The sequence below is a fragment of the Amyelois transitella genome, chromosome 15 (assembly GCF_032362555.1).
Source record: "Amyelois transitella isolate CPQ chromosome 15, ilAmyTran1.1, whole genome shotgun sequence".
NCBI lineage: Eukaryota > Metazoa > Arthropoda > Insecta > Lepidoptera > Pyralidae > Amyelois > Amyelois transitella.
The window spans coordinates 9,091,640-9,163,728 of NC_083518.1; the positions used below are offsets into that span (position 1 = coordinate 9,091,640).

General features: G+C 35.2%; 1 protein-coding gene across 1 annotated transcript; it reads right to left on the reverse strand.

Annotated features, from left to right (window-relative positions):
• Positions 1 to 14,145: 14,145 nt before the first annotated feature.
• Positions 14,146 to 51,942, reverse strand: LOC106139511 (uncharacterized). The gene is made up of 3 exons (XM_060948365.1): positions 50,913 to 51,942; positions 45,977 to 46,442; positions 14,146 to 15,031 (listed from the first exon to the last, which is right to left on the reverse strand). The coding sequence occupies exons 1-3, from the start codon at positions 51,940 to 51,942 to the stop codon at positions 14,146 to 14,148; spliced, it is 2,382 nt and encodes a 793-aa protein (XP_060804348.1).
• Positions 51,943 to 72,089: the final 20,147 nt, after the last annotated feature.

A 72,089-nucleotide genomic window follows, 5' to 3' on the forward strand; every position in this document is an offset into this window, starting at 1 on the left:
AATCAAGTCTATATCCCTTGCGGGGTAGGCAAAGCCAACAGTCTTGAAAAACTGACAAGGCACGTTCAACTGATTGGCTTAATAATAGAATATGAGTCCCAGTCTCAATCAGAATCCCAAGTTTATAATCGTTACGATACGTCTATAAACACCTTAGTCGCCTTTCCTCCTTCCTTCCTTCTCCTTTTTTATATCTTATCTCAATCTTACTTACTTACTTACCTTCTTCCTCCTGGCTTTAGTCTCGGTAACATCCTCGCCTCTCTGTAAAGGAGTCCGGGGTATGCCTTTGAAAAATAAAAATATGATAATATCAAGTCTAGTCCGCAGCTTGTTTATTTCAGTGACAATTGTCCATCAAGTTTGCCCTTTTAATATTTACGCTACCCCAAGCCTCTTAAACGCTTGTGTATGTTTATTTTATCTACGGATTAAGTTTACTCCACTATTTACTTAGTGAGAAAGCAGCTGCAACAAACTCAACCCATGTTCTCGGAAACTACAGAGATAATATGATAGTTTGTTTATCCTTTGGCATTAATTAAATCTGCTTTTGGTCGGGGAGATAGTTAGTTTTGTCTTAAATATGCATATATAAGTCCGAAGATTTGACGCCCACCTATAGAAATTATGCAAACAAGATATTTATCTTTAAAATATTTAATAAAGGTGCCTTGTGGTTGCTGGCACTTAAAAATAGAACCACTTTTCCATGGATGTCGTAAAGGCGACTAAAGGATAGGCTTATGAAATTGAGATTCTTTTTGTGGGCGATGGGCAAGCAACCTGTCATTATTTGAATCTCAATTGTATCATTAAGCCCTACAGCTTGACTTGGCCTATCAGTCTTTTCGAGGTTGTTGGTTGGCTAGGTACTGATACCCCGAAAGGGATGTAGACGTGATTATATCTATGTAAATCTGTCTATGAAATCATCGTAACAGTAACGTCAGCACACAGATAAACTATACAAGTTTTAAGAATACTTTGTAGAAATGACACAAAATTGAGCTTGTTTCGTAAACAAAGCACCTATTAAAACCCCCCTTATAAAACAGGGGTGTCCGATAAGCCCTCTCCATTACTTTTAATCAGTCCATTCTGTCTCCGCTCACGGACTTAGTACTCACGGCAAATTAACGTTAGTGACTGCCGTTCCATTAGTACCTACGTTCAGTTTTATTAATAACTAGCTTTCCCCCGCGACTCCGTCCGCGCGGATGTCGGTCTTCGCATAGATGGTTTATTTCTCCATTTTATTTTCAGTCCGGTCAATTTAGACCAAAAAATAGGAATGAAGCTACATTAATTCCCATCAAGCTGAAAATGAGTATAATTGTTTAAAACACAATCAAAAGCATTATTTCAAAATTCCCCATGATTCCGGTTTAAGGAAAAAAATTACCCAAGGTCAAAGGTAAGAAAATGGGATTTTCACGATTTTCTTCAAAACGGTAAGTTTTATAGGAAAATTACTTCAGACATAGATTGTAGATCATAAAGATATCTATAAAAAGGAATCAATATTTTTTTTCAATAAAGCTACCGTTTCTGAGATATAACGATGCAAAAAGTTGCAAGCGTCATAATATGCAAAAGCACGTCTCATATATACTCTATGTAGCAGTAATATAAGTAAAAATATTGTTCTGTCGGTAATTTTAACTTGAATTCAAAATATAAAATATACATAAGTATAATGAAACCCAGTCTCTTAATTTATACTGTAGTGAAACCTTGAGACAACATCTGTCTCTCTGTTTAATTGTGTACGTGGCTAGGGTCGTATAGCTGCTTTATCTCAGAATGCTCAACACATGAAATACCGTTAGTCTTTAATAATAGTTGTCCTTGCGGGGATACCGTTGTCGGCTATGGACACCACGGCCTCTCATGCCCTAGGAGTGCCGGCCGTTTAGGGCTCCATGCCGCCCTAAATGATATAATCCTCCGTGCTCTTGCCACCATCCATGTTCCAGCCGTTCTAGAACCAAACGGTCTGGCTCGGGATGATGCCAAGAGACCGGATGGTATGACTTTGGTACCCTGGAGATTGGGGCGGCCTTTGGTGTGGGATGCTACTTGTGTCGACACACTTGCGCCGTCTCATCTTCAGTTTACAAAATCTAAGGCCGTTCTGCTTCAAATGAGGCAAAAAACCTCAAAAGGCGCAAATATGTAGTTATCGGGATCAAAGTTTACATCAGATGGCAAGTGTGATAGTGATATTGAAAGGAGAGTGAACGCGGGGAATGTCACATGGTGAATGGAGCTTTGCATGCCTTTATGAGCAGTCAGAAACTATCCAAAAAGGCTCGACTGGCTGTGCGCAGAGGCGTGTTGGTCCCGACATTAATGTATGTGAAAATGTGAAAGTTGGGTATGGCAAAAGAAGCACGAAAGCAGAATAAATGCAGTGGAAATGAGAGCGTTAAGGAGTATGTTGGGTGTGAAATTGAGTGACCGGATAAGGAACAGTGTGATAAGGGAATGTTGTGATGTGAAAGAAGATGTAGTTACAGGAATAGAAAAGGTTATGTTGAGATGGTTCGGTCATGTGGAGAGGATGAATGAAAACAGGTTGACTAAGCAGATATATATGGAGAGTGTGGAGGGAAAGGTCGGGATGGGAAGACCTAGACGAACATATCTTGATCAAATTAAGGACGTCCTGGTAAAGGGTCAAGTCAAAAGTACCCAAAACCGCCGAGCTTGCATGAAGAGAGTTATGAATGTAGATGAAGCAAATGAAGTATGCAGAGATCGTGGCAAGTGGAAAGAGGTAGTCTCTGCCTACCCCTCCGGGAAAGAGGCGTGATTTTATGTACGTATGTATGTATTTAGTTATCGGTAATATCTATACTTTTGAACCTTTTGGGGTAGAAACTCTGGGACCGGGGGGCCTATCTGCCCATCAGCTTTTCCGACAATTGTCGAAAAAGCTAATTGAGGTATCTCTTGACCGGAGGGCTGGAAATTATCTGGCTCAGAGAATCAGCTTTGCCATTCGAATTGGCAATGCTGCCAGCCTTCTGGGCACATTCCCGCATGTTGATGCTATGCAAGGACTGTACAATTTATAAATTAAATTTTAGTTTGTAGTAATCTTTTTTCTTTCTTTTTATAAGTAGTTTTAGTTTTAATTTGATTATTGCATTGAATTTGATAATTGTAATCTCTATTATTGTCCTAAGATGATTTTCTTCACTTAGGGTTATTCTATTTTTTTAAAATAATAAATGCGAAAGTTAGTCTTGAGTACCACTGCGTAGTGAAAACACGTGTTTATTCTAACTAATTTCAGACTTTTTCAAGTTTAATAGGTGGCAAGGAAACGGATGCATATTATGACGCTTGCAACTTTTTGCATCGTTATATCACAGAAACGGTAGCTTTGTTGAAAAAAAATATTGATACCTTTTTTAAAGATAACTTTATGATCTACAATTTATGTCTGAGGTAATTTTCCGATTTGAAAAACTTACCGTTTTAAAGAAAATTGCGATACACCCATTTTTTACCTTTGACCGTGAGTAAATTTTTTTCCTTAAACCGGAATTATGGGGAATTTTGAAATAATGCTTTTGATTGTGTTTTAAATAATTATACTCATTTTCAGCTTGATGGGAATTAATGTAGCTATGTAGTATTTTTTCATAGTAATTAGTAGCGGCCCGCTTGTGCAGCAAACGGTTCAAGCCAAAGCCGACTTTAGGTGCTACAGGTTACGGCGCTAAATCCACTGCGGGGGTAACGCAACGTGTGTTCGCGGTTCTACAGAACAACGTCTATGGATAAACTGAAAAATTAAGATTTTTTTTTTCTTCGTATTTTTTCGGGATAAAAAGTATCCTATTTTACGCCCAGGATAATAAGGTATAATTATACCAAGTTTCATCAAAATCGAACCGTTAGTTTTCACGTGATGCCTGAACATACAGACAGACAGACAAAAATTTTTTTAATCACATTTTTGTGTTTGGTATCGATCCAGTAACACCCCCTGCTATTTATTTTTTCAATATTTTCAATGTACAGAATTGACCTTTCTACAGATTTATTATATGTATAGATTCTGTAGGTTTATTAATATAGTACCTACGTCTAAATGTTCTGTACGAAAGGGCAAAAGTGACTGACATAAGGTATTAGTGCCGTGTGGTTCAGGCACTTAAAAAATAGGACCACTCCATCGGTTCACCATGGATGTCGTTAAAGGCGTCTAAGGGAAAAGCTAAAACAATCTTTCACGAATCACGAATCTGAAAACCATCATTATGGCATGCAGGTGAACGAGGCCTTTTAGTCTTTCAAGACTGTTGGCTCTGTCTACCCCGAAAGGGATATAGACGTGACCATATGTATGTACGTAAATGACGCATAAATGCAGGTATGTATAAGGTTTTAACTATAGAAGAAACACCATTTAAATGAAAATTGGCAAGTTGCAAATAACACTAATAAAACACGTAAACAAAAGATACACTTCACTAACAAGATCAAGTTGTAACATTAATGATGATGTTATTAATTTCCGTCCCAATGAAATTATTACAAATTCATACCAATATCTGTGAATATAAACAGTACAACAAACAAAGGGAGCTGAAACTTCGACAGTGGAAACCATTAATTTAAAGACAGAAGTTACTTTCCTAATTTGAGATATCCGCCAATTCTTCATATTCACCACAGACCTAATAAAAAGTTTTGCAACAGACTTGACAATTTCATGGTTGAAAGTCAAAGAATGTTTTATCTCAAATTAAAAAAAAAAACTATTATGGAAATAAATATAAATATGACTAATTAAATTTAAAATATTTATCGTTTGACATTTTTATTAATCTGATTCATGAAGAAATTGTAGTAGTTAATTACTATACCGATATGTATTTGAATATTGTAAATAATTTCTGTGTAGTTTTAAGCACATACTCGTAAAATCAATCTTTATCATTTATTTTTATGATGAGTCACATAACACTTTAAAGTATTGCATCGAAATTAATAAATCTAGGATATGATTTTACGCAAAGAGGCAATTTTTTTTTTTTTTATTAGGTACAATAATACTCGTAGATTACAGAATACAGCACTTATTGTTCGTAGTCCTATATTATGTACGTCTACCTATTTATTACCTTATTACCCGTTGACGATTGAACACATAACTTCGAAAAAGTATAACAATAAAAATTAAAAAAAAATGGAATATTTTTGAAAGTTTATGAATTTTTATGATTCTTCATATCTCTATTATCACATCAGCCCACTTCAAGATCAGTAGTTAATTAGCAAATTTTATCTCATCAATTAATAAATTATTTTATCGAAAGCAAGAAAATCAAACTTGTTACGACATTTCAAAGATTTAAAAACCTTTTCACAACAAAGGACAGGTTTTGCTGTCAACTATACAGTCATGTTATGACAAGTCTAGTCTATAAAATATGTCTGTGACACGCCGCCTCGAGACGTTCGGAAGTGCCTTCATAGACCTTCAGTTCTTATTATACAGATAAGAGATCAAAGCCCGAGACGGAATATACTCAAACGCATTTATATCCGAAAATACTTCGCGCTTTTAATGTATTTTACGCATTTCGTCTGATGATCACGCTTTGTTAATGCCATATAATTTGTATGGCTCCGCGTCGTTCGGTTTGCGTTTAATGTATATTTAAAATTAATCACGTTTGCTTTGACACGTGTTCATATAAGGATTCCCGAGGGATCGTTTGTCAAGGATTTTGTATGCGAAATGTATTTTATGTAGGTCAGTAGGTGTTTGGAAAAATCAGAGCATTGTTACCTTCATCCGAGACTTTACTAACAAAGCAGTTTGAAATATTAGCTGTCTACAGAGGTCAGCCGACATCCGACGGCATGGAGGTCATTACTGGATAAGCCAGCACAAGATCGCGAAGAGTGGAAGAAGAGAGAAGCCTGTATCCAAGACTGAATCCTCAAAAGACCACAATTGTGATGATAATGATGAGATAAGATTTTAAAAAAATTGTCTTACATTACATTGATACGTGCTGTCTTGTAGATAGCTGAAAGAACGAAGTAAGGACAGAGATAGAAAGAAGATAATTCCAGATTCTAGAGAGAAGTAAATAAATACGTGGAAAGTTTTTAAGCAATATATTTACATACATATAATCACGTCTATATCAATTGCAGGGTAGACAGAGCCAACAGTCACATAAAGGCTAAACTGCCACGTTTGTATATGGCTTGAAGATGGAATTGAAATTCAAATAGTGACCGTTCGCCAACCCTACAAAAATAATCCCGAGTTTATAATTCCCTTAGTCGCCATTTAAGGTGTTCATAGGAAAGATATGATGTTGTCCTTTTCCAAAACGTTGGGAACCACACGGTTCAAAAGATTAGACGTTTAATTTTAACAAACTGTCCTATACGTGATTTCACAATGTTTTATAGAGGTCGCTCGCGATACCCCGGTCTAAAAGGTAGTTCTCATTTCCGTGTAGCCGCTGTAACATAAATTGTCCAAATAACAGCCAGGGTCAAGTCCGTTATTAGTGGTCGCAGTTAGACGAAGGTTGTAAGCAAAGAGCTTTTTAGGGTTATATACATGTAACATGTTCATGGTACAGGGTATACCAGAAAGGCATTTAAAGGTACAATAGGGGCAGGGTGGTTTCCAACACTTGAGAATAGAACTACTCCATTTCTTTCCCATGGATGTCGTAAAATGCCACTGTGGGATAGGCTTAAAACCTTGGAATTCCACTTGTAGGTGATGGGCTGAACCTGTGAACTTAATTCCTCTTATAAGCTATTGACTAGCAACATGAAAACTTAATTCCATCATGAAGCCATACAGCTGAACGTGATCTTTGAGTCTTTTCGAGACCTTCTGGCTCTGTCTACCCCGAAAGGGTCCCGTAAAAATAATGGAAGGCAAACAATACATATAAAATCTTAGGTTACATTTCACTCCTAGTAACTTTAAGACCGTAAATTCTTTTGCAGTAAGTGAAACGCATTTGAAATATCGCACTGAGTTGAAAGGGCACCGATAGAGGCAAGATCGATGAAATACGTTCAATGCATTTGATGACATAGACCACGAACAATGTAGATACGAACCACGGAAGTTCTGTGGACCACCCAGAAATCCCACATAATATAAATGCGAAAGAAAATTTATTTGTTTTCCCTTCACCCGTTATCTATTGAACCAGTCTTCTTGAAATTTCACGTATATATAATTAAGAGCTTGGATGAGATCATAGGGTACTGTTACGGAGCGGGTCGGAATTTGGTTTTTAAAAAAAACTATTTAATTAAACTGAAAAAAGAAAGTGTATTGAATGATATAGAAATTATAGTGTTTGCCCGGCGGAAGTCCAATCCAAACTAAAGAAACATAATTAAATTATCTGCACTTCGGTTTCCTATTGCATTGACGTCAATGGAATAGGAAACTCAGCAGTTTTATTTTATATTTTAAATCATGTTAATTTCGATATAACAACCCCCCCGTTAAGATCGATCATCACATCTTAAAGTGATGAGAGATAACTTGAAAAGATTGGAATTTCGCTAGAACAAAGTTACATTATTAAAATAAACAAATTACAAAACTAACAAATCAATACAAAAAATCAAAAGAAAGTAACTATCATAAAAAGGACATTCATTAATAAAATTACATTTTATGGTCTTATGATTCATCCAAATATTAATAAACTAGGAATCGTGGCTTCTTGTAAAATTGTGTATATTCCTCTTGGTAGGAGAAGGCGTCATGCGCACTTCCTCTTCTATGTTTTCAGTAACATCTCTATCTGAGGATTTAAGAGAGTATCTATGAAATGTAGTTTGCGTGGTTTGTGGAGTAGAGTTATTTTTACTATGGCATTGATTAAATATTTGGATGCAACATGGAGACTCCATAGATGTAGAAAATCTTTTGCGACATTTATACAAAAGGTATATTAAAATTAAAGTGCTACTAAATAAACTCAGGGAAAGATAATGCGTGCCATAAGTTTCAAAGTGAGATGGATTTTCAAGCTTATTAATTTCATCTTCGAAAGAGCTGAGATGGATGCTGGCATGTAGTAAGGAATCAAGATTATCTAAGTTATTAAGCTTAGAATACGGTAATCGTTCTAGCGTTTTATTTAATCTAGATCTTTCACAACAATCATCTTGCAAGATGTTAAAATTAGACATTGTATTAGTTACATTAGTGATGACTGTTTTGCCAACGGCTGTAAACTGTAAGGTTTTATAAAATGCTTTACATGTCTTAGGTAGAGTTAAAATGCCAGTTCCAAATAAAATAATATCAGAGTTAACATTTTTATCATCGCAAGTTATGTGGCACTTCCCTGGTTCAGACTGTACAAAAATCCATCGGTTAAAAGTTAACTTATGAAATAAATCTATTGACCCATATATTAGTTTCGTTACACATATGTCAGGAAGTTTACTGACCACATCACTCAAAAGAGTCGTCTCACACGTGGGATTCGCAATCACTGAAAACACATTCACTAATATGCACACGTGGCATTTCTCACTAATGACTTTGCACTTGTCGACGTCTCCTATCAGTGAGTAAAACATGCGATCAGCTGTTATTGCTACGTAAGAGCTCGTTGGCTCAACAAGGACGAATGTATCAGGTTTCGACATATCGTAAGCAACAGGTAACGGAATTATTTTATACAATTCATAAGCTTGTGGTAGTACAAGTGGAATCTTAATTACAAATATAATTTTGTTCATATGATAAAAACATGTTAGTTTGGATATATCTATTAAATTATGTATATTTTGTAAAGTTAAAGGTGTCGGGAGCTCGTAATGGCTAGGAAGACTATTTCTGTGTTTATCTAATTCATTGTACAGCTGATGCGGGCTGAGTACCGTCGGGTGTAAAATGTTTAGCTTTGCAAAAAGGATAGCATTGTTTACATCTTCTATATCGAAGGACAAGGTCGTAATAATGGACTGTAATGAATTTAGTAGTGAGCTTAATTGAGATTTAATTTCTAGTTTATCGTTGTTATTTGATACAGTTTCTAAAAGTTTATGGATAGTTTTTAGATTTTTTAATATATGGTTTTCGTTCTCATCTACTTTAGACATGGTATTATTAAAATATGAAATTGTTGACTTTATTACGTGTATATTGTCCTTCATAAGATGAGCGAGACGTTTTTCATCCGTTTGTACATCTTCAATAGCCCGTGAGAATTTAATTGCATCATCTGAATCTAATGTACCAAAAATAGTCTTTAGCAGGGAGCCACCGAAATCCATTAAACCTCTTTTAAAGCGCGTACCGGGATTTCCATCTATTACTAGATATGCTACAGAAGAGAATTTATTTACATTCAAAATATGTTGATTTTTAAGAGCGGATAGTGAATTAATGCAATCTGACTGTATTTTAGAAGAAGTCATTGAATTACAGAATACGTTAAGTTTTTCAAATAAAAACTCTACTTTGTCTAAGTTGGGTTGCACATGGCTTATATCTACGTAAGCTAAAATATTCCAATCACTATTGGTAAACTTAACATCTAAAAGCTTATCAAAATAAAGGCCAGGACTGTTGATTACGGGCGATACGTATTCGCAGGTGATAGTCACCGGCAACATCAACCTGAAATAAACAATATATATCATTTCGTTATGCTACTTGATACTAAGACGTGACGTCACTAGCTAGTTTGATTTCGTCATAATGATGACGTACGTGTTTACGGTTTATGAGCAGCGTAACCGAATGATTTCCATTAAGTTTTATAATTTTGAATGGACCCTTCCACACTGGAGATAGGGCCTTATTTTGTTTATGATGACAACGGACATATACCATATCACCTGTTTTATAGGATAAAGGTTTTGTATGAGAATCATAGTAATTTTTTGACTTTTCTTTTGAAGATTGTATATTTTGAAGAGCTTTTTGACGACTGTAGTATAAACGGTGATTTAGAGCTCGGATATAATCTGTGTAAGTATTCGTATCGAGTGTGTCTATACTTGAGGGTAAGTATGGTTTATAGCCGAAAAGTAACTCTAGGGGTGAGTAACCTGTAGTACTATGTACATTTGAATTATAAGCTATCATGGCACTGGGGATGTAGAGGTCCCAAGTATGTTGGTTTTCACCAATGTATGACCTGAGATACTCCTTTAGAGTGGAGTGACTCCTTTCGAGGGCTCCACACGTTTGAGGGTGATATGGGGATGCAAAAACATGTTTGATACTAAATAATTTCTCAATTTGTTTAAAGAGGTCGGAGCAAAAGTTAGTACCTTGGTCTGAAATTATTAATTTAGGGATGCCCATATGGGAAATAAATAGAACTAGTAATTTGGCTGTTTCTTCAGCGGAACAGGATTGCATCGGGTATGCTTGAGAATATTTAGTTAAATCGTCTTGTAACGTTAGAAGGAATTTAAATTTATGTTCGTGAGTTTCAGGAAGTGGACCGACTAAATCAAGATATAGTTTTTCATTGGGGCGAGATGCTGAAGAAGTTATGATCATAGGGGCCTTGTTTGTATGTCTTAGGGGTTTATTAATTTGGCAAGAGCGGCAATTTTTAACATAATCTTCTATGTCCTGGCGCATACTCTTCCACCAGAACTGAGTTTTAATTCTCTCGAGCATGCGTGATATGCCTGGGTGACCGGCGAGAGGAGAATCATGGTTATCTTTAAGAATGCGCTTGACTTCGTCAGGAGTCGGATATCGGATAGAGTTACGGTAAATATTAACTTTTATGTTTGTATTATGAAATAGGAATGATAAAATATTATAAATTTTATTATAAGATAATTTTGTAAAGGGATCTACGAAATCTGATATAGCGAATTCTTTTTCTTCTAGGTACCAGTATTTAATCATTTCTCTATATTGACGGAGAAGATTAAATATGTCTTTGTATGTCATCTCATCAAAGTGATTAACCTTAAGGAATAAATGGGTAAACACATGGTTATCATTGGATGTGGAGTAATAAGTATGTAACTCGCGTTCTATGTCACAGATACTCGGTTCACTTGTAGAGGCATTTATGATGTCTTGACAGTAAGGTACGGCTTCATCTAAATCGATAGATGTTGGGTAAGCTATTAATTTACATTTAGCTTTAAGTAATGACTCATTGTGTTCTTGAATTATTGTGTCGAACTGGACCCCGTGTTGTCTGATTATTTGAAGAAATTGTTCATAAGTTTCTGATATAGATGAAAGGATATTTGAGTCATTTTCGTTATGAGATGGTAACGTTGGGTTACATATGATAGAGTCAGAGTTATTATCGTTATTTAGGAAGTTAACCGGGAAACGAGATAGGGCATCAGCATTTGCATTTAATTTACCCTTCTTATAAACGATTTCATAGTCGTATTCTTCTAATTTCAGGCGCCATCGGATGAGCCTGGAGCCAGGGTCTTTGACATTGAAAAGCCATACAAGGGGTTTATGGTCCGTAATTATTTTGAACCTTCGACCGTATAAATAAGGGCGGAATGTTTTCACGCCGAATAAAATGGCTAAGAGCTCCTTTTCTATAGTGGAGTAGTTGCCCTCGGCTTTGTTAAGAGTTCGCGAGGCGTATGATATAGGCTTATCGTTACCGATTTCGCCTTGAGATAATACGGCTCCTATCGCATAGTTTGAAGCATCCGTGGTTAATAGGAAAGCTTGATTGAAATTAGGATACTGAAGCAAAGGGGCTGAAGTTAGTTTCTCCTTAAGGGTAGTAAAAGCTTGTTCTTGATTGTGAGACCACTGGAAAGTAGCGTCCTTTTTTAAGAGGGAGGTCAGTGGTTTTGTTATTTGTGAGAAATTATTAATGAAGCGGCGATAGTAACCGACTAGCCCTAGAAACGATTTGATATCTTTAGGATTTTTGGGAGTAGGAAATTGAGTTACAGCTTTAACTTTTTCAGGATTCGGACAGACACCTTTGTCTGTTATAATGTGACCAAGATAAGCGACCTCGCGTCGCAAGAACTCACATTTATCGGGCTGTAGTTTTAGGTTGAATTTTCGGAGGCGATCAAAGATTAATTTGATTTTAGATATGTGATCTGTCAAATTATGACTATAGATTATGACGTCATCAAGATAGACGTAGGCATGAAGACCTTGGAGACCAGAAAGAACTGTATTCATCAGTCTTTGGAAGGTAGAAGGGGCGTTCTTTAACCCGAATGGCATTCTAGTGAACTCATAGTGACCAGTGGTACTAGAGTTTGTATTAATAGAGAAACCAGTCTTCGGTGCATCTTGGGGACTCATCTTGATCTGATGGAAGCTGCTGGAAAGGTCCAGGGTACTGAAATACTTTGAGTGACCTAGCTGGTCTAAGATGTCGGTGATAAGAGGTAGAGGATAACTCTCCGAGACAGTAACATCGTTGAGGCGACGGTAGTCTATTACTATCCGCCATTTCTTTTTTCCGGAGGCGTCTAACTTTTTGGGAACTACCCAAATTGGAGCACTCCAGGGCGACACAGAGGGACGTATAATGTTCTGATCGAGCATTTTGCGGATTTGGGAATTTACTTCTTCCTTGTGACACTCGGGGAAGCGGTAAGACTTGACATGAATTGGAGGCGCATCTCCCGAGTCGATAGTGTGTTCGATCGCATTTGTGTGTGACAATGGTTCGCCTTCTAAATGGAAGATGTCAGCATAAATGGAACAGCATTCCAATAAGGACTCTTTTTCTTCAGAGTTTAAATGAGAACAGCGTATGAGATTAAGTACCTTTTGCACTCTTTCAGATTTAGAATAAGAAATGGAATTTACGCACTCGAATGAGTCTGTAATAGGATGCTGTTCAAGAGGTGTTAACTGTACTTTATAGTCTTTTATTTTAATATCACGATTTGTAGTATTTAAAACAGTTATGTTGACTCGTTTATTTTGTTTAATAGAAACGAGACAGTTGGCAACATAAACACCTTCACTTATAGAATGATCTAATAATAAACCTTCATTATTTTGATAGTTTTCACGAGAGTAATTAGATACTGCGCATTCGATTACAGCTTCAGAGCGAGCGGGAATAATGTATATTGGTTGAATATAGTTTATATCTAGATTTTGTCCGCATATTTGGATAGAATGTGAAGTGTAGTCTATATTAGCTTTAAAATGTTGTAAAAAGTCACTACCGATAATACCATCGTATTCCAGATTAATTTTATCATTAACTAGATGAAATTTATACTCGTTATGTTTATCATTTAAAATAAAATCAATGTAGCAAGTACCCAATGTTTCGGAATACGTGTCTATGTTATTAAATCCTTTTATTTTAACTATTTCTTGAGATAATTCTGGTAATTTAGTTAAGCTTGATCGTTTGATGAGACTTATACTTGCACCTGTATCTATGAGTAGGCGTAGCGGACTGGTGGAGAAAGATGTTTTTATATAAACATGAGGAAGACATATTTTCATTGAAGATGAGGATACCTCATAAACAGGGGTATTAAGGTGATTGTCAACCTTGGATTTAGGAAGTTGTGATATAGAAGACCTCTCAGGAGAGGGTGATTGGTGACTCAACGAAACGGGGGCCCTCAGAGGAGCAGGTTGAGATGTAGCAGAATGCTGACTCAGCGAAACAGAGACCCCTTTTGGAGCATGCTGAGATGAATTTGGTTTATGACTCAGCGAAACAGAGACTCCTTTTGGAGCATGCTGAGATGAATTTGATTTATGACTCAGCGAAACAGAGACTCCTTTTGGAGCATGCTGAGATGAATTTGATTTATGACTCAGCGAAACAGAGACTCCTTTTGGAGCATGCTGAGATGAATTTGATTTATGACTCAGCGAAACAGAGACTCCTTTTGGAGCATGCTGAGATGAATTTGATTTATGACTCAGCGAAACAGAGACTCCTTTTGGAGCATGCTGAGATGAATTTGATTTATGACTCAGCGAAACAGAGACTCCTTTTGGAGCATGCTGAGATGGATTGGAGTTATGACTCAACGAAATAGAAACCCTCTTTGGAGCGTGTTGAGATGCAATATTAAAATTTTGGGACTTACGCGAGAAGGTGCGTGTGCCTAGATTATCCGGATGACGACGGCACGTTTTCGAAATCCGCGCAGTTAGTTTAAAGGGTTATCAGTGTCATCAGTATGGTCATGTTCACATGGTTCTTGGTAAGGTTCGGGTGACGGCGCCGGCGAATCGTATGTAATATGATGCATGTCCGCTGGCTTGTCGCGATTATTAGAATTACTTTGTAAATTACGCCGCTCATTGTTATATTTCCTTTTGCGGCATTGAGAAATATCATGACCCTTATTTTTACAATATTTGCAGAAAAGCTGGTTACTAAATGACCCTGAGTTATTGGATGTTGATGGTTGAGGGTCTGAAGAGTTACGTGGTGGACCCGTGCGTTTATATTTTTCACGGCATTCGGATTCGGAATGACCCTGTTTACCACAGATTTTACATTTAGGTCTGTTGGTTTTATACATTAAATTTTGAATTTTCTCTTCTTCAAGAGCGATATTAATTGCATCGTTAAGGGATTTCGGGCTCCTGCATCTAACGTTATTACTGAGCTGGGGATGTAATCCTAGAGAAAAGGTAAATAAAGCCAGATCTTCGGTCATAGCTATGCGACCGGATAAATCCTTTTTTAAGGATTCTGAATTGTAAATTTCCGATTGTAAATCAGTGAGGCTAGTTTCGACACGGAGTGCGAATTGCGCAACAGTTTCATTTGATAATTGCCTGCACGACTGTAGATCTAACAACAGATGGTTGTAATGTTTTCTTTCACCGAAGTTTTGTTTAAGAAAACATTTCAATTGGTTAAAATCATCAAAAACTTTGTTAGAACATGCAATTTGAGCTTTACCTTCTAAGCGTGACAGAATGTACTTATTTATTAGGATCTTTTGACTATGCGACGCCAGATCTAGAGCGTTTTGGCAATTCGTGAGAAAAGCATTAAGAGTTTCACGTTCACCCTTGTAAGGGCTGATAAAGTTACATAACACATTAATAGGAAACTGTTCGCTCAACGCTACTTCAGAATATTAAATTATAGAATCCACAAGTACGTAAATTAGATATGATAAAATTATTAGATCCGTACGAAAAACGTAGCAATAACAGGTAATAATATGCTTTACTTACAGGAGCTGGAACAACGGGATATTGACTTGCATTTCTTGGCACTTGATTAACACTTTACAGGATACGGTTTAGAGTACGAACACGTAGACACGTTAGCACGTTGTCGGCAATAGGGACTTCAGGGGAAGCTGGTCAGGAACAGCGGGAGTTGTGGCGCACCAGCACGGTGCGGCGACCACGCGTTTGCACGTCGCGCAACGCGTTGTGATCAGGAATGAAGCGATGACAAGAGTCTCTCAGACTCCTTATGGCAGCAGTTTATGAAGAACCCTCTGGATGAGGTAGACGATCGGCAGGCTTACAGAGAGTAAGGCTTACTGTCGCGACTCGTCTTCGAGGGATGGTGACGGCTTTGACGAGGTGTAGTTTCGGACGAGAACACCCCGGAGATGGATTACGGACAGTCAAATAATATGGCGCGGACTTAGAACAACTCACTTTTCAGTCTTTTTTAGTTTTTAGTTTTTACGCGACCCGTTATGGAATACCAGTGGAATTTTTAAGGCGATATCAACACTGGTATCCCACTTCTGACACCACTGTTACGGAGCGGGTCGGAATTTGGTTTTTAAAAAAAACTATTTAATTAAACTGAAAAAAGAAAGTGTATTGAATGATATAGAAATTATAGTGTTTGCCCGGCGGAAGTCCAATCCAAACTAAAGAAACATAATTAAATTATCTGCACTTCGGTTTCCTATTGCATTGACGTCAATGGAATAGGAAACTCAGCAGTTTTATTTTATATTTTAAATCATGTTAATTTCGATATAACAGTACCCTTCATTTCGGTAAAAATTGAAATACCCGTGGTATTTGCGAAAAACCTGTATTCTTTTGTGTGTTGGTTGACGCTCTATTTGCGCAACACCAGCGCAAATTTAGCGTCACCTCCAGTGTAACGACTAGTGAAATATTCTGTAAAGAAATTCATCACTTCGTATTTATGTGCAAGGTAAACGAAAATATATTTATGATGTCATGTGCCGATGTATTTCTCATGATATTTCAACTTTTATACGTAATAAAATGCAAAAATCTATGGTTCGGTGCTCTATTCGTTTATAGGTCTATGACAAATCACCTTAAGCCAGCAATATATTGTTGGACAGCGTGAAATATAAGAAAGATATATTCAATAGATATTTAGAACAAATTTACAGGTTATTTCATATGCGATAAAGTTTAAAATAATAAATAACACACATAGATAAGTAAAGTAGTAAGTAGTATGTAAGCATAACAATATTATGAAAATACAAAAAGGTAATTAAGAATGCATTTTTTGTTCAGATGATCGATATTACAGTCTCAAGTTTGATCAGGTGTTCATCTTGAAATTGCTTCAAAACACTGGAACATTGAATAAAACTTGTGACCAAAATCTCTTTGGCAGGAAACTCACGCCTCGTTGGCTACAAGTGAAAAGTTTCACCTTCAAACCTGTGAATCATTTTCTTTTACAATGTGGACTAGTCGCCCGAAGCACTGTTGGGAAATTCTAAAATACATTCTTCTTTTTAAATTCATTCTTTTAGTATAGTATTCTACTCTGACGTGTAAACAGGTAGGATAGTTACAATAAAATGTGTACAATAGAATAAGGCTAATGTTTAGAGATATAAGAATAATGGTATAGATATAGATTCAAATAGCGTCAGTTTGATAGCTTCTTAGCCGATCGTCCAAAAGAATACCACATTTATATAAACATACTAGACGCCGCCCGCGACTTTGTCCACATGAAAACTCTATCAATCCCGCGGGAACTCCGGGGTTAAAAGTAACCTATATGTTATTCTTCAGCTATCTACATACCAAATTTCATCGTAATCGGTTCCGTAGTTTTTCCTCACATACAAACTTTCGCATTTATGATATTAGCAAGATATACTTAACGTGGGATTCTTTTAGGCGATGGGCATTATATAGTCTAGTCAGGTCAGGATAATATTTTCTTACACTTTGTCACATTTGTTTTTAACTTAATCTTATTTCGATTTCTTAGTGGCTTGTTATGTGATGATTTCAGTCCTTTTGTTAGCAAACTGTTAAATCTGCATCTTTAAAAGAATAGAACCACTCCATCACTTTCCCATGTTTGTCGTGAAAGGCGACAAAGGGAATAGGGATATTACCATGATCCAATACGGGTTAGGTAACCTTGCAAAAGTAACGAAAGTCAGACGGGAGTTGATTCGTATAAAAACGTTCTTTACTTATAGATATCATTTATTTTAAAATCGATGATAACTACTAGATGCAAATTTCTAAATGGCTTTAGAAAACATAGGTATATATTCTATTATATCAGACTATTTTAAAATAGTCCTAAGACCCAGGTGTTTGCTTGACTTGCATCATGGACTTTAATAAGTTTTTACTTTAACCTGTGAGCAAAATCTTATTCCTATAAAAATCACGTCCCGTTCAGCAAAAGTGAAAAGTTTCGTCACTAAGCTTTGCTGTACTTGCGATTTTTGTAAAAAGCTACACGGCACAATACGACTGTGCTTTTTTATTTATTTTTTTATTTTATTTTTTGAGTACTCCTCTGCTACAACAAAGTTTTTTTTTTTTAAATGTGGCTTATGATTTACGAAATTAAATATTTGCATTGTATTTCAATCAAAAATGTATATTTTTATGCAAACAATTTTTCTCAAAGCCCATGTATATTTGGGGCAGCGTAAAAAAGTAAAATTATAATTTCTCATGAAATATAATATTTTTTTATCATTAATCGCAATAAATTATACTCGTATGAATACAAGTATAAATGAAAATTGTATGGATTTTTATGACCCAGCTGATATAAAAAAACATCTTATTATAGTTTAAATCTTGTGAATTTTGATCTCCCAGGTGATTTGCCATTAGGTAGGTGATTTCAAGACACAAAAGTGTGGAATGATCAGCCAGATGGTATCACCTGGGTGATCAAAGTATAATAAACCCATTTTTCCACTTAACACAATACAATATAAAAAATCTTTATTATGAATTACAGGTATATAAACGCTTTATTCTTTCGCTAATCCTATACTATTAAATGAGCAATATTTGTATGTATATTTATTTTTACACGCGTTCACGAAAATATTCTCTAAATATTTCGTTAAAATTTTAAATATAGGTGCGTAAAAATTAAATTTAACTGGGCCGCATGTCTGAGAAACCATTTTTCTATACCATTCTGGTCGCCAAAGATAAATACGACCGGGTTACGGTGGCGCAGTGGTTAGAATCATCGGTTTTCACGTCAGAGGGTTCGATTCCCAGCAAAGGATATTTTTCATTGTTTTTACTCTTTTTTTTATTTTACTACGTTTTAAAGTTTCTCTGACGTCCACTGAGCACCGCTCGGTCATCCAGGCACAGTAATTAATCATTCAAAATATGTTCCACTCAGCTTCACAATACCTTTAAGACAGCGTAAAGTGGTAAAAACAGTTCCTTAAGAGAGACATAGCTGTGTCCAGGAATGCAATTTAGTGCAAAGCAAATAAATATCCTGAAGTAATGGCTTGGTGCCAGGATTCCATACAATGGAGCGGGAGACAATGGCTGCATGGACTAAGATGCCTTTGTCTTAATGAAGTCCAAATCAACGGCGCAGGCACGGTAAATCATGCTCAATGTAAGGATGTAATGTTAATAAGGATGAGTTTATTTTTAGAAAACTATAAAATATATATACTTTTTATAAATAATACTGGCACTAATAAACGCGTAATTACATAGTAAGCCGTTAGCCTTACACAGCTGTGCGTGGCCTTTCGGTCTTTTAAAGACTGTTGGCTCTGTCTACCCCGTAAATGATATAGACGTGATAATATGTATGCATGTACCAAGGGAACTATAGTTTTTAACCGTGATAAATAATGCTTTATGTCCTTTCCAGACTCTCAATTATAATTACCTACAATATAATATTCCTAGAACATAATATTCTTGAAATTTTACGTACTAGGTGACCTTCTTTATGTACGCCATAGCAACGGTTGCCATGGTTTGTTAGTTAAGAAGAGGAAAAATCTCAGAGATTATATTTTACTGCCAAAATGTTTCCTTTTTTCCATAAATAAAGTACTTTAAATTTGATTATTTCTCTCCTCTTTTCTCCTTCTATTTTCTGTAGTGAACTAACTTTTGTGACTATACTTCCTACAATTGGTTCAGTAGATAACGCGTCAAGCGACAATAAACCAACAAGTAAACTTAATTTGTCATTTGTAACTTAAATTGAGATTTTGAATTTCTATAAAAGTCCATATAAAACTACAGAAGTATTAGCTACAAAAAAAAATATTAAAATTATTCGCACGTGATACCTATGTATATCAACACGTAAAATTGGTATCAAAGCTATACAAATATACTATTTTTTATCTTTATTTAATTGGAAGCAAAAAAAAAATGGACCATCCCCAAATATCGAATGTTTTTACGTTTGCGAGAACAATAAAAAAAATATTCTGTTTTTTCTTAACAATCGTGAAAGCTCTGTTTTCGAATATTCATGCTTCAACGATGGAGCTTTGTATTATTAACGAGTTTCCGTTGACGCTGCTAAGACATTTCTAGGGTTCCGTATTAAAAATCATCAAACGAAGAAGCGTTATTTAGAGTAAGAGACGAAAGAACCATTTTGAAAACTTTAGAAAATAGAAGAGAGAAAATGTTTTTTTTTTAACTAATTAATTTTTTTTTTACAATAGTTATGGACAGAGAGAAAGACGAAGATCAAGAATAAAATACTTTGATCAAATAAAGCTTTACAATTTGTTATTTCGATTATAAGAAATAAAGAGTATACAAGCAAACAAATGATGAACAAAATTTAATAATTATTTCAGAAGGCTTCTAAACAACATACTTTTTGCTCAATAGTTCAATGTTTCAGCACGTAATAGATAAAGTTAATTTGGCATTTGTAAGTGTGAATGAAGATGGTCGAAGAACTCTTAGTGTCCGAGTTCAACTCGCACTTGGCCAGTTTTTCAGATACTGGTGGTATTACTGCTTCCTGGTATCGCTACGTTTCAATTTTTCTTGTAACATTGGAAGTCACGCGTCTTGTTCTTATAAATATTATACTAACTGTATTTTCACTATTTATTCGGATAGATATAGTAACGAGTGCCGTGTAGCTCCTAGCAACAATAGAAAAAAATAATGGTATCACTCCATCTTTTTCCCATGGATGTCGTCAAAGGCGACTAAGGGATAGGTTAGCAACCTGTCACTATATGAATCTCAATTTTATATTTTATCATTAAACCAAACAGCTGAACGCGACCTTCCAGTCTTTTAGTTTAGACTGTTGGCTCTTTTTACCCCGCAAGGGATATAGACTTGAATTTATGTATTGTATTAAATTATGTATGCATATAATGTAGACAAAGGAATAGTAATCTCAATTCCATCTCAAGCCGAAAAGCTGAACGCGAACTTTTAGTCTTTTTAAAACCGTTGGCTCTGTCTACTCCGTAAACGATGTAGACGTGATAATATATACATATTTATTTATATACATGTGTACATGTGTGTGTGTGTGTATTTCAGCAATTAGATGAAACAGTAGGGAATATATCTAATAAATAAATATACAGACAGACATAAATTGAATGTTCTCGTATATTTTGGGAAACAAACTACATCCATTAATATCAATTATTAAGCCGGCCCAGAAATTAATACCTTCAGTTAATTGTTACTTCGATTAAGATATATAATAATATGGGTTTATTAATAGCTGCCTAAAGTGATTCATGTTTCTTAGCAAGTTATTTCATCTTTCATATTCAATTTACAATGCTGAATTGTGTGTGATTTCTTTTATTTAAAAATATCTTCTTCAGCAGATGGAAATATAGTAATTAATATTTTAAATTTTAAACTGTCAATCATACTGATAATCACTCCATCTCTTTCCCATGGATGTCGTTAAAGGCGACTAAGGGATAGGCTTATAAACTTGGGATTCCTCTTTTAGGCGATGGGCTAGCAACCTGTCACTATTCGAATCTCAATTCTATCATTAAGCCAAATAGCTCAACGTGGCCATTCAGTCTTTTCAAGACTGTTGGCTCTGTCTAACCCGCAAGGGATATAGACGTGATCATATGTATGTATGCAATCATTTCTTAACTTTCGGCAACATTGGTCGAGTCAGTGAGATGCCCAAATTATACTTATACTTACAACAATTTGCATAAAGAGGTGCAGGTTCAAATCTTACATACATACATATGGTCACGTCTATATCCCCTGCTGGGTAGACAGAGCCAATCTTGTAATGTCTGAATGACTACGTTCAGCTATTTGGCTTAATGATAGAATTGAGATTCAAATAGTGAGAGGTTGCTAGCCCATCGCCTAAAAAAGAATCCGAAGTTTGTAAGCCTATCCCTCAGTCGCCTTTAACGACATCCACGGGAAAGAGATGGAGTGGTCCTATTCTTTTTTGTATTGGTGCCGGGAACCACACGGCACATTACACACATTAAGACATAGCATTCATAATTACTGCTTCAGAAGATATTTTAAAAAAAAATACAGTTTTGCGTCTATGCTTTTTGATTTAAAACTAACAAGTTTGGCTAACTCCGCTCACCGTGGCCCGCAGCCAAAATTATGAAGCGGTGTAACGACGCCCTAGGCATTGCCAGAATTGGGGCAAAATCGCTTCTAGTTATTTATGAGGAAACCCGCACAGATGGCATAACTTTTGCTGTGGGTAACACTGTGTTGTTTTATACTAATTTTTAGTACATACATACATACATATATGTAATCACGTCTATATCCCTTGCGGGGAAAGTAGTGCTAACAGTCTTCAAAAGACTGATAGGCCACGTTCAGCTATTGTTTGGCCTTAATGATAGAATTGAGATTCGAACAGTGACAGGTTGCTAGTCCATCGCCAAAAAAAGAATCCCGAGTTGACAAGCCTATCCCTTAGTCGCCTTTTAAGACAATAATGGTAAAGAGATGATTGGTGCCGGAAACCACATGGTAGTTCTGTCAATATCAATCATAATATATATCCATAATATTTCAATCCATAATATATATATATATATATATTTTTCTTTTTTCAATATTAAATCTCATAAATATATAAATCTCCCGTGAACAATGTATTCTCCCGTCCACATTCTATTCTAAGTATAATTTAATATTGTGAAGTTGACGTTGTTGATGAAAATGCTGCAGTGCAGTTTGTTACCGCTTCTTCTGCACTGACGCCTTGGAAGCGGCAGTAAACTTAGTTTTTAAGTAATTTATTTGACGTCAACCAAGTTGTTAAACCATACGACAATTATTAAGCGATATAATAATATCCTATAATAATGAATAAAAATTTTGAATTTTGAATTTTTTGAATTTTGAATAATATTGTTCTCATTGCGATGGTAAGAAGGCAATTTTAATGTAGGTTATAATGTGTTTTATTGACCGTTCTTACAATTGTTGGCCTCAGTGGCGCAGTGGCAGTGCGCTCGTCTGTGACACCGGAGGTCCCGGGTTCGGATCCCGGAATATATAAGTAAGACATATATACATATATAAGACACAAAATTCTTACTATTAGCGGCGCGTTAAACGTTGAATTGTACTGCGCGAGATTAATATGACAGGGAGATTCGAATTCCTTCCCGATGCGTGACAGTTTTGTGCACAGCAAAAGCTATACTATGTCTCTCTATATTGCGTCGTAGCTCAGGCATTAGTCATGGTAACGACCTCCTCATGTCATGTCATGTACCGGTCAAGTGTAGAGGATGAATGAAAGCAGGTTGACTAAGCAGATATACAAGGAGAGTGTGGAGGGAAAGGTCGGAGTGGGAAGACCTAGACGAACGAATCTTGTTCAAATTAAGGACGTCCTGGTAAAGGGTCAGGTCAAAAGTACCCGAAACCGCCGAGCTTGCATGAAGAGAGTTATGAATGTGGATGAAGCGAAGGAAATATGCAGAGATCGTGGCAAGTGGAAAGAGATAGTCTCTGCCTACCCCTCCGGGAAAGAGGCGTGATTTTATGTATGTATGTATGAACGACCTCTCTTGGGAACCCGAGGTCCACCCATGTCTGTGTGACGTCACACGCCATCAACCAATCACAGCCAACAATGATCGTCACTCGCGCACGAGACATAGCACAAACTGAAGATCTACCCATTGGTAGCGGTCAAGCCCGAAAATTCGCTCCCGCCAGACGATTCAAGAGTTCGTACAAAGGCGTCTTCCTGCTTCTACCTTCTATCTTCGTCTACCTACCAAAATACCTTAATTTCTTACAGCTTGGATAACGTTCACATATCCTTCGGGGCGTTAGTCCCAATAACATGCTCACATCCCTGGTGATTGGCCCGGGTGAGTAGGCCTGGGTCTTGGATGTTTATCTATATAAGTATTTAGTATAAAAAATATATATAATAGCCGTGTGGTTCCCGGCACCAATACAAAAAAGAATAGGGCCACTCCATCTCTTTCCCATGGATGTCGTATCGTCGTCGGATATGCTTACAAACTTGAGATTCTTTTTTTAGGCGATAGGCTAGCAACTTGTCACTATTCGAATCTCAATTCTATCTTAAAGCCATATAGCTGAACGTGGCCTATCAGTCCGCTCAGGACTGTTGGCTCTGTCTACCCTGCAAGGGATATAGACGTGATTATATGTATGTATGTATAAAATATAGTATTGTTGAGTTAGTATCTTGTAACACAAGTCTCGAACTTACTTACCATGCTTGCATTTCTGGTAGCGAAAAAAAAAAGCAAAGCTTGTGCCAACTGCTTTTCTTTCCATACAGATTATAAAAGTCAATCAAGGGAATGGGTTATTAATATTATTATCCTTTTAGTTGATGATGGGCTTGACAACCGGACAATATTTGATATATTGATATGATACTATCATTTAGTTCTATATGTATATAGCAGACCGACACGAAAATAAAATCACGCGACGCTATCAGTCTAAAACAGCGAAAAGTCTAAATCGCGCAAGCAAAGATTTCACGGATTGGAGCAGTTTTACCCCCCTTCGATACAGCATCGTCGGAAACACGGTTCTCCAGGCGTAACACCTAGCCTGGCAGATGATCTTACCTTTGGTGGCAGTCGAGCCGAATCATTGTTCCCGCTACAGTCTCATTGAGACTGTTGGCTTTGTCCACCCTGCCAGGGATAAAGACGTGACTATATTGTTCTTATAATTAAATCCATCCATAAAAAGTCTGGGTAATAACGCCGAAATATAGCGAATTTTCTGTTAGTATCACCTTTTCTCATGATTTAATAAGCGGCCCATTTCCAAAGGAGATTAGTTATTGTTCCTCCGTTGGCTTTCCTTTTAACTCAATGAAATATGCTAAAAGAAATTGCTTACTTAACTTAGCGATTCCTTGAATTGGGCGTTGGCTGGGTTGTATAGAAATATATTTTCATTATCTTATCTTCCCAACTAATATTATACAATGTCTATTCTCTAAAAGCTTTGAAATAAGTCTTCCTAAATTTTGATAACTAAGTCGTGTTTTCGTGGAAATTCAGTAAATCAATAAGCAAAGTTATGGATGAATGTTAAGTTTGGAATATATAATTATTTGACTTTCTCACTTTAAATTTTAAAGCCAAGATACGAGTAATTTCCAACCATGCAGCTAAACATGGCATTGTAACGAGTGCATATATAGCATGGCATATGCATGTAATATTCTCTGTCAGTAAGACATAAATTGTTATATATATCTTGATCATGTTGTGTGATAATAGTTGCATTATGTTTCAGGGCCCGAGTCCCGCTTTCCAACAAGTCCCGCTCGATGAGAACTAATGCATTTTAAAATAATACCAACGCAATTAAAAGAAACGACATCGCTTAGGTCACAAGCTATCAGCCAATCATTGTGAGAATATAACGCGCTCAACCAATAGCAGCAAGGAATCTATGACGACATCTCAAACGTCACACGCCACCAGCCTATCACAGCGCGTATGCTAAACTTTACGGTTGCGATTTTACGGATTGGAGCGTAAACACGACATTCGACGGCGGAAGATCTTCCCTTTTGGTGTCCGGATTATCGCTCCCGCTACAAAAGTAAGAAAAATATTGATATCGTAGTATAATGACATCAAGCCTCTATCCTGGATAGGCAGAGACCGCATTTTTATCACTAGCCATGATCCCTGCATACAATTTTAAGAAATATTTCCGACAGTAAAGACACATATTTCCAGCTGAATGTGTGGTTCCCGGCTTACATAAAAAAAATAGGACCACTCCATCTCTTTCCCATGATTGTCGTAAAAAGCGACTAAGGGATAGGCTTACAAACTTGGGATTCTTTTTTTTTAGGCGATGGGCTAGCAACCTGTCACTATTTGAATCTCAATTCTATCATTAAGACAAATAGCTGAACGTGGTCTATCAGTCTCTTCAAGACTGTCGGCTCTGTCTATTAAATAAGAGATATAGACGTGACTATATGTAGGTATGTATGTATAAAGAAACATATTACCCGCTGCATTACGCTGAGCCGGCAGCAAATTGTTTTGCAGCCGTTGTGTTTGTACACCACTCTATACGTCCACGGGGCGTGCCTCTAGTGCCACCTCTTAGGTATAGTGCTGCTTCATTTCCCTCATGCAAAGAGGTTTTGTTTATTGTATGACAACTTGAGAGTAGACCATACGGTGAGCGAAAACATCGTGAGGAAACCTGCACATTTAGGCAATTGGTTGTGTCACTATTAGCGAGCTTATATGGGTTAGGTTTACCTGCAAAGGTTGCGGAGGTTAGATGGCAGTCGCTTCGCGTAAAAACCTGACTCACCCAATCCAGGATCGATGATCAAAGGCATACACCAGGCTCCTGTCCTGAGTGATGAGGATGCAACTGGGACTGAGGTCAGGAGGAAGATGAACTAAAGAGTGAACAGCTGCCAAGATATATGATATTATTATTGAAATCTTCAAGCTTTGCGACCAAATATTCGTTGATTCTTGTTTTTTACAGGACTTACAGGACCCATCATGCCAGCCCCCATTGCCGTGTTGTTCCCGGCACTAATACAAGAAAGAATAGGACCACTCCATCTCTTTTCCATGGATGTCGTAAAAGGCGACTTAGGGATTGGCTTACAAACTTGGGATTCTTTTTTAGGCGATGGGCAACGATAGCAACCTGTGTCTATTTGAATCTCAATTTCTATCATTAAGCCAAATAGCTGAACGTGGCCATTCAATCTTTTCAAGACTGTTGGCTCTGTCTACCCCGCAAGGGATATTGACGTGACCACTGACCATATGTATGAATGTATGTATTTAAAACGGATTCAATGAAAAAGAAAAAAAATCTTCAACAGACTTCAGTCGCGAACAACTTCTATGGCGCAAATAAAGCCGTGGTGCTCTAAAATAATATTCAACAGCTTATATTCAAAGCGAGTCAGTTTTGTTTTGTTTATTTTGGTATATTATTTTATGCTTTAAACCGTATGCAGGTAAGTGTATATACATTACTTGCTAAGCGGAGTTTAAACCGCCTTTTGGACAGAAATAATGTTGTGTTGTCTAAAAGTTGAGTCGTAAACAAGTATGCTGAAAAATCGGACAATTTATATTCCGGCAGAAATTAATGGAACAACTTCTTATTTTAAACTAGTATTAAAGACAACCACAGATATAAATATAAATAATGTTTATACTGGACTAATCACACAGATTGAGCCGGCCCTAAAGTAAGTTCGAAACTTGCGTAATGCAATACTTCACACAATCAGAAAAAGGTTTTTTTTTCATCATGACTTGACAAGATCAAAACCAGGGATCTTTTGATTGAAATCTGACAACTGCACCAAAGTTCTCATATTTAAAATCTTTGTATTATGGTCTTCATATTTAAAATTAAAGTTTTAATATTTAAATTAAAGTTAAAAGGTCAAAACTAATAATATAAAAACTTTATGATAGTATGAGTTGTCTGTCTGTTAGTATAGACATCTAAAACCCCAACAGTAAACACATAGTCAAATAATTCCGTAATAGATCATCTCCTGCTGCTTCAGACTCATAAGTTCCCATAATAAATTAGCAGCATTTCTTTGAAACCAGAAGCACAGAGCAAAGACATAGCGCAATTTTCCTTACCAGGATACGCTTGTTCAACTCTGTGATAGAATTTCATGACTTATTTTCCCAAGCGCTTGTGGACTCAAAAGCTTAAGCTCCTTTTTTAATTAATTCGTAAATGATGAGCGAAAATCGCAACTGTTGATTACGAATCGTATAACTTTATTCAAGGTACCGTAGAAATCTTGGAAGTAGTAATTTAATCTAGGGCTCTTAAGTACATGACAACTCACTTTGCGACTAAAATTATGAATGTTCCACGTTATTTTCAGTTATGACATTTTCAAACATACGCTACCTTTTTCAGATTTAACTCTTTTAAATGTAGAATATTCATAGATATAACTAAAGGATTAACATATATACATACAAACATAATCACATCTATATCCATTGCGGGGAGACAGAATCAACAGCCTTGAAAAGACTGATAGGCCACGCCCAGCTTTTAGGTTTTATAATAAAATTGAGATTCATATAGTGACAAGTTGGTAGCCCGTCGCCTAGGAGAAGAATCTGAAGTTAATAAACCTATTCCTAGTCGCCTTTTACGACATCCATGGGAGAGAGAGCAATTAGTTCTATACTTTTTCTATTGGTGCCGAGAACCACACGGCACTTACGGGTGAAGGATAAATGATTTACAGGAGAGTGATTGGTTATTATTTGTTATTGCGTTTACTAATCTCATCTTGTCTATCATTAAATACAAATACAATATTTATGTTTAATACCCCGTAAAGAAAACTGATTTAGACAAAATTTGACACGAAGGTATATACACTTTATTTTCTAATGTGAAGAAATTCGAAGAAGTTTGTTTATACCAAAAAGAAAAAAAAAGAGATGAAAATTAAAATTTCTAAGAAAAAAAAAACAGCTCACGTGGTTATCTAACAAATAGGAAAACCTTAACTTGAAACATGTCCATGAATGCCAGGGCATTTACAAACGGCGCTATTCTGAAACAATTTGAAAAGGCTTTAACTCAGACGGAGCTAAGCAACCGTGTCTAATTTATTTTCGTTCCCGATTTTTGTTCCACCGGATTCTGTGGGACATATCTGTTTATGTTTATTTTATTTCTTTTTGTCCTTTGAAAGGCTAAATCTTCAAGTTAAAAGAAAACGGGTACTTTTACTCATCCGGTCAAAGTTGAGGAAAATGTCAGTGAGTTTTTTCAGGCTTAAAGCCCGAGCTTACGAAAAGCAGTTCAAAAACAGCGCAGTTTAATACAAGAAGAATCTGTTCTACTAGTGGCTAGACTAGAACTGGTGGTTTTGTGTTCATATGGTTAGCTGTTCGCCGTGCCGTGTGGTTCCCGGCACCAATAAAAAAAATAATAGGGCCACTCCATCTCTCTCACTTCACCTCGTAAAAGTCGATTGAGGGATAGGCTTACAAACTTGGGATTCTTCTTTCAGGCGATGGGCTAGCAACTTGTCACTATTTGAATCTCAATTCTATCATTAAGACAAATAGCTGAACGTGGCCGATCAGTCTTTTCAAGACTGTTGGCACTATTTATCCCGCAAGGGATGATTATATGTATGCATACTTAGCTGTAATTACAGATAATATAATAATGTCCTGTGATACGTACGAGTGAATGACGCAGGTTCGAAGTGACAGTGACAGCTGTTACTAATGACAGTCGCCTGCGGGCTCTATTAATGCTTTCAAAGATTATTCTGTGCAATTATGTCTGTATTATATTTTACTTTTTTATTTAGTTACACTTATTTTTAGTTTAAAGAACTTTATTTCAACATAAAGAATTAACTATTCACTTACTGAGAAACTTACCATATACATAAGTATAGCAAGACAGCGAACGTACTTATATAAAGCAAAAATTAAAATAAGGAACTATGTATTTAATGTTAAATTATTTATTTATATATTTTTTTTGTTCCTATATTTATATCTATATTTCCTTTTCTTATTCTGTTAAAACTTTGACCTGTAAAAAGGATTACAGGGGTGACAGACTTGCTACAGCTCATCTGTGTTAGTTTTAAGGATTTGTTATTATTATATTTGTTTTGTGTCTCTTAAACTGTGGAATTAACGTTTTATATATCTGTTATTAACAGGTTCAAATCCTAGCCAGGGCATGACGAGAAACGAACTTTCTCTGATTGGCCTGGGTCTTTAAAAAAATTGTATCGTTGAGTTAGTATCTCGTAACACAAGTTTCGAACATACTACGAGGCTAACTCAATCTGTGTAATTTGTCCCGTATATATTTAATTTAAATTTAAAATCTATCTATCTAGCTAAACATCCCGATTAAAAAGCCACTAATATCACAATGTAATTTAATACCATTTCCTTTTGAATTGGTTACTTTTTGTTTATCTCAGATCAAAAATCGTGAATGTCGCTTTCAAAATCCCCTTAAAGAACATCTTCTTCAGTCTTACTAACAAATACATGAACCAAGTGAGGAATTTTCTAGGCGCAGTAGGTAATATGTAGCACAATATTTTGTCATTTCAGCTCAGCACAATAGTAAAACTAACTTGAGTAAACATATTTGCAGGGCACATTTTTCCTGTTGCAAAACTACCCAGTTGGATTTCTTTGGAACTCGCTTGAATGCGCGTGTTAGTAGCACAATGTTATTTAAAAGTTTGTCTGTTCCTTTGTTGGGATAGTATTTAGTCTAACACTTTTATCAGTTTCATCAGTGTGCAGGAAAATCTGTGCAGTGGAGAATTTGGGAGCTAAGTTTTGTGCGCTGGGTTTTCGAAAATAATTAGTGTTGTTTAGGAGTAAGTAAGTAAATGCTGCATTGTTCACTAAAGGAGTACATTACAAATATAAAACAGTACAGTACACAAGGGGGCTTATCCCTAAGAGGGATCTCTTCTAGCCAACCTGATAATAAGCGTGAGAAGAGTGTTCAGTTTAGTTAGAAAATTATCAATATCAACATGTTGTGGATGTTGATAAAGAAAAAATAAAGAATTGTTCTTCTGGGAAAGAAACGTACATACATACATACAGTCACGTCTTTATCCCTTGCGGGCTAGATAGAGCCAACAGTCCTGAAAAGACTGACAGGCCACGTTCAGCTTTTTGACTCGATGATAGAATTGAATTGAAAGAAACGTGATTATAAAAAATAAACTTCAAACGCGAGCGAAGTCACGGTTAAAAGCTGAGCAGAACGCGGAGTGATACGCTATAGCAGCAGCCTACGCTTGTCACAATACAATCGGTCAATCAATCACAGATTAACTACAGTACGCCTCTGCCGCAAACCTTGGATTTCAGCTGTAAACTTGAACAATTCCAATAATCCGTACTTAGTTAATCCCAATCTTGAACCTTACGGGCCCGCCCTTAATTCCGTCCCTTGAGTAAATTTCCAACGACCAACCAACCGTGACCCTTTACCTAATATGAGCGTACCATTCTTAGGAGTTCATTCCGGTCGTATTAATAAGTGTCTAGTTAAGATGGTCGATCTATACTCATATGTTACTTTACACCTGTGCCTGTATCTATGTATTTAATGAAGATAGTATGTGAAATTTCCAGTTATTTTACGGTTGATATCATATACATAAATCCGAATAATTACAACGAGTTTATATGATTTAAATGATATTTCTTATCATTATCTTGTTAATTACTCCTATAAAAAATAAACATACTCATTTTAAAGTCTTTGTACGTGACGCAGGATTTGAACCTGTAGCTTTCATGCATTCCCGCATTTTAATCATCTCATCATCATCATTTAAGGCATCTTGACGGCTTATCTACCTACAAGCTACCAATCAGCACCTAATTGCTGCAATGAACCTCCTGTCATTAAAAAAATTAAGCCTTCCAAACGCCGAATTTCTAAATTTTATCCCTGACCTTTCCACGATATGTATATCATACTTAACGCAACCAAATTTATAGCGGTGACTGTAATAAAGACTTTTTATTATGGTCCATTGTCCTTTGACAAATAAATGCTATCGAAATTTTGTATAAAAATATTTGTACGTCGCGTGTTATTCACATATATGACTTTCTATTACGTTAATATTAGGTTTTGTTATAAAAAAACATGCTGTATATTTGTCCATGGCCCGTTGAATCCGTATTTTTTTAAGCCCTATTTGAGTAAATGGTCTCCGAGTCTTTTAGAGACTACTGACGGTCTACCCCGTAACGGATAATGACGTAATTTACGTTCTTTTTTATTTGTACTCTCTGCCATGTTCCGGTTTAAACTAGTTAACAGGAGGTACAATTTCGTCCCTTGATATATATAAGGCGACTAAGGGATAGGCTTATTAAATTGGGACTCTTGTTTTAGGCGATGGGTTAGCAACCCGTCACTGTTTGAATCTCAATTCTATCATTAAGCCAAACAGCTGAACGTGGCCAATCAGTCTTTTCAATACTGTTGGCTCTGTCTACCCCGTAAGGGATAAAGACGTGATCATATGTATGTATGTATGTATGATATATATAATAGGTAGGTAGTCTCTGCCTACCCCTCCGGGAAAGAGGCGTGATTTTATGTATGTATGTATGTATGTATATATATAATCAAGTTTTTATTCCTTACGGGGTAGACAGAGCTAATAGCCTTAAAAAAAACAAAGGCCACGCTTAGCCGTATAATTAAGTGATCATTTCTGTCCTAAACAAATACCATAGAATTATTTTATATTCTTAGTTCGCTTTAAAATTATTCATTTAAAATTAAACCTTACACGATTCTACTTTGCCTAATAAACCAAAAAAAATGATTCTTACAGAAAACCAATTTCAGTGGAGTGGGCGAATCGTAAACTTCATTGTCCAATTGACAAAATAAATTATCTATATATATAAAACTCTTCCGTTACTGAGTGACTGACTGACAGACAACGCACAGTCGAAACTACTGGTCGTAAACAGCTGAAATTTGGAATGTAGGTTCCTTGGGATATGTAGGGGAGCACTAAGAAAGGATTTTTGGAAATTCAACCCCCAAGGGGGGAAAAGGGGTAAAAACGTTTCTATGAAAAATCTTATTCCTTGGGTTTATGAACTTGAAACTTGGCATGAACACGTACATAGGCAAGTAAATATGTTTGACATTATAAGTTTTTTCAAACAACCCTCCAATCGTGATTTAGGGGGTGCGATTGGGTGACTGATTTATTAACGCACAGCCGAAACCGCTCGGTATAGGAGTCTGAGATTTTGAACAGAGGTTCCTTTAGTAACATAAGTGAGCACTAAGAAGGGATTTTTGAAATGTCAACCCCCAAGGGGGGGAAACGGGATAAACTGAGCCGGGGCTGCGGGAAAGTTCTAACGAGATACCGTGGCCCCGGAACGCAAAGGGCAACTGAAGGAACGAGGTGGGTTTTAGTCAGTAAAAGTCTGACACTCCCTTCCGTTCCACCCAGAGCGGGAGAGGTCATTTGATGATTTCCCATCCTTAAAAAAAAAGACTTTGTATGACAACTTTCAGTCGTCTCTTTAACATACATAATAACATACATAATTATGTACATACATGCATAACATTAATAACATCACGCCTTTAAATCCCTATTTTGTGTTAACACTACCCATACAAACAGCTAAAATATATATAAAACTCTTCCGTTACTGAGTGACTGACTGACAGACAACGCACAGTCGAAACTACTGGTCGTAGATAGCTGAAATTTGGAATGTAGGTTCCTTGGGATATGTAGGGGAGCACTAAGAAAGGATTTTTGGAAATTCAACCCCCAAGGGGGGGAAAAGGGGTAAAAACGTTTCTATGAAAAATCTTATTCCTTGGGTTTATAAACTTGAAACTTGGCATGAACACGTACATAGGCAAGTAAATATGTTTGACATTATAAGTTTTTTCAAACTACCCTCCAATCGTGATTTAGGGGGTGCAATTGGGTGACTGATTTATTAACGCACAGCCGAAACCGCTCGGTATAGGAGTCTGAGATTTTGAACAGAGGTTCCTTTAGTAACATAAGTGAGCCCTAAGAAGGGATTTTTGAAATGTCAACCCCCAAGGGGGGGAAACGGGATAAACTGAGCCGGGGCTGCGGGAAAGTTCTAACGAGATACCGTGGCCCCGGAACGCAAAGGGCAACTGAAGGAACGAGGTGGGTTTTAGTCAGTAAAAGTCTGACACTCCCTTCCGTTCCACCCAGAGCGGGAGAGGTCATTTGATGATTTCCCATCCTTAAAAAAAAAAGACTTTGTATGACAACTTTCAGTCGTCTCTTTAACATACATAATAACATACATAATTATGTACATACATGCATAACATTAATAACATCACGCCTTTAAATCTCTATTTTGTGTTAACACTACCCATACAAACAGCTAAAAGGAAACAAGTGAAGAGACGAAATTTGTCCGCATCCATTTTCACCTAAATTCTTAACGTTAATGAGATTTACTTTTTATTATCAGGTCAACCTAATAGCCTCACATGTACGTATAACTTCGTAAGAATTTTCTTTCAACTCCTAACCGTTGAGGAGTTGTACCTTCCATCATCAGCTCATTCACATGGGATGATGACTATCAGACGCAAATACTTAAACAGAAGGAAATCCTGTAAGGCCTCTTCGTCCTATAAATCCTGTTTTTTTTTTCTTTTGAGACGATGATTTTGTCTCGCTTTACTTTTTCTATATAGATTTGTATGTATACTAATATTATAAAGAGAAACAATCTATTTTTTTATATGTTTGTTTGTTTACACATGTAATCGATAAACTCCGAAACTACTGAATCGATTTCAAACATTCACCATTAGAAAGCTTCATCATCCCTGAGTAACACAGGCTATATTTAATTCCAGTTGTAACAAGATTTCAGCCTGTGGAAGAAAAAGCCCTGTCGAGATCATTAAAAAACGCTATATATAACCGAATTACACGTGGGCGAAGCCGCGGGCGGAAAGCTAGTATGTTTATAAAATATTGGTGTCACGGCTAAATAAATTGCTTCAAGTATACGCGACCTCATCTTGAATTTTCACACCATTAATTTCATGTGATTTTTGCGACGAAGAAACCTTATGAATATTTATGTGTGCCGGCTTTATCCGACTTTTTACTGTAGAACGAGAAAATGTATTACTTTTTTGTGTAAATTTTTATTTTATTTCGGTGTATGAAATGTCATAGCTAAAGTTAATTTTGGTTTGAGAATTTTAATTAAATTTGTTATAACGAAAGTCATTTTAGCCGTTGACTAGAATAGAAGTAATTCGATTGGCTAAATGCAAGATACTGCCATCTCACTCTGCCCCTGCAGCATGATATGCGCGAAGTCGTTTTTATCGCGTGAAAACTATCGCTATTTCGTTTTTTATTATGACGTAACATGGGACAGCGATAGTTTTTGCCATGCTACGGGTGCTAGTGTAGTTCTGCTTTTCACAAGACTTCGTACTCTTAGAAGGGCCAGGCCAAACAATATCGGGCTTAAGAAACAAAATATGCAAGTCTGTGGTCTTGAAACTGAATGAGAGGTATTGAAATTAAAATAATATAGTTACTGTGGAATTTGAGTAAAACCTGTATATTTTTTTTCGGGAAGAAGTACCTTATGTTCTTCTCCAAAATAACATAAACGCGAAATTTAAAAAAGGTTTGTTCAGTAGTTAACACTTTAGCCTCTAATAATTTGTTACCCAAAAATACTATAAGTTAGTAGCAGATAAAGTATAAAGACAAAAGGGAAGCAGAAGCAAGTGTCGGAAGCAAAGTGGCGAAAAGACCATGCAAATAAGAAAGATAGAGTTAACAACGAATGTACTTAAAAATTTTCAAGAAAAGCTATAGCCACACCATTTTTTACTCTAAAACACTTCTAATTCTATTAATATCGCACGTGCCGATAGCTGAGAATTCAATCAGAGAAACGCTATAAAATAAGAAGGGTTAGCTTGTACAATGTTGAAGGCTTTATTTATACTTCAGTGGTAACATAATAAAAAATAATAAATATAAGAATTTTTTTTTGTATGTTGTTTAAATTTTCCTTTTTTTTACATCGTGAAGTCATCAGAGATTTATCCCGGGACAAACGTGACAAAAACGTTCAGAAATGTGCCCCTTTCACAGCACGGGAACTTTCATTAAATTTGTATAAATAGTTCTTATAAAGGTTTTTTCTTTTGATGAATAGCAATTTTTTTTTCCAGGCTATTATAACTCATTGTTGATTCAACGTGGCAATGTTGCCAGTCTTCTGGGCACTTTATCTCAAGACTCCGATCTGCCGGGACTTGCATTTATGTAAATAAGTGTAAGCTAATATTAAAGCTTATTTGTAGTTTTATCTTTTAATTTTTATTAATTAGTTTTATTTAGATTTATTTTAGTTTTATAAAGGTTGATGTAGGTTTTATATGGATCTTCAAGGTATCTCTCATCTCCATTACCTGCGACGTTTTACCCAAAAACGTCACATAAATAACACAGATGCAGCCGAACATTCGAGGGAAATGATCCCAAAAACTGTAAGTAGGTAAGAAGAAATCCAAAACGTTTGTTTCCCGGCGGCAAATATATGGAAAAAAAAATGGAACCACTCCATCTCGTTCCCACGTATGCCGTAAAAGGGGATTACCTGATAGGCCTTTAAACTTGGGACTCTTCTTTAGGCGATAGGTTAGCAACCTGTCACTATTTGGATCTCAATTTTATCATTAAGCCAATAAGCTGATCGTGGCCTAATCCGTCTTTTGTTGTCTCTGTCTACCCCGCAAGGGATGTAGACGTGATAATATGTATGTATGTACATTTTTGAGCCACCTTAAGACGTTTCTGTCCCCTGTTTAAATCTTACATTTTAAGCCCAGCTTTCGCCTTAATCTAGGTCTGGTATCCGGCGGATTTTGTCTAAATAAATACAGAATTCGTCTGAAACATTCAGTTAAAGGTTTACTGAAAACGTTTTGGATTTTTGAGAATTACGGTTTCTTCTTAAATTTAAGAACTAACTCTTATCGGTTGAGTAATATGGAGCGTCCTCCGCTCATCTCTTTCTTCTCTGCAATTTTTTTTTATTACATATTTTTATGGTAGTTTTTTTTTGTGTTCATCAGCCCGTTCAGACGCTGTTTTGATCGCGCGATAAACTATCGCTGTTTCGCTTTTTATTATGATGTGAAACGGGACAGCAATTTTTTGCGCAGAGGATATTATACAAAGAGACTTTATGACATAATAGGATCAATACTAGGGTTAAATGACCAAAAATACATATTTACATACATATATAAATCACGCCTCTTTCCCGGAGGGGTAGGCAGAGACCACATCTATGACATGACCAGAAATATTCTTAAAAAAATCATGTAACTATAAAGATTTAATTTTGGTGTAATTTCGGGAAGCATCATACTATAATTTTTAAAATTATTGTATTTATTGAAAATTTCTTTATAGAGCAATAGAAAATCTTCTTTTAGTATACATTATTTATTTATACTATTATATATTATAATCTACCGAAATGCTTCATATAATTCCAACATATAATTTATCCTTTAATCTCTTACTTCATAAAAACTTTATGCTCTCTGTCAAAATAAATTACATACGCCGTATATGTACATATATATTACGTTGAATAACTTTTGTTATGTTTCATAAAATGGTTAAAGAGGGTTGTAACGTGAAGTTGTAATATTTTATTAAATAAACCAAATCCACTTATTTATGAAATACTAGATTGTTCACGCAGCTTTGCTTTCCTATTGGTCCTTTATCTCTTATTCGGTAATGGAATTTTTTCCAAGATTTAATATAATTAGAAAAATCTATGTCCTTATTTATTTATTTATTTACACAAAATTATATACAGGAACATTTAATACAGTAATTGTATTACAAAGTCTTTCTTTATAAATACGATATTTATCAATCAGTGTAAATTTTATAAACATACAATATAATCACGTTCTTATACCTTACGGTATAGAAAGAGCCAACGATATCGAAAATACTGGCATGCCTAGATTTAATATTTTAAAATTTTGCAAACACAGTAAGTATTTACTCAAAGAGACCCGGAACTTGGACCGTGGGAATTGAATCATAAACCTTCTTCAGACTTCTTCAAAGGTTAAATTTACAAATAACTTTCGATTAATAAGTTTTTGTTGAACACTTCTTAGTCCTAGGGTTCTTGTACAAACTTATATATATTACTGTATTATGTAATATACTCTAATATATATTTCTTCGAAGAAGATGCTGCGAACCGGTTAAAATGGTCTCGAAACATTGTAGCGGAAGTTGCAACTGGAAACACGCGAAGATGAGAGTGAGAGTGCCGTGTGGTTCCCGGCACCAATACAAAAAAGAATAGAACCACTCCATCTCTTTCCCATGGATGTCTTACAAGGCGACTAAGGGATAGGCTTATAAACTTGGAATTCTTTTTAAGGCGATGGGCTAGCAAAAACTACTAGTTGAATCTCAATTCTATCGTTAAGCCAAACAGCTTTTCAGTCTTTTCAAGTCTGTTGGCTCTGTCTACCCCGCAAGGGATATAGACGTGACCATATGTATGTATGTATGTATGAGAATGAGAGAGATAAGTAAATCTTCGAATTTTTGGATACAAAAACGCTTTAGCATTATTATATCAAAAACATTAGTAAAAATCCCTCACAGAGATAACCGCCAACTCTGCCCTTGTGCATTGTTATTTTTACTAAAATATATTATGTAAAATAAAGTATTTATTAAATATTTTAGAAAAAGAAACTTACAGTTCAAAATTTCAGGCACTAAGTTGGTTTTAAAATCAGAAGGCCACTCACAGAAACCCGTCCTCATTGCTTTAATTTTCCCGCGTTTTACCTAAAGTAACCCTAACTAATTAAAACACTGTTAGTCCCACGATACTCCGCAAAAACTCCTGTGTGTGTGTTTTAGCATCCTTATACCTATGCTGTGTAATGAGAAGGGATTTTATCGTTGTTAAGTAACTCTTAGCAGAAACTCGTATTATGCATTTTTATCTGAGATTAACATGATGGATGAAGAGATGTTTCCCAGCTTTTTTTAATAGAACCACTCTATATATTTTATCCCATGATTTTTGTGCGACTAAGGGATATGCTAATAAATTTGGGATTCTTCTTCAAGGCGATGGGCTAGCAACCTGTCACTAAAATCTCAATTCCATTTTTGAGTCATTCAGTTGAACGTGGTACCCTGTAAGGGATAAAGACGAAATTAAATTTATTTATTTATATGATAAGATACTTACTTAATTTTATTAAAGAGATGAAAAAAGAATTGGAATTAACGGATGAAGGTATGTAAGTCTTCAAACGGTATTAATTATTTCAAAAATGACATCATGAACGTATCTACACATTTACGCAATAGGATGTGTAACCATGGTCTAATATGAGTTAATTTCCCTGCAAAGCTGAGGAAGTAAGGCTGAAGTAACTTACGACTTACTTAATACAGGATAGTGATCATATGTGAACCCAGGGTAAAGGGTCAGGTCAAAAGTACCCGAAACCGCCGAGCTTGCATGAAGAGAGTTATGAATGTGGATGAAGCGAAGGAAATATGCAGAGATCGTGGCAAGTGGAAAGAGGTAGTCTCTGCCTACCCCTCCGGGAAAGAGACGTGATGTTATGTATGTATGTGAACCCAGATTTTTTCACTAGAGACTGTTGACTGAAGAGCCCGCAGGCTTATAAATACCGACATGCTCACAAATAAGAAACATTAAGCCTTAAATCATCGTCGTAAGGTCGTTTTTCTATCGAAGTTATAAAGGATCCATTTTGGAAAGTGGACAAAGTCTTTGAGCTAATAGAACCTTCACCATTCCTCTATCGGACAACATGGCCAATCAGTATTTTTAACACTGTTGGCTCCGTCTACCCCGCAAGGGATATAGACATGACTATATGTATGTATCTCTACTATGACCTTCGTTTCAAACCAATGAATAATCATCCACCTGTATACGTCTCATTATTTCATAATTTGGATCCGACATTATACTTAACTTTGAGTCATTTAAACTTTACAGACGCATTACGTATGAGAATCTGTTACATTAAAGAGTGTACCAATTATAACTTTTAAATACGTTAAATATGACTCCATGTCGCTCATTTATATAGAGTAATTGGCTGTGCCCCGGGGTTGGCTCCCGTGGGAATTTCGGGATATGAAGTATTTAGTTATTCCAGGCGATATACATACTACCAAATATCATCAAAATCTGTCGAGTAGATTTTTCCTGAAAAAGTAACAAATACCTTTTCAGTCTTGATTAAGATCAAGACTTTCGCATTCTTTCCTGATATTTTTGCCTGACCGACCTGACCTGACCTGAAAGTGAGAAATAGATACCTTTCATACAACTCTTTTTGCACATTGAAAACATGGCCAGGTAGTGGTTATATCCCTTACGGGGTAGACAGAGACAACAGTCTGGAGAAGATTGATAGCCACGCTTAGCTGTTTGGCTTGATGGTATTAATGAGATTCAAATAGTGTCAGGCTGCTGGCCTGTCGCCTAAAAGAAGAATCCCAAGTGCATAAGCGTATCCCTTAGTCGTCTCTTACGACATCCATGGAAAAGAGATGGTGTGGTCGTATTATTTTTTTATTGGTGCCGGGAACCACACATACATACATACATATGATCACGTCTATATCTCTCGCGGGGTAGACAGTGCCACCACACGGCACACTTAATTAATTGAACACTCAGCTAATTAATTTTAAAGTCCGTGCAAGAACATAATAGTGAAAAAGACAAAGGAATTTTATCATTTCACTAGATTGTACCCGCATTTTACATGCTAGTCTGGTACTTAAGATAAAACATAGTTTGTGCCATATACTTGTCTTACCGTGTACTTTGTAAAAGTCAATTAAGGAAATGGCTTATACACTTGTGATTCTCCTTTTAGTCGATGGGGTAATATTGCTGGCTCTGTCTACTATAAAGCATTAACACGTGATGTTATATGTATGTATTTATGTTGAGTTAGTAACCCATAACATGAGCTTTGAACTAACTTTTGAGCCGTGTGGTTCCCGGGCGCCGCGTGGTTTCCGTCACTTTAGAATAGAACCACTCCATGTCTTGCCCGTGGATGTCGTAAAAGGCGACTAAAGGAAGGCTTTAGCTTCTTCTTGTACGCTTTGTTAGGCCAACCTGTCACTCACAAAATTTCATCATTTAGCGTTTTACAACGTGGCTTTTCAGTCTTTTTAAGACCGTTGGCTCTGTCTTCCCCGCAAGGGATAAAGACGTGTGTGCGTATATTTTTATCAACCCGTAGGTGAAAGTCAGCAAAACATGTTACCTATACAAAGGGTCTTACAGCCTCAGTGTTAGCTTTAACTAATTAATTGTTTCGAAACCGTAGCACCCTTTATAAGCACAAAAGCTGATGCGAAGTGTACCTTACGTTGGCTTAAATGTAGGATTAATGATGTATACAAAAGACTAATGATTGATTCGTGAGAAAACATTTTAGGGTTAACAGCGGCTACTAGTCTAGAAAGGGTTATGTGGTGAGACCGAAACGCCAATTTGCCAATTCATTTAACAGTATAGGTATGTTAATGAAATTAGTGCCGTGTGGTTCCCGGCACCAATAACTTAGAAGAATAGGGCCACTCCTTCTCTTTCCCATGAATGTCGTGATAAGTGACTAAAAGATATACTAATAAACTTGGGATCCTTCTTGGATTTCTTATACAGTCAACGAGCGACTATACCTTATCTAATACATCAATTATACCTTTGCTTATCTCGGATATACAATAACTAATCTTAATAATGTATCTTTATTCCATCTTAAAGCCAAATAGCTGAACGTGGCCAATCAGTCTTTTCAAGACTGTTGGTTCTGTCTACCCCGCAAGGGATATAGACGTGATTATATGTTTGTATGTGTAATGTATCTCCGAAATTCGGGCGGTTAAAATGACCGCACTGGTCATTTCGTGGACGTATCGGATAGTGCGGTGACGTCAGCGGTCTGAAATTTACTCTTCAATCTGCAATCAGCATCCGTTGAATCTGCTCAACTGTGATTTTGGAAATCTATATCGGGTGTACCCGTGATATCGGATTTACGGTAACGTTCCGATAACTGGTGACAGCTTGCACATACAATTTCTATTTAATTTTGTTATCAATACCTATAGAACGGTCGACTGGTAGAGAATGCTACTAGCATTAAGTTCAAATATTATTATATTAAGGTTATAAAAAAATAAAATAAAAACAGGTACGTAACTTTGAGAGTTAAATTTGTATTTACAAAAAAAATGTGTTAATCTTATTAAAACCAACAGAAAGATCCTATCATTTTATACCTGCTGCTCGGACCCTGCATATAACGCATCTGATTGGTCTGAGACAACTTTTAAAACATGGCGGACGTCGATCAGCTGATCGTGGTGTTGTGCACGTTTTTTCGCGCCAAAACTCGGTAGGCACCTAAAATAAAAGCCATCTATAAATTTGTCATTGTCAGAAACTCTGTTTTTTTTTTAAATGTTTCTACGAGTGTTAACTCTTTCAATGAAAGCTTCGTTTTGATGGACTATTATGTTAATATCTAGAAATATCATCTGTTAAACAAATTAAGGTGATGCAAAAAAAATGTTTTAGATCCTTTTTTAATTATCTTCTCTCATTTTCCGCCAACAGCAAGCCAACAATGTCTGTAGACGTGTTTTCTTTTTTTCAATTGATTATTCATACCGATATATCTAAAAATATGGCTCAGTCGAAACCATTGATTGGGTATACTAGCTTTGATATTGTAGACATTCCACAAAAAAAGTATTTCAGATACCATCAAAAGAAGTATAGCTCAGTGACAAAACTACTTACAAAAGGATTTGGGCAATACAAATTGAGAAAGCTCCGTGAATAAGTGCTTCAAAGAAAACTCATCAATTTCTCAACATCAACTTTTAATGAAATTATTTTAAAGTAATAAATATACTTTACAAATTATTATATACAATAGACTCAGAGCGAATGTTCTCGTTTAGAAATAGATATTTACAACAGTTAATTATCTTATCATATATTAACATAATTTATATTTATTCAAATAATAACGAAAATGCATAAAACAAATGTGCACATTCATTTCACCTCCTCTTTGGTAAAATTATATCAGGTAATTACATATATTCACTAAAATTGTACAGATAATCATAGGTCAACTTCATCTGGACTACCTGAATGGATTAAATACCTTGTTTTATCGGTAAGCATTTTATATTATGCCATGTCTATTGTCTATGCTATACAAACAGGTTTGATGTAATTATAGATACAAACGTCGTATTAAATATTTCAATAATATAAGGTATTATTTTTTTAATATTATTAATAAAAGTAATTGCGTAAAGTTAATAATAAATCAATATGAAATAGTATACATTTTGAACGCAATAGTGTGCAACCATTTAAATATTAAAATTTATATCAAAATTAATCTCAGATTAATCCAGCTTAAATAGAACATCGAATAAAATAACTTGTGCATAATATATTCACAATAATTTCGAAGTATTACAAATTAAACTGTTTTTAATAACGAAAAAGCTTTTCAGTAATGCTACAATATTTAAATGAGAGTCAGATATTTCAGTTAATTTATTTTAATTTATTCAAAAGACTGTGATTTCTCAAAATCTAGTAGGAATTACTTTGTTGTAATAATGTTGCTTTTAAAGTTCAGTGTTAATTGATAATATTAATAAAGAATTTCCTTTGAAGAAGAGCTTAGAATCGAATACCCGACTTTAATACAAATGATAAGAAAATTGGTACGATTATTATCAGCGTGCCGCGTGGTTCCCGGTACAAATAGAAAAAATAATAGGTAAAAGGCCCCTAAAGGATAGGCTTATATACTCGGGATTCCTCTTTGAAGCGGTGGGAAGGCAACCTGTCCCTATTTGAATTTCAATTCTATCATTACGCCGGACAACAAACGTTGCTTTCCAGCCTTTTGAAGACTGTTGGTTCTGTCCACCCCGCAAGGGATATATGCGTGATTATACGTTATGTTAATATTATTAACAGTAATAACGTCAATAATCTATTTGAATACACGAAAGGCCGACCTCAATACAAAATTAATGTTATGTGTTATTATAAATCGTGGTTAAATTTATACCAACAATTGCATAAACAGAACGATAGTGTCACGACAAAATTAACAAACGTGCCTCAAATTGCTTTTCTAATATTATGACAACCGCAAAACAGTAGGTAACAGAATTAATTTGAACAAAAGCTATCATTTACATACATTTGTGAACGGACAAATTGTTCGGTTTTACGTCCTATAGATAAATGAAAATAGACAGACTGAACTTAATAAAAATATAATTACCAGCAGACTAGAATAAACCCTTGCTCTGTGTATATAGACGCCGTAGAATGCGACTAAATAATTACAACGTCATTAGAAATTTATATAGTTTTAAGCAAATTTGGCTTAGATTTCCGTCTACAATTATGTGACCTGACTTTTATTTCTATGTCATTATACTATCGCCTATATTCAGATAATTTGAAGTAATAACAAAATGTATTATGCTACTAGGAATAGAAATGAGAGTAGCCAATACAATAGGCTATTACACTCTTTTTTGAAAACTGTTTTAAATCAATCCTGAGACTGTGTTATACCTATAGAATTTTTATTAAAATTTTTTGAAGCCGAAAAGTGCTCTAAAAACGATTTATTATTTATGATTTTGTATTTTCGCGCGAAAACGCCATCCGCCATGCTGTTTTGACTCGTGACGTCATACTTTTAGTAAACAATACGGCTCTACGTAAGACTAAAGTAAAAAGATTTTTGTAATAATGAATTACAATACATATTGTTGGTGTCTTGTTCCTGAATGCAAGAATACAAGTATAAAAACACCAGAAAAATTGTGGATTCCACTGCCAAGTGATATTAAAATGAGAAACACTTGGTTGAAATTAGCAAGAAGAGATCCAAAGGCATTGTCTACAAAATCAAGATTGTATTTCTGTGAAGACCACTTTGATGTAAGTTAGCATTCGTTGTAAATAGTAAAGTAACCACAAGTCATGTTAATATAACAATTTGGACGCAAAAAATTTCGCCACCATCAACGTATTAATCCTCGGTAAATTTATATTGTCTGCTTTCACAAAACCGTCTTCTATGATTCTATTAAATTATTAAAGAGTAAAAACCCAAAAACGTGATAGAAATTTTCAAATTTCAAAATAAACAGAGCCTGACATCATCAATATGTTTTCGATTCGATATTTGTTTACTAAAAGTATGACGTCACGTCAGTACCCAACATGGCGGATAGCGTTTTCGACTTTTGAAGAACAGATTAAAAAAGAGGATTTTTTAAATTGAATTATAAAATCCATATTGCACTTTTATGAATAATGATCGATGTTTTTCTTTTATTTTTTACAAAATCTATAAGATACATGCATTTTTATATTTTTTTATACATGGTGTAAAATAGCCTATTATTACATACATACATATAATCTCGCAAAGGATATAGATAAAGGTTGTCTTGAAAAGACTGACAGGCCACATTCAGCTGTTTGGTTTAATGATAGAATTGAGATTCATATAGTGACAGGTTGCTAGTCCATCGCCAATAGGTATATCGAAATATAGACGTGACTGTGTGTATGTATGTATTCAAAGTGGCCGGAAACTACACGGTTTTGGGTGAGTGAATACAGTTAGTCGATTAGTAACCAAAAGGTTTGAAATCACTCAAAACACAAGTCAAATGAAATATATCAAGATTTCTACACCCCGCTAGAAAAATATTGTAAAAGTTTTGTTGATATTCTGAAGAAAGCCGAATTAAATCGATGTCTACCATTTTCCATGATTTATGAAAATAGATGTTTACAAAAACAAATTCTGAAACTTTAGAAATTAAGTTGTTTTTCTCTAACAATAGCTTTTTTTAAGATTGCATTTAGCAAGAACTTTTTTGTCCAATGTTTCTGTTTGCAATGTCGGGAATTTTATTCCGTCCAATGTTTCAATACATCAATAATTAAAAATTTTATTTGAATAATAAATAAGCGATCCGTTAATAAAAATTATTATTATTTCTAATTCAACTGTATATTTTCATTGGTAATTCTTATATAATTAGTATCTCTTTACATACAATATACCCATAATTCAATAATTTTATTTCGAAAAAGTAGAAATTTATTGTTAAATCGAAAGATTTAATTTACCTTAATATCATAGAAAATTACAATAATTTAATCACTGTCATAATTAAGTCATAGTGAATCTATTAATTACACTTATGTTTATATCACATTTTTACATTACATAACTATTTACATAATATTTCTTATCAAGTTGATACATACACAATTTTGTACAAAAAAAGAACATTAGGTTACCTTACGTTTTCTGTTGATTATTTTATTTACAAGTTAAATTGAAATAAGCAAAACTGCCATAAAATTTTGACTTTCTTTTCTTGAAAATTAAGTTAAAATATTTTTTTATTTACATTTTGTCAGTCAAATATTACTGAAATACGTTATCTAATACATTTACTTAGAAAGAGGTCCCTAATACCTAAATAATAAATTGCACAAAGCGAGGAAAAAAGATACGTTTTTGTGAATCGCCGATGATTTGGACGTTTGTATAAGGTTCCTGTAATCTTTAGCCTCGTTCTGCGAAGGATACGTGTACGTCCTGTCTGTGACGGTTTTCACTTCTTGCGGACATGGCAACAAATCAATCGGTATTTGTAATAATATTCTATCATTTTCTTCTCTAACGACATTCGTGTCTTCAGAGTAAACATCATCTATTTCATCGTGAAAAACATCATCTGTATCGGAATAATCTTTCTTTTCTTCAAGATTATTTGAATTTATGACGCTCCTTTCGAAGTAAGTGAAGTGTGAATTTAAAGATGGGTCACCGTTTAATTTGCATGCGAAATTTTCGAGTGACATTCTTATTTTTACGCTCTTCGCTTCTTGTCGGAGCTTATGCATCCAAGCCAGGTGGCAGTCGCAAGAGAATTCATTACCTGGAACAATGGAACCTTCATTAGTATCTTAATTAAACTAATCTTGACATTTCAGTCGAACTTGACAGGTATAATTGGGTTTTTTCACGATAATTGAATTGAATGCGACTGGAGATTGGAATTAATTGAGAATCAAATTATGAGCGGAACAATAAATGTAACGTTTTAGAAAATGCTTTTACAAATAGCTTCAATCACGGCCCTATAATTGAACAAGGCATCTTTACTTGACCACAGCAAAACAAAAGCAAATGCTCTGGAATATCTATGAGTTCAAACATTTTAGAACTAGAAAGATTTTGATTAAAATATCAAGTACATGTGTAGCTTTTTAGTGTTCGCTATTAAGATATTGATAACTTATTTATACTAAATTTATTTTTGGGAGAGTTTTGGGAGAGACTTTTAATTTTTATCTAATTAGACCAACGACAATAAAAGCTTAACAGCTTTGAAGCAACTTTGTAAATAAGTTATGATTTTCTAGCCAATGAACGTTAATGAAGTCATGAGAAATGGTGAAAACCGAACTGTGAACCCTGATGCATAACATGAAGGTACATCGTGCAACCTAACAAGCAAAATTGAGAGAGAAAGGGTGAGAGAGAGAGAAAGTGAGAAATAATATACTAACTTCAGTGAATCAAAGTTCTGAAATAAAACACGGTAATTATAAACATTGTGATGGGAGGTATAGGGGGAATGATGTCCAATACTTACAAAACAGGAGTTTTATTAATAGCAGCTTTACGTTCTGTTTATTAATTTCTTATTCTAGCGAAAAGCCTCCGAGGACCATTAGCGCTGATTAATTGCTCGTAAATGGCTAATTAATTTTGTTAATTTTTTATAGTCTCCGTTTTTATTTGCTCTCTATAGTATAAAATTGAATTTATTACTAATTTTTTTAATCCTCTTTGAACTTCTGATAAATTTGTTTTCGGTTACTAATTAGGTAGGTATCGAATTATTTTTAGATGCTTATAAATTATATTATAATTTATTATATATAGCAATGTTAATCTTTTTGTTTAGCTGCTTCTATAACCGAGACTGATACAAATAAAAAAGACATGTCACATTTATTCCGAGAAGAAAAACTAAATTTAAACTATTATGAATATTTTTAATTTAAATAAATAACTCGTGATACATCTGGATTTTGCAGGGGTTAATGACATGCAAACAGTATATAGGGCATCACAAGCTGGCTTCCTAGTAATGTTATATTCGGAACGAAATTTATGGCGTCTATAATGCTAATACGAGCCATAAATTTTGCATCAGCCTTAGGCTTCATTTCCGCAATAACTTCGATGGTTTCCGGTTACACAGCCAACCAAATTATTAGTTACAGGTAAATTTTGTTGCCAACAGTTATATTTTTTTTGTTGGCGCCGTGTGGTTCATGGCACGTAAGAATAGCACCAATATCAATCAGGGAATTTATTAAAAACACAAATTTATAAAAAAAAATCTCCTTTTAGAGATAATTAAACGGTAACCTTGTTGTATTTATACATACAATTATGACAGTTAAAAAATTGCAAAATGTTTTCAACAAGAAAAAAATTTCTATTGTGCTATCTACATATTATTATGTACGGAACAAAAAGTTTGAAATTCATTTGTTGTACTCGACAGTGACCGTAATTAGAAACGTCCTAAAATGTTATTGAAATAGGTATGTACATACATGTACATATTTGATATCTGAAGTCTTAATTATACATACATACATACATACATAAAATCACGCCTCTTTCCCGGAGGGGTAGGCAGAGACTACCTCTTTCCACTTGCCACGATCTCTGCATACTTCTTTCGCTTCGTCCACATTCATAACTCTCTTCATACAAGCTCGGCGGTTTCGGGTACTTTTGACCTGACCCTTTACCAGGACGTCCTTAATTTGATCAAGATACGTTCGTCTAGGTCTTCCCACTCCGACCTTTCCCTCCACACTCTCCTTGTATATCTGCTTAGTCAACCTGCTTTCATTCATCCTCTCCACATGACCGAACCATCTTAACATACCCTTTTCTATTCCTGTAACTACATCTTCTTTCACATCACAACATTCCCTTATCACGCTGTTCCTTATCCTGTCACTCAATTTCACACCCATCATACTCCTTAACGCTCTCATTTCCACTGCATTTATTCTGCTTTCATGCTTCTTTTGCCATACCCAACTTTCACTCCCATACATTAATGTCGGGACCAACACGCCCCTGTGCACAGCCAGTCGAGCCTTTTTGGATAGTTTCTGACTGCTCTTAAAGGCATGCAAAGCTCCATTCACCATGTTCCCCGCGTTCACTCTCCTTTCAATATCACTATCATACTTGCCATCTGATGTAAACTTTGATCCTAGATATACAAACTCTTTCACTTGCTCCACTTTTTCTCCTCCAATCAAAATATTACATGCTGTAATTTCTTTCTCCATTTCAAAAACCAGTGTTTTAGTTTTACTTACGTTCACTTTCATTCCTTTCTCTTTTAAAGCTTCATGCATACAGTTTACCATCTCCTGTAACTCCTCCGCTGATGACGCCAGTATAACCTGATCGTCGGCATAGAGCAGACATTTGACGAGTAACTCATTCATCCTTAATCCACTTTTAGACTCTTTCAAATCTGTCAAACAGCTATCCATAAATAGGTTGAACACGGTGACGCAACACATCCTTGCCTAACGCCTTTCTCAATCTTAAACCACTCAGTGTGCGCTCCGTTTATCCTGACACAAGCACTCGAATCCTCATATAAGGATTTCAGTGCTCGTATTAAGAGACTGTTCACCCCATGCATAGAAAGTGCTGACCACAATTCATTCCTCTCAACTCTGTCATAGGCCTTTTCCAGATCTACGAATGTGCAATAGACTTTTTGACTCTTGGCCAAAAACTTTTCGGCTATGCACCGCAAGGAAAAGACCTGATCAGTACATCCCATTCCCTTTCGAAATCCCGCTTGAGCATCCCATATTTTGTCATCAGTTTCATTCCTGACTCTATTAATCAATATCTTAGCATACAATTTGCCGACGACGCTAAGCAGGCTTATACCACGATAATTTTTGCAGTCCAGCTGTGACCCTTTTCCTTTGTAAAGTGGCACGATAACAGCCTTACACCAATCTTTTGGTACTCGGCCGCTTCTCCAACACAAATTGAAAAGGCAGTACAACTGACTAGCTACTACGCCTTTTCCTGCTTTAAGCATCTCGACCGACACTCTATCACACCCAGCAGCCTTTCCCGCTTTCATACTCTTAAGTGCTTCCACAATTTCGAACATTTCAATTTCGCCTTCCATCTCATACTCTTTTTCTTCGCTATAGCAGAAATCTTTCTTATTTCCTTCCTTTTTTTCAAATAAACTTTCAAAATAGTCCTTCCATATCTTTAGTACACATTCTTCTCCTTTCACAACGCTACCATCCTGGCATCTGATCCTAGTCAGCTCTCTGGTTATAGTATTTCCTCGGGCTGACCTTACGGATTTCCAGAATACTTTCAGATTTGACTGAAAGTCTTCTTAGCCTTTTATCAAAATCCTCTTTATACTCTTCTTTCTTTCTAATCACAGCTTTCTTAACCAAATCTTTCATTTTCTTATATTCCTTACGTGCTTCATTCACATCTTCATCTATAACCTCTTGCATTCTTAAGTTAGCTTTTGCTGCTAACAAATCCAGCCATGCTTTCTTCTTTAATCGCACAAGTTCTTGCACATCTTTACTCATCCACGCATTTTTGTGATTTTTTCCTTTCCTTCTTCTACTTACACCACACACTTCAACAGCTACTTTCACAATTCTTTCTTTAAATTCCTTCCATCCATCTTCAATATCGCGCATTTCATCTAAATCTTCAAATTCATCCTTCAGTCTATTAATATACTTCTTACCTACATCCATATCTTGCAAATTTTCTACTTTTACTCTTTCCAAAGCGCTGGTTTGCTCCCTTACCCTGTGCCGCCAGCGATTGAAGATACCCCTTATCCGGGATATCACCAGTAAATGGTCCGAGTCAATGCCAGCACCGCGATATGCACGGGTATCCAGCACTTTGTTCTTCAATCTTTCATCTACAATCACAAAGTCTATCATACTTTTTAAAATACCTTCCACTCTTGTGTAGGTGTGGATCTCTTTATGTTGAAACATTGAGTTCGACACAAAAAGATCCTATTAATTATGCTAATGTTAATCCATGTCTCGCCGAAATCCGTGGTATTCGTATGCCAAAGAGATTTAACTTATCTTAAATTAATCCTCGCAGTAAATGTGAATGTTCAAACAGCCGATTCGAGCACTTTATACTCTCGGGAATAGATTGTAAAACAATCCAAAGTATCTGTTCCTTTTGAGTTAAAGAGTTACAAACGTACCTACATCGATCCTCGCAAACTTTCGCATTTATAATAATAGTTGAACTACGAGTAGATTATACATACCTTCCAAATAGAGGTAACTGTTTTGATTCTTGAGATTGTCATAGATCGGTTTTAAATTATCAATTGTGAATCTCTTTAATTTGTTATGCCTTAAATCCAAAGCCGACAAGCCCCTCACTCCTTCAAATAATCCACCGGCTAGTGTCACTAGTTTATTATGACTTAGACTCAACTTTTTCAACAGCGATAGACCATCAAACGTCCTCTGAGCCAACATATAAATATCATTATAGTCTAACAAAAGTGTCTGCAAATTCCACAACTCAGTAAACGTAAACGAGTTTAGTACAGACAATTTATTTCTTCTTAAATCTAAGCGTTTCAAATTAGCGAGACCATCAAAACACTCTTTCCTCAACTCACTTATATTATTTCTGTCCAATTCTAACTCCAATAAATTCACGAGAAGTCGAAACGCTCCATCTTGGATGACACTTATGTTATTGCTAGTTAAATATAATTTCTGTAATGCTGGAAGCTCGTAAAACGTGTCTGTTACGATCTCCTTTATTCTGTTTTCATCTAATGTCAGAACTGTGAGATTGGGTAAGTTGTAAAACGAATGTTTGCTCAGAAATGAAATTTGATTCTTCGTTAGCGTTATCTCCTGCACCGAAGTTATATTGACGAACGTGTTCGCTTCGATCTTCGGTATCGAACTGTACTTCATACTGACATGTTTCAATTTTCTCAAATATCTGAGCACTTTCGTTGGTACGAAGTCTAGACCACCGTCTGCTCTTACGTTGAAAGCCAGCGTTTCTATATTTGATTGGGAATTGAAACTAGTCCAGAGTGGATCTGTTTTCTCGATACCTCCGTTGAAAACCCAGCATTCAGTTTTCACTGCTTCGTTTATTTCTTGGCTGAATTCACAATAACAATGTACTTTGGAGTCTCTGTCGCTTATATCACAGATGTTTATGATGGGTGGTACTATTTTTTCCTTCTGCTTTCTCCGATTTGCATCTAGAGCTTCTATTGCAAAGAGCAACATTAGCAAGGTAGCGGGTACCTTCTGAGCCCGCATACCTTCTACCTGAAACAAACAGAACAATCTATTATTTTCTTACTCAAACAAAAACGTTTTTAGGTTCATTTTATTTAATTCCCCGGACCGTTATATTGAAATGCGACCCACTTTATCGAAATGTCAATAAGGTAGGAGGAAAACAAAATAGACGAATTAAAAAGGTCGAGGGACTCTTGAATTGAATATTCAATTAGATGAAATTTTAAGGTTCATTTAAAAGAATGGCGTTTTGTATGGTATAACAAAAAACTTCCCTTTTATGGTGATATTGCTCCATGAAAAAAATATTGAAGTGATTACAAAAATATTTAAAAACAACTAGTTTTGTGATATTTCCAGGACAAAAAAATCTTTATAAAGTGCCCATCAATATAACTTATTTCAAGAAGACAGCGCATTTTAAAAATTTAAAATTTCTCCATGCACAATATTCGGTGAGTGCAAAATATCGGAAATTTCTCTTATTTTTTGCAAAAAACCCTGAAAATCACAACTCCATTAATACATAACCACTACTAATTGATCATGCAGATGTATCAAATATTTTGTAGATAAAAGTTTCTGACAAATCAACGAATACATAAAAAACTGGTCCAAATTTAAATTTGAATTTTAAGGCAAAAATATGAAAAATACGAAGAATTATACCGAAGAAAAAAAATCATAGCGATCCTTTTTCCCTAACTACTCTTTGACATGGAGCGCGTATAAATTTCGAAGTTTGCTTTTAAAATCCATTTCAATAAAGAAAAGTTGAGGCAAGCCTGGACGTAAAGCAATCACATACAACGGTTAACATAAATCATTTCCTTTGAAATAGATTTTGGAGACGTCTAGCCTAGTGAAATATGTCCGGTTGGACCCGTTGAATTTACGAAATATTGCTTTAAAATTTAAATTTATGAGAGGGTGTATTTAAGCACAGATATTTATACTACATATTTAATTAAATCTTCTTTTCTAAAAGCTTCTTGACCATAGTCAAGAAGGTGAAGCCAGGGCAGTAGGCCGGGTTATGGAGAGAAGAAAATCCAGAGAGGTGAGGGTGTAACTGTAATAATGTTTAGAATCTTTCATAAAAAGATTGATGAAATAAACTGGCACTTATATGAAAAGGAATAGGACCACTCCATCTCTTTCCCATGGATGTAGTAAAAGGCAACTGAGACTTATGTTTGTACACTTGGGATTCTTCTTTTAGGCGATGGGCTAGCAATACACTCCTCCTTTCCTTTGTAACCCTGATAACTAAACGGCGTATCACAGGTCACATACATATATACATACATAAAATCACGCCTCTTTCCTGGAGATGTAGGCAGAGACTACCTCTTTCCACTTGCCACGATCTCTGCATACTTTCTACGCTTCATGCAAGCTCGGCGGTTTCGGGTACTCTTGACCTGACCAGTAGTGACCAGGTCAATATTATCCGTAACCTATGTATGTGAAGATGTATAGTAGTCATTACCGTCAACGCATCACATTTATTTCTCGCTGTGCACATTAAATTCGTAAAACATTTTCCTCTTTCTGTGTTATGAACAGGATAAGAATGGAATAAAAAATAAATGTTTTTTTCACTCACAATAACAAACAATAATGCGCAATTGCCCTGATTAAAAACAAATAAGAAAATAAGTGAAGCGTCATTTCGGGAAATGAATGAATAAAATCTAATTTGAATTTTTGCCGGTTTCCCACGATAATTTTTCCCCATTCGTCAGAATTCTGGACAGTCACACTGATGATTTGGGACGTTTTTATTACCCTTTTGATGCGTCTGTTCTTTTTTAAACCATAAAATGTAATTTTGGCTGTTCTTGTCGGTATCTATCGAAGTGGGTGAAATCTTTGTTTGCTTTCGTTATATAATTAAAAGTCGATTAAAGGATATGCTTATAAAATTGGGTTTCCTCTTGTGGTTGTTTGTATAGCAACCTGTCACTTTTTGAATCTCGATACTATCTTGAAACAATACAACTGAACGTGACCTTTCAGTCTCTTCAAGACTGTTGGCTCTGACCCGCAAGGGATGTAGACCTGATTATATGTATGTATATAAAAAGTATAATATCCACAATTATAATATTATAAGAGTGACTGCTTGTTTGCCTACAAAACAATCCCAAAATCCCAAGTTTGTAAGCCTATCCCTTAGTTGCCTTTTACGACATCCATGAAAAAGAGATGGAGTGGTCCTATTCTTTTTTGTATTGGTGCCGGGAACCACACGGCACTTATATATTTTAGTCAGTATTTATGGAACAAAAATAAAGTTGAAAACAATACGTCCGAACAATCACAAGAATTCCAATACTCAACTTTCTTACGAGGAAAATAAAATTTCCCCATATACATTACACCGGTATCAAAAATATTCGACTGGCATTACATCTACCTTTTATTCATCCGTTTTCCTCAACCATTCTAATTTGACGCCATCAAGATACGAATATAACGACAAATTGACGAACAGAGTATAATTGGCCGAAAGTTTCTTTTCACTCTTGTTCTCGCTAACATCAATCTTAATTTGAACGTTGGACGATGACGGATTAACTGCCCCGGTTTTATTGGTATCAAAAATGTTTTAATTTCCCACCATTTTTGTTGGAGAACTTTTAAAATAATAGAATTAATCATGGCGCGTGGGGTGAGCGAGTATACAATTACATTTTTTCTTGGCAAAGTCATTCTTCCGACAAAGTGGGATCAGCATCTATTTGACGGCCTCTGTGGCGCAGCAGTACGTTTGTCTGTGACACCGGAGGTCCCAGGTTCGAATCCCGGTCAGGGCATGGTGAGAAAAGAACTTTTTCGGATTGGCCTGGGTCTTGGATGTTTATCTATATAAGTATTTATTATAAAATATAGTCTAGTTATTATCTCGTAACACAAGTCTAGAACTTATTTTGAGTGTAATCTTTCCCGTATATATTTATTTATTTATATAATACAGATATTACACGCGCACGTAATGTAACATTTATTTTATCTCGGCCTTTTCGAATCATGTTACAATGATCCGTATATCCGATTTTTTTTTATCTTTCTCAATTGAATCTCAATTTAACTTTTTAAACAATGATCCTTAGAAACACCATTCGATTCAAGGTTCGACGGTATAGAATTGAAATATGTCATAAACATTTCTCGATGTCGTAGACGGTTAGACAACGCGTTAGAACATTGTGCTTTACGCTCAATTGTGCTTGTTAGTAAATGCATTTTGCTGTTTATTGTTGCTTAATATCTAGAATCCATCCGAATGTTGGCTCAAATGTTAGCGGTCGTTATGTTTAAATGTTAATAATTGGGCAAATAATTAATATATATATATTTAGTGTACCGTGTGGTGGACCACTCCATCTCTTTTCCATGGATGTCGTAAAAGGCGACTAAGGGATAGGCTCACAAACTTGGGATTCTTTTTTAGACGATTGGTTAGCAACATGTCACTATTTGAAACTTAATTATATCATTAAGAACGTGGCTATTCAGTCTTTTCAAGACTGTTGGCTCTGTCTACCCCGCAAGACGTGACCATATGTATGTATGTATGTATATATTATTTATAACTATGTATTTGTTTACTATAGTTTAAAAAATACGTCATGTCGAATTAAATGGCCCATCGTTTTCCTCGTTTGTTTGTTTATAATATTTTTGCGTTGCATAGAAATTAGTAACAAGAAAATAATACATAGGTACTAATAAAATAATCAAATCACTATTTCCTTTTGTATTTTTTGAATATTTAAATTATAGTTTCTTCTGTTAATCTGAATGACACTTCTTCGCGTGTGATTTTTTCCATTTAACACATAATTATCATGGCATCATCCTATACACAATAGATACAGACCTAAAACCAGCTTGTATTGAGAGTTTTGAATGTAGATTAAGCGATGAATATCGTAGAAGGCCACTAAGGAATAGACTAATAAACTTTACGATTCTTCTTGTCTTTCAGTCGTTTCAAAACTGTTGGTTCAACATGTAATATATGTATAAAGCAAAAGAAAGAATCAGGTATCTTGGCTAGTGGTGAGATATAATATCTGCTTACTCTTCCAGGAAAGATGCGTGATTTTATGTATGTGCGCAGGCGCTATGAAACAGTTCTATCCTACAAGTAATTGAAACCGCGTAAACTCAATTGGCACTCATCAAACGCATGACCCTGAAACCAGACTTAATGAGATTTATTAAGACTAGTTATATACTGCCATGAAATTAATCACCACATTTTCCTCTCCATCATAGAGTCTTATGCGTGATTAGAGTCAGCATATCAACCAAACCCACACTTCAATTATAAGCCTCAAATACCTGACAGGGTCCCATTTATCTTAATTTCCTCATCAGTGCAAACTATTTAACTTAGGAATGACCGTAATTAACTTCTCTAGGGGTTGAACATTTTTAAAAGGGGATAATTAAGGCCTGTCTGCTGGTGATTTCACTGTATTAATTATATTCGTGATACAGTCTATAGATTTTAATGCCGACAAAGTATTGGACGTTGTTTTGCTTAGAGTTCGCTAGTATATGACGTGTGGTTCCCGGCACCAAAGAAAAAAAAGAATGGTCTCATTTATTTTTGTATAATAGGTAAAATATTTTACTAAATGACCTTAATACACTTAGCACTTATTTAATATTAGTCGTTAAGCCATATAGGTGAAAATGGCCTTTCAGTCTTTTTAAGAATATTGGCTCTGTATACCCCGCATAGGATGTAATCGTCATTTTATGTCTCTATCGCCCAAGGATATATTTTGATACCAAACTGAAAACTTTTTAAAATCGTTTATTTTTAAAGAAACTTATTTTTGTCCCAAACAAAAGACTTCAATAAAACAACGCATTATTTATATTTATAATGTTTCAAAATTAACTTAGTTAATCTCGGTGGACGCATAAAAATGTTCCAAAGCCATCTTATGATGAGGAAGAAGACGGGATTAAATAAATTCCCAACTTAATAAAAAGAAGTATTAAATAGATTAAAGAAAATAACTTGACACGTGAAAGTACTCCGGTAAGCTATTCACGGGACAATCTTTTAAAAAGTTTTTTATCCAGTACCCATACTTTGGGGAATGGTGTATTTTTGCAGAGTTTTGAAGGTTATCCATACTTAATGACTTTTGGAAATATAGATAATTAGCGGTTGTAAGGAAGTTTATATTGGCGGACCATAGGCTCAGAAGAATTGTAGCGAAGGGTGCAAGTTTTAGTATATTTAACTTAAGAGTGAGTCATAAATATGTTATCTGTATATCAGCTACCGATTCCGTTTAAAGAAAACATTTAGGAAATTAACTTTGGCTTCGTAAAAAGAAATATAATTGATTTAAAACTTACACGTTGCATTATACTTTTTATAAATAATACAGGTAATAAACGTGCACGTAATGTGCTTGTTACAATGATATGAGATAAAATAAAGGTACCTACGTTTTCGCGTTTAATACCTGTATTTAGTAGATTTATATTTCTTAGTCCGAAAGTATTGTTTAATGAACTCACAAAATATACATACGCATTTCTTGAAATATAAGTACAGAAAATGATTTGTAGGCGTCGTGAATAAAACTGCAGAATAAGCTATGAAAATTGCACTGTAATATCGCTACACTCTTAAGTATATTTACACTTTAACAATATGCACTGATGAACTAACTATTCAAGTTAAAAGGACTTTAAATAATAATAACAATAAGTTAAACTAAACAATAAAGACGAACTTAAAATATGGTTTGGCACTAATATTCCATTTTTTGTTCCTTTTTTTGATTTCATTTGTTTTCCAGCTAGTACTACATACTATCCAATAAGTTTGTGTTTCATTTTAACTGCCTGTTTGACCAGTAGTTTTGAACTATGATCATGTTTTCCTCCTTCTCGTTTCTCGTTTACGTAAATGCAGTTTTAATGGCGGCTGAAGAGTTTTTCTTTTCGGGTGTAGTAAAAATTGGTACACGAAATCTTAGGCGCACCCTGGGCTCCACTCCGAAAGAGAGAGGATGCCACTTAAGCTTAAAGGTTAGATTAATGTTCAAATCACGAACTCCTACTAGAACAAAATGCCTAACTAACCTACATTTCTGAACGCCAAAAACCCAAAATTTGTCACGATCATTGATACAAGCGTGGCCATACATTATGATTTCGGCGGACAATCCCGAATCCCGAGATATGAGATTTGTTCCACAAATGGCAATGTATCATTGACGTCAGATGGGACGTAAATTGAAGACTACAAATTCACTGCATGTCTGCCATGAATTGTGATATGATAGGATTCTGATATATTGAATTTCCTGTTGCATTTCGATACAAATTGCCGCTATGCTAAATGAAAATTATACCTACATATGTGGTAAGTAAGTTCTGAGTAATTCACTTCTTGACTTGTTACTATACATAATAAAGATATTTTATGCCTTGTGGCTCTAAGTACTTAAAATTTAGCACTTTATCCCTTTCCTGAATTTTGTAACAGCTGAAAGATGAGTTTTCAAATGGAAAAATAAATCATGATATGTAGGATCTTGGTTATTCAACCAGGAACCGAGACAAGAATTTAATATCTTTATTGTTTTCACATAAGGTACGTTATAATGGACTTATACTTTTGTTGTTTCTCTAACTCTTCCTTAATCGCCCTCATCAGTTATTTTGTGAAAATATTTAATCTACAGGTACATATCGTGCTAGGTACCCGACACCAATACAAAACATAATAGGACCACTCCTTCTTTTTTCCATGGATGTCGTAAAAGGCTACTAAGGGATAGGTTTATAAACGTGGGATTCTTTTTTTTAGGCGACTGACTAGCAACCTGTCACTATTTAAATCTCAAATCTATCATTGAACCAAACAGTTAAACGTCAGTCATCAGTCTTTTTAACACTGATTAAATGTATGTATGTACTTAATTTTTAACGGTGGGACTTTCAAACTGTGCTTCTTTTTCTGAACGTTTCCCATGAAAAATTATATCTCATACTTTTTCTCTTTCTATTACTTCGTTTAATCTCAAAGATAAAAAGAGAGAGAACATTTTTACAAATACCCCTAGTGTCCTTATTCATATTTCCTAATTTAAAATACTTTTCCTGAAATCATGAAATGAATAATACCTGAAAAATATCCAGCATCGTAGAAATGCCTTGTGGTTCCCGGCACCAATACAAAAAGAATAGGACCACTCCATCTCTTTCTCATGGATGTCGTAAAAGACGACTAAGGGATAGGCTTACAAACTTGAGATTCTTTTTTACGCGATGGGCTAGCAACCTGTCACTATTTGAATTTCAATTCCATCATTAAGCCAAATAGCTGAACGTGGCCATTCAGTCTTTTCAAGCCTGTTGGCTCTGTCTACCCCGCAAGGGATATAGACGTGACCATATGTATGTAGGTATGTATGTATTGTATGTATCGTAGAAATATTTGCACCAAACATGACTGAATCGGCTAATAGTTGTAATGGCCACCACTATATCACGCTTTGAAAGAACAGATTAAAAATAAATTGGTCTAACAGCTTGCGGCTGAAAGCTAATCGCCTATAAAACATCCGATTGCTAGTTCCCTGGGGATTACGACCGGGAACGAGTAGGAATTATGGTCACCCTGGAGGGAAATAATTATATTGGAAGTTTACTTAGCCTGATCGCATTCAGGGAGCTTAAAACTTGATGTGCCGTGTGGTTCCCGGCACCAATAGAAAAAAAAATGGGACCACTCCACCTCTTTCCCGCGGATGTCGTATGGTCGACTAAGGGATAGTCTTACAAACCTGGGATTTTTCTTTTAGGCGATGGGCTAGCAATTTGTCATTGTTTGCATCTGAATTCTATCATTAAGGCAAACAGCCGAACGTGGTACATCAGTCTTTTCAAGATTAACAGCTCTGTCTACCCGCAAGAGGTAAAGACGTGTATACGTACGTATAATATTATATATGTACCCCGCAAGGGATATAGACGTCATTATGTGTATGTGTGTGTATGTATATATATAAATATATACATACATACATATGGTCACGTCTATATCCCTTGCGGGGTAGACAGAGCCAACTTGTCAACAACAGTCTTGAAAAGACTGAATGGCCACGTTCAGCTATTTGGCTTAATGGTAGAATTGAGATAATAAACATTTATATAATCAATATATAAAATATATATACATGTATACATATATATATTATACCAATGTGACACAAGGCTAATCATAAATTTATTCAGGATGGCCTTAACTCGGGTTGAGAGCTGTTTTCAATTTATTGCAACCCTCGGTTGCGGTTTACATGTTTGTGTAAATGTGGGCGTGTGACGTAATTTATAGGAACACCAATGTTTTGTTGATTCTGAATAACATTTGAATCCATATTCATATGTTTCAGTAATTTTATTTTTTCATCACTTCATTATCAATATCACTATCTATATAATTATGAACAATGCATCGATCTCGAAAAGTATTACAAGGTATTTGTTCCTGTTTAAAATGTTGGAAAGAAGATTTTCTGATACAGATTTTTATCTATGAATGATATAAATTTTTAAACAGTTGGTTTCACTTTTATTTCAAGAAGCATACATTTCTTTAAAAAAATTTTCCTGTAAGAATTCTGTGAAATGCTTTAAACTTAATTTAACAAAATTTCAATTCTCCTATACCAAGCGGTTTAAACTGTGCGTTAATATGATACGAATTTGTCAGTCAGCCAATCAATTCTCTCTCATATATAGATTAATGCAAGAGATATACAAGGGATATAGACGTGACCATATGTATGTATGTATATACAAGGAGAGTGTAGCGGGAAAGGTCGGAGTGAGAAGGCGACGACGAACGTATCTTGATCAAATAAAGGACGTCCTGGCGAAGGGTCAGGTCAAGAGTACCCGAAACCGCCGAGTAGTAGTCTCTGCCTACTTCTCTCTTTGAGTTTAATTTTGGTTAACAATAAAGATATGAATAACATTCAACTTATCATAAGAACCTACATACAGTAATTCATGCTACTTTCTAACTTCAACGATAAGTTATTATTTTCAAACTACAGTTTTACCTTTTAAATATAAATATGGGTATTATTAAACAGACATAAAGTACCTCATTACCTCCATAAGTAATAGAGCAGCCCCTAATGTAATATAAAAGATAATGTGTCTGTGTATTGAGATAACGCTAAAATTGGAGTATATTTCAGTTTATGGCGGTTGTAATATAATGAAATAACTTTATTTCAATTAATGAAGATGTCGGGTGAAAATTTATGACGGACATTTTGCAGACAAAAGTATACGTATGGGATAACATCATGAGTCAATAAAATTGTTGAAGGTTTCTCTTATCATTTCAAATTAAAGATTATACCGGGTGTCTTGATATGTGCTGTGTGGTTCCCGGCACCAATAGAAAAACGAATTCGACCACTCCATCTACATATTTCTAATGAATGTCGTAAAAGGCGACTAAGGGATAGGCTTATAAACTTGGGACTCTTGTTTTAGGCGACGGGCTAACAACCTGTCACTTTATATGAATCTCATTTGTATCAGTAAGCCAAACAGCTGAACGTGGCCTATCAGCATTTTGAAGACTGTTGACTTTGTCTCCCTCTCAAGGGATATAGACATGATTAAATATGCATATGTATTTTTTTGTGTATTTTTTTAGAAAAGAGGTACTTTCTCTTAAACAATAGCGGAGTCAAGTCGACATTCAAGTAATTACACGGATTTATTGCTTTCGAATAAATAATGCAAAATATTAATAAAAGTTTCCGATTCTCCAAAGCCCGAACATAAATAAATCACAGCTAAGCTCATATTTTACAAGAAACAACAAACGAAAATAAAAAACAAATACAAGACGAACAATAAGTAACTAAGAAACTTTCGGCGAAGATTTTCAAGTAAAACGATCTATTACTAACAAAAATTGTATCTGTTTCTGTTTATGTACTGTTAGAAATTCTCCACGTTCAGTTAGCAAAATAAATGTAACAGTTGCTGAATTTGATTGATGAATCTTCACTTAAAAAATTGTAGCTATTCTAAATGTGCAGTGTAAGTGAATCACACTTTGGGAATCGGTAAACATTACATGGAGAATTAGATTAAAATATTTGATAAATAATCCAATACATCTGACTTATAGGTCAGGTCAACATCTTAACAGTCCAATTTTGGACCAATGTTTACCACTAATGAAAACATGTAGAAGAACAGGCCGCCTTGTTTAAATTCACTTTAAATTATAAATCTTGATTCAGATAATCACAACTTAACAAAAAATGCTTATTTGCAAAAGAATATGATGTTGAGATATGAAATACTCATTTCATAGACTCAACTTCGTGAAGAATTAACTCTACGGCCTCAGTGGCGTAGCGGCAGTACGCTTGTCTGTGACACCGGCGGTCCCGGGTTCGAATCCCGGTCAGAGCATGATGAGAAAAGAACTTTTTCTGATTGGCCTGGGTCTTGGATGTTTATCTATATAATTATTTATTATAAAATATAGTATCACTGAGTTAGTGTCTCATAACCTAACTTACTTCGAGGCTAACTCAATCTGTGTAATTTGTCCAAAAAAAAAATAAACTTTATTTTTTTTCTGATAACAATAGAATAATAAGTTTTTATTGTTACCAAAAAATAAAGACATTTGGATGGTGATTGGAAACAGTAGTTTCAATGTCTTGAAACAACAAGAAGTGAACACAACAACTGGCAAGATTCCAATTGTACCATCGCTGAGCGGAACTGGTATTCTTGACATCGAATTAATGAACAAAATACAATACAAAAGTTCTCTGAAGTTAAAACTGACATTATAAAATGAAGTAAACAAAATTGCAAACAATCGCTTGTAGAAAAACTAACAATTGATTGACGTGGCTTTCAAACAGGGGTTTAATAAATTTTCACGGCTTACCGAATAAAACCCTAATCCTCTTTTAAAAAAATACATACATACATATAATCACGTCTATATCCCTTGCGGGGTAGACACAGCCAACAGTCTCACAAAGACTAATAGGCCACGTTCAGCTGAATCGCTTTAATAAGTATGGAATTGTAATTCAAAGAGTGACCCTTCGCCTAAAATAAGAATGCCAAGCGTATAAATATGGTTTCAGATAAAGTAATTTTTATACTATTGTATTATAATCTAAATTATCTAAATATATATGGGTATAGACGTAATTATTTGTATGTATGTAGATATGTAAGCAATCGATTGATTCTGTATCTTTGAGTAAAATATTCTACACCAATTAACAAGAAAATATACTGGTATATTTCCGACTACAGATCAACGATTCTACATAAAATTAACAAGAATATTAATGACTCTCATAGTGGTGACGCCGAGGGAAGTGTATCAATTTCCTGACTAATTATACTAACAGGCAATTTGTAAAATAAACTCTGTTAAGCAGATGTTAAAGTTGAAAACTGCATTTTGGAATATGAGGGAACTTTTATTGATGATTTGGTTTTAAAGATGTAATTTGGTGAAAATTAAATAATTATGTGAGGAATAGGTGACTTTTTCTGTGTACGTTTCTGCTTTCTGCTTAAGAGTGAGTGTCTACTAAGAAAAGCAACTTGACCACCGGAAAAACTGAAAATTGAATAACTAAATGTTCTCAAACTGGTGACCACACCAGAATGGTATGTTAGACCAGTGTGCCGTGTGGTTTTTGGCACCAATAAAAAAGACTAGGATCACTCCATATCGTTCACATGGATGTCGTAAAAAGCGACTAAGGGATATACTTACAAAACTTGGGATTCTTCATTAAGGTAATGGGCTAGCAAGCTGTCACCTTTCAAGATTGTTGCCACTGCATGTCTTCCCCGCAATGGATATAGAGGTGATTATATGTATGTATGTGTATGTACGTGTATGTCATAATTATTATTACTTACATAAAATCACGCCTCTTTCCCGGAGGGGTAGGCAGAGACCACCTCTTTCCACTTGCCACGATCTCTGCATACTTCCTTCGCTTCATCCACATTCATAACTCTCTTCATGCAAGCTCGGTGGTTTCGGGTACTTTTGACCTGACCCTTTACCAGGACGTCCTTAATTTTATCAAGATACGTTCGTCTAGATTTAATAATATAATTATTATTATTTGTGCGATATTATGAAATTCTTTTTTAAATACTTCGGTTGTGTGAGAACTAGGTACGGAACCCAATCAATATCTTTAAGGTAGCAAAATTTTAGTCGCAGGAGGCAAATAAATCTTATAAATGGCTGTATGCCATCCATAAATCAAACGAACTCATATTCAAACATTGCGCACGTGAGTGCATCGACGGAACTGCAAATAAAAATTTTATATTGAAATTTTGTGACACATTTTATGCACTCTCGGGTAAATTTCAACTTTTTTTTTATCAAATTCGAAATTCAATTTTATCATTATGGGATGTACTTCATATCACTTAATAATTGTCATATCTTTTAGTTTCACAACATTGGTTGACGTCAAATATTTTTTTATATAAAAGTAATTGATTATGTAATGTTTTATTATATTCATAAAGATTTTGCTTTTTGATTTTGTGCAATTTGTTACCGCTTCTTCTGCACTAACGCCTTGAAAGCGGCAGTAAACTTAGTTTTAAGTAAGTTATTTGACGTCAAGCAATGTTGTGAAATCAAATGATTTGAAAATTTATAAGCGATATGAAGTATCCTATAATAATGAATAAAAATTTTGGATTTTGAATTTGAATTAATTTATTGCAAGTTTAAATCTTAATGTTTGAAACTGTGACCAAGTTATAATATATGAGTGATGCCCTCCAAGCGCACAGGATATTTATTTTTCAAACCTTTCTATTGTACATGTCTCGGCAAACCCCGTTACAACTGTATTTTCAATAAAACAGGCAAATAACAATAATTAAAATTGGAATTTTTTATATTGCACATTCGCATCACCCTGACAACTAAAGCTAAGTTATCATGGGCCATAGACTTTAGTTTAGACCAATGACATAATAATTATTAACGTAAAGAACAGCCGCTTCGAACAACATCTTTTCTCCATTATTCAATACCTGCATTGTACGAGTATACACTAGGTTCGGAGTAGGAGAGGCTGGTAATCTGTCATATAGGTTTTCCTAGACACCAGTCTTTTATATAGATCATTATGTTGTAACTGCATGGTTCATCTTACTTCTTATTTTTTTAACTGTGTAATTCTATGTGAGAGAGGAAAAAATAAAGATTATTTATTAGTCAATGCTAAACCGAGATCGACCCAATATATATCAGCGCTACACTTTATTATTGATTTTTTTTTTTTTTAAATCTGACCAAATGCGTGTCAGACTTACGCTTTAAGGATTTAATACCTACACTACGGTTAAAATTTAATGTATATTTAAATAATTTAATATTTCAAACTATCCTATTGATTTTCTGAACGAATTTCATACTTATAAAAAACCGCACAATACTCGTATGAACAGAATAAAAAAGACTTGACATACAGATAACAAAACTGTAATAGATTTCGTTTCTGCATTTGGCTACGGAACCCTAAAAATATAATATTTTTAACGATGTCTTCTCTAGTAAGTTAGTGCATTTTACATCAATGGTTAAGCCTTTAGTCTCAACTCCAGTCCGTATGTGCCATAAACAACTAAATCTGTTATCTATGAAGCACATAAGTTTCATGTAGTGGTTACATACATCCATTACCACCGCCGCATTTTGATATATGAATATGACTTGCTTGGACGTGTATGTTAGCTTTGAGAGATTATGTTACTACTACCATTTCCCCGGGCTATGACCACGTGGGAATTTCTAGAAGCTTATGTTTGAATTTCGGATAATTACCATTTTTTGTCCTTAGGGAGCAAATCGGTAAGGTGTTTGGTTAAAATGCGTAATGCGCAAAAAGGCACAGGTTCGAATCCCATCTCGGCCACGTACCAATGACTATGTACTGATGAGTTATGTACATTAATTAGAATAGTAATCGATGCTCTTACGGTGAGGAAAAATATCATGAGGAAACCTGCTCATTCAGGCAACTGGATGTGTAACCATGATTGATCCAATACGGAATAAGTTGACCTGCAAAGGTTGCGGAGGTCAGATGGGAGTCGCTTCGTGTAAAAACTTGACTCACCCAATCCAGGATTCAACGTCTAAGGCAAACCCGGGCTCCTCTCCAGCGTGACGAGGTTGCAACCGGGACTAAAACCAGGGGGAAGAAGAAAATTCTTCAAAGTGGTTCCAGGGGTTTAAATGTAAAACTCACTGACAGACAGACTTCCGCATCCGTTATATTAGTATGAATATTCTCTGATACTTATTTAATGATGAAAGGCATCTTTTAATATTGTTGATTGTAAATATTAAATGACGTTTTTCTTCAACATAGAAGTTTAATATTGTTTGGCCTACACAGTATATAGGCAATATATTTCAATATAAGGCAAGAGGAAAAACATCAAATTCCTGTCACGTTTATGCCGTATCACGTTATTATGAATACGTTGTGGTTGTTTATTTTTTTTTTCGCAAAAACGTTTTGAGATTACATACATAAACGTTGAAATAAATGGGTATGATAATAAGCAAGTGCTTTGGTAATGTGCCGTGTGGTTCCCGGCATTAATAGATAAAAGAATAGGACTACTACATCACTTTCCCATGTGTCGTTAAAGGCGACTAAGGGATAGGCTTATAAACTAGGGATTCTTCTTTTAGGCGATGGGCTAGCAACCTGTCAGTGTTTGAATCAAACAGACAGACAGACGGACATAACATTCCAAGAATAGATTTTTTTTTGTTTCTATCAATTTTATGGAAATATATTTTAATGTACAGACGATTTTTACTATCTTAATATATAAATTGAAAGAAATTAAAAAATATCTCATTTGTGAGGTTTCTCCTGTTATAATCGCGTGGTTAGACAACTTTTGTTAACGTCAACAAAAGTTGTCTAACCACGCGAACAAAATCGCAATCATTAACTAGTTTTATAATACGTTGATGTTTCCTAGACCAGATAAAAGAAAATTATAACAGGAGAAACCTCACAAATGAGATATATTTTTCGTAACTGGCACAAAGCACAGGAAGTTCCTTGTTTGTTACTTCCTAGGACAAAACAAATAGACCGGCATACAATACACCGGGTTTTTCTAAACGGTTTGGTCACATTATGTGGTTATTATAAAAATGTAGTGGCATTTGCGTTGAAAGAGGAATCAGATTATTCTTTAAAAAATACTTGTTTTTTTTTTTTTGCAATTTCGCCCGCGTGAGTTTGCCGCCATTTACAAAAAGCGACGAATTTAGCGCCACCTTTAAGAGAATACAGTTTTTTTGCAAATTCCACGGGAGCTATAATTTTTATCGGGATGAACCCTATATCCTTTATCCAGACTCCTTATAATATATACCTACGTCATATTTCACGAACATTAATTCAGTTAATAACCCTTAAAGGGGAAACAAATAAACTCACTTTCGCATCTCTTCTAAATGTATATATGTATATAGATATATGGTTCCTTATTCGTCGTATTTTGTAGAATGATTAAATATATTGATAATATAATAATTAAAAATAAGAATAATGAACAACGCGTTGAGATCGTGGCAAGTGGAATGAGGTAGTCTTTGCCTACCCCTCCGGGAAAGAGGCGTGATTTTATGTATGTATGTATATAAGAATAATGAAATGTTTTGCTAAATTCTCGCGGGCGCAGCTGAGTGTAAAAGCTAGTATACCTATATAAAAACTCTTCATGCACTGTAAATCATACAGGGTTGAACATTACAACTTAAATTTATAGACCTGTAATATTAATTTTATTCATACTAGTGAACTCGTGCGTCTGAAATGGTATGATAAAGATCTTTATTGCAACACCGGTGGTGAATTAGAGTTACTATAAACGTGATAGAGTACAGAATTTGTGCCGTGTGGTTCCGGGTACTTTAGAGCACGATCATTTATAAAAGGCGACTAAGGGACTAGGCAGAATCTAGTGCAGCTATTACTGTGATCCAATATGGGTTAGATCCCATGCGAAGGGTAGACGGCGCACCCCGGGCTCCCATTCTATGAATAATATAAATAAGAATAATAAACTTGGGATTCTTCTTTTAGACGATCAATAAGCCATGCAACTGAAGTGAAGAACACGTTCAGCTGTATGACTTAATGGTGGAATTGAGATTCAAATAGTGACAGGTTGCTGGCCCATTGCCTAAAAGAAGAATTCTGAGTTAATAAGCCTTTCCCTTAATTGACTTTAACAATATGCACGAGAAGAGAGGGAGTTGACACACATAATATGTTTTTTACAGTAAATTCAAAATTCAAAATTTTTATTCGTTATTATAGGATACTTACATACATACATATGGTCACGTCTATATCCTGGGGTATGCGGGGTAGACAGAGCCAACAGTCTTGAAAAAACTGAATGGCCACGTTCAGCTATTTGGCTTAATGATAGAATTGAGATTCAAATAGTGACAGGTTGCTAGTCCATCGCCTAAAAGAAGAAACCCAAGTTTTTAAGCCTATCCCTTAGTCGCCCTTTTACGACATCCATGGGAAAGAGATGGAGTGGTGCTATTCTTTTTTGTATTGGTGCCGGGAACCACACGGCTTCTTAGGATACTTTATATCGCTTAATAATTGTCAAAACGTTTGGTTATTATATTAACGTAGTATGTTTTCCTAACATACCAGCATGACACCTGGTATGCCTTATGCCCCAACATGCCTTTGTTCAATGTATGACAGAAAAAAATAACGCATTTGGTAACATGGAATATTTTACAAGGACCGCTTGTGTTTTCGGTGCCTAATATCCGATGTGGTCGCCATTAGGCAAAGTTTAAGCCCCATTTGCTCAGCGGGTCGCGTTGTTATTGTAAGACTTAATGTATTTTGGTAACAGTTGTTATAATACCAGTCGAACGACACAAAAAAAGGGTATCATAAAGTTTCGAAGCGCCTCTTTGTTATTGGAAATTATATATATGTATATATATGGGACAAATTTTACAGATCGAGCCAGCTCGAAGTAAGTTCGAAACTTAAGTCACGAGATACTTATTCAACAATGCTATATTTTATAATACATACTTATTTAGGTATAGATAAAATTATAAAATTTTCATTGCTGAAAATATCTTCTCAGCATATTAACCTGGCGTGTGGCCATGCCTCTTCCACACTTCCACCTCTTCAATTTTACAAATGTCATATTCTTTGCATGCATTTTAACATAAAAAAATCAAGGTTCTCCTGCTTAACCCAATGTTAGACTGTGAGATATAAACATTTATTCCGCCTATTGCACATACAGATTGAAAAAATTACAATACAAAAATAAAAATATCTATGGTTTTGTACATAAAGAAGAATATCGTCAAAAAAGTCGTCTATTTAAAACATCACATGGATGGATTAAATTCAGGTAAATACAGGTTACTAGTCCATCGCCTGAAAGTTAAAGGTTGATTTAAATCTTTCTATGTCCCTTGCAGGGTAGACAAAGCCAGCAGCAGCAGTGTCCACCACTCAGTCAGTTCATCTTATAATTGTAACATATTTACGTTCATTTTATAATTTGTAACGAAGATACGTCACGTGCATGCTTCAAAACTGTAATATTGATAAAAAGTTGAAGGACTATATGAACTATATTTCTTTAATTAAATATTTCTTTCAACCACTCATGTAAACATTGACCTGATTCACCACGGCAATCTGTGTCAGTGCCCCAACAGCTTACATTAGCCAAGCGGCACTGACCGCCCCGCAATCTATCAAAGTAACAAGAGACTACATTATTCATCAACACGGGAAACATCGCAATAAATATACATATTCATGTTGGAATGGAAATGTCAAAAATTTACAAGGTTTACTTTATGTTGATAGAGTGATCGGGGAATCTGTTCACAAAGCTTCTTAATCCCAACTAATACTGTAAATGCGAAAGTGAGTTTAACACGACACGAGCACGACACGATTGGACACGACACGACACGACACGACAAGACAAGACACGACACAATATAATACAATAAATTACAGCAAATTGACAATCATGAATTAAAAAAATAGCAGCAAAAGGTGACCTTATCACTAAAAGCGATCTCTTCCAGGTAACCTGTAATCCAAGGGGAATCTACTGTATGAACATACATACATATGGTCACGTCTATATCCCTTGCGGGGCAGACAGAGCCAACAGTCTTGAAAAGACTGAATGGCCACGTTCAGCTATTTGGCTTAATGATAGAATTGAGATCCAAATAGTGACAGGTTGCTAGCCCATCGCCTAAAAAAACAGAATCCTAAGTTTGTAAGCCTATCCCTTAGTCGCCTTTTACGACATAAATGGGAAAGAGATGGAGTGGTCCTATTCTTTTTTGTATTGGTGCCGGGAACCACACGGCACTGTATAAATATTCATGAAATATCACGTATGTGTAATTAAGAGTCTGGATATGGACAAAGAGTATTTTATTCCGGTAAAACTTTAGTTCACATGGGATTTGTGAAAGACCTGTTTATTCATTTATTGGAAGCGCTAAATTCGTCGCTCTTTGTAGGTGTCGATAAATATGCGCAAACGAGGCTGCTAACTAGAAACGACTTACATGTTTTGATATGTATGATAGACAGAGACTAGAAAATCATAGCTTGAAAATGAGAGCAGGTCTTAGTAATTTTTAAACTAACTTGTTTTAAAACTTGCTATGTAAATTATATGGAAAACCTTATTTTCAAAATGTTTACAAAATTTAGTTTAAAAATAGGTGTTTATATAGATATAGAAGAGTTTTTATATTAATAATAGGACATACAAATACACAAAATTACGTCTATATCCTTCGCGGGGTAGACTGAGGCAACATTCTTGAAAAGACTTATACGCAACATTACTTAATGATAGAATTGATTATAATGGGGTATAGTGATAATTTATTTTTCATACATACACATAAATACATATAATCACGTCTATATCTCTTGTGGGGTAGACAGAGCCTACAGCCTTGTAAAGACTGATAGGCCACGTTCAGCTATTTGGCTTTAAGATAGGATTGAGATTCAAATAGTATCAGGTTGTTAGCCCATCGCCTAAAAGAAGAATCCCAAGTTTATAAGCCTACCCCTTATTCGGCTTTTACGGCATCCATGGGAAAGAGATGGAGTGGTCCTATTCTTTTTTGTATTGGTGCCGGGAACCACACGGCGCATTTATTTTTCGACTGAAAGAATTCCATAAAAATATCATTTTTGACGTTGATCTTATAAATTGCTCTTGTTGTATCACAACCCGCATTAATATAAGTGACGCGGACACAATGTCTATCAAATAAAGTGTAAACAGATATAGCGCAACATTAAATATTGAAAATATGAAAATATGTTGCATAGGTACTTTTTTTAATGATATTAAAATCGATCACGATCTCTGCATACTTGCATCGCTTCATCCACATTCATAACTCTCTTCATGTAAGCTCGGCGGTTTCGGGTACTTTTGACTTGACCCTTTGCCAGGACGTCATATAAGCAGATATACTTTTAATTCAACTGCATAATTTAACTGTTAAGTGTACTCATCTAAAGGATATTTAAAAACGTTAAAAGAAAAATATCGGTTCATATTTAAGAAAGTACGAAAAAAAAATGAAAGTATCAAAATCCACGATCCTAAATACGTCATGTCACCCCGGCTGGCGGAAAAGCGACGCGTAAGATTCAGAGGTCAACGACACAATTCATTCAGCGAGCGAACTCGACAACTCTGTGCTTTACTTGATCTTGATACTAGAAAAATAAGTTACTTTTCAGACATTTATTTACATGTTTAGTTTTAAATTCTTTTTGTAGTATTGGTCTTTAATAAAGCGTGTGACGTAGTTTTTGAGGGTTTTTTTAATGTGAAAATGATGACGTTTAATTAAAATAAAAAAAGGCTCAAACGCCTCTGAAGCATGGGTATAGTCTATGATTAAAAGGATGCAGTTGTTTTTAATGTCACCCTGTATATCTGTTGTATCGTTATTT

Coding starts and splice junctions, on each gene's coding strand:
- LOC106139511 (XM_060948365.1), bottom strand. CDS start 51,942: ATGCGGGCTCAGAAGGTACCCGCTACCTTGCTAATGTTGCTCTTTGCA. Junction 46,443..50,912: donor CAGTTACCTCTATTTGGAAG/GTATGTATAATC, acceptor CCATTGTTCCAG/GTAATGAATTCTCTTGCGAC. Junction 15,032..45,976: donor TTGTGCAATTTATTATTTAG/GTATTAGGGACC, acceptor TAACTTTATCAG/CCCTTACAAGGGTGAACGTG.